The sequence below is a fragment of the Lepisosteus platostomus genome, chromosome 5 (assembly GCF_059453375.1).
Source record: "Lepisosteus platostomus isolate fLepPlt1 chromosome 5, fLepPlt1.hap1, whole genome shotgun sequence".
Classification (NCBI taxonomy): Eukaryota; Metazoa; Chordata; class Actinopteri; order Semionotiformes; family Lepisosteidae; genus Lepisosteus; species Lepisosteus platostomus.
The window spans coordinates 12,156,108-12,228,196 of NC_142615.1; the positions used below are offsets into that span (position 1 = coordinate 12,156,108).

At 42.5% G+C, this 72,089-nt stretch overlaps 1 protein-coding gene and 5 non-coding genes across 6 annotated transcripts; 1 reads left to right on the plus strand and 5 right to left on the minus strand.

Annotated features, from left to right (window-relative positions):
- Positions 1–14,500: 14,500 nt before the first annotated feature.
- On the minus strand, positions 14,501–14,573 carry trnak-uuu (transfer RNA lysine (anticodon UUU)). The gene has a single exon. It is a non-coding gene; the product is annotated as a tRNA-Lys (tRNA).
- Positions 14,574–17,805: 3,232 nt separating this feature from the next.
- trnal-uag (transfer RNA leucine (anticodon UAG)) lies at positions 17,806–17,887 on the minus strand. Its single transcript has one exon. It is a non-coding gene; the product is annotated as a tRNA-Leu (tRNA).
- Positions 17,888–21,515: 3,628 nt separating this feature from the next.
- Positions 21,516–21,603, minus strand: trnay-gua (transfer RNA tyrosine (anticodon GUA)). Its single transcript is given in 2 exon segments — positions 21,516–21,551; positions 21,567–21,603. It is a non-coding gene; the product is annotated as a tRNA-Tyr (tRNA).
- A 749-nt stretch (positions 21,604–22,352) lies between these two features.
- On the plus strand, positions 22,353–22,664 carry LOC148663598 (histone H4-like). Its single transcript, XM_088633048.1, has one exon. The coding sequence runs from the start codon at positions 22,353–22,355 to the stop codon at positions 22,662–22,664; it is 312 nt and encodes a 103-aa protein (XP_088489174.1).
- A 279-nt stretch (positions 22,665–22,943) lies between these two features.
- LOC148663599 (U7 small nuclear RNA) lies at positions 22,944–22,999 on the minus strand. Its single transcript, XR_015938939.1, has one exon. It is a non-coding gene; the product is annotated as a U7 small nuclear RNA (small nuclear RNA).
- Positions 23,000–52,713: 29,714 nt separating this feature from the next.
- On the minus strand, positions 52,714–52,787 carry trnat-agu (transfer RNA threonine (anticodon AGU)). Its single transcript has one exon. It is a non-coding gene; the product is annotated as a tRNA-Thr (tRNA).
- Between the last annotated feature and the right edge of the window lie 19,302 nt (positions 52,788–72,089).

Below are 72,089 nucleotides of genomic sequence, written 5' to 3' on the forward strand. Positions count from 1 at the left end.
CATGAGGAGATCCTACGCACAATTAAGCGAACACATCGCTATTTCGGTCTGATGTAGAGGCTCCATTTGTGTCAGCAGTACTATAAATGTAAGTCTTATACACTTTCAGGGGCTGCATCTGTAGCGCTTCATCTAAAAGGACTGTTTTACTTTAGCGCACGGTTACATTCACCCACCCAATTTATTCTCAGAATACCCAATGGCTCAATAACCCTGTTTTCCCCTGGGAACCACCAGTGTACAGTCCCATTCCATTCAAAAATATAACACGTATATTCAATGAACTGTATAACACAGAGCTGGAAAGGTGAAACCAGGATGGCTGAGCAATCGAGTAACTGAAACTGTTGACCGGGATGGCTGAGTGGTTAAGGTGTTGGACTTAAGGCTCAATAGGCAAATGTCTATGTGGGTTCAGTCCCTGCTCCTATAATTTTTATTTGCTTTTGAAGTGACAGAACACTTTGAAGATTTACACTCTATGAAAATATGGATTTACTAAATTTCAGTTCTCTTCACTCCCTGGGATAACTGAACTCTCACAATCACATACTGAAGGCATTACATGCATTAACTGTGATACAGCTCCTAATAAAGACAGAATGAAACTGTATCAATAATAAATGACATGTTTTAAATAAACGTGTATTGATAAACTTCATTATTAATAATAGTGGTGTGACGGGAAAGCAAATTAAATATTACAATGATATTCCAAGCAACTGATGTGTGCCGGAACCAAATGTTATCCACTGTGGGCTTTGTAAATTGTTTAAAAATTGTAAGTGAAGTTGAAATAATTAACAATTTGTTAAATCCTGCAGTTACAGATTAAAATGTGAGAAGATTTTCTCTGGGTTTATCTCTGTCCGAGTGCCTGATGTGAATATGCTGAACGCAGTTTCTTTGATTTATGTACTCAAACAACCAAAGAATCCCATTCTTGTCATCCTATGGTTTGTCAAACGTGATTTTTTCAAAGTGGGTGTGATTTCGTTTAGTCTTTCGCTCCTGTACTAGAGCAGTAATGTTTCTAGACGTGCATGAGCATGGTATAGTAGGCTGACAGTAGGAACACGTGGCCCACAAGCACTAACAGTATCAGAGGTGTCTGCAGGATGTTGGTTTGTGAGCAGCGATAAAATAAAATGCAGAGGAAGCAGGTGTGCCTGCATTAATAAAGCTCCATTGAGCGGAAAAAGTAACAGAAGAACCAACCTAAATCCAACAGAAAGTTTCTGCAGCTGAAATCACAGGCAAAACTGCCACAGGCTTGAACTCACAACCTCAGCATGACTCCACTATGTACTGCTATATAACTACTGTACACTGACCAACTGCACCACTGGAGCTGAGCAATGGGTTTGTTACATGTCGTAGATGTATTTATTGGAAGGTTGCAGAAATCGTAAATCACTGATTTCATTATCTGCATGTTTAATATCTAGGAGAGAGAACTCCTTCAGGTTCTACAGCTCATAAGTGCACTTTAAGAAGTCTTTGCTTTTGTGAGATGGATCTCCGAGGTGCATCTTTTTCTTATTATTAAAGATACCTCTACATTGTAAACTATTTGAAGACCTAGAAAAAGGAACATGGCATTAGTTGAAATAAGCACTGAATGGGTTAAAACCCATGCCCTTTGAATTGCTTAAGTGATGCCTTGTGGAGAATAAATCAACATACTTTATTCGCACAGGTCACTCGGCCACGGACAAGAACCATCAGCTACCACCAGTATTATTATCGTTATTATTATTATTCAACCATTTGGGGAACAATACAGTTGAACAATCCCACTGTTCTTATGGCAAGAAAAATAACATGAGACCACTGTAAGAGGAAGAGTGTTGTAATTGTTTGAACAATTCATATCTATTTTTCCCTCTTATGGGCAACCCTGTGGTATTTCTTTTTCTCTTCGTTGTTGTGCACGGGCTAGTTCTACAGCGATATTTGCCGCAGAAATTTCTGCGCAGCTCCATATTAAATCTGTTCTCAACTGCAACGGACAGAAGACGACTCCAGTAGATAGCTGTGTAGTTGTGTAGGACCACACACGACACAGTGATAGTGCGGCTCTTAATGGACTTGTACACAGACCACATGAGAGGCAAGCAAAATGCTTTTAAAATTCCACAGGCTCACCAAGTCAGAGCAACAGCAATGAACTGAAAAGATCTGTTACAGACATCTATGTTAACCTCTTTAGAGCTATAAATGCCATTTGTTTAATTTATCTGTGGATTAACACTCCCAAGTAACAGCACCTTACAGTATATTAATGTTGATTCAACTGGTGGACATTAGCTGGTGTTTTTTGTAACAATTTGCTTGCTCTGCTGTAAGGAATAATAATAACATCACTTTATTAACCCTTTACAATTTATTGCATTAGAAATGATCTTTTTGCATACCCCAGCTTGCTCTCCATGAGACACAGATAAGGAGAGAGCCTGGGGTCTGAGCACAGGATCTGCCATTGTATGGTGCCCTGGAGCAGTTGGGGGTTAAGGGACTTGCTCAGGAGCCCAATTGAGTAAGATTCCTCTGCCAGCAGAGGGATTTGAACAACCAACCTTCCAGCCACAGGCACAGATCCTTAGCCACAGAGCCACTGCTCCACCCCAGGTATGTAAAGTAAAGAATATACAGTATATAAAGCACGCAAACTTAAATGTTCAAAGTTTTCAGGCTCTTTAGCATTTTCCTTCACATATGGAAAAAGTTCGATGTGTTCTTGTCACATTTCTACACGTAGATAACACGTACACAAGAACGGATGTAACAGTACAGGATATACAGTGAGGAATTCGCGCAGCTTTCAGCTCAGTGCGAAGTCCAGAGGGAGGACTCACTCCGTGAACGATCTCTCAGGAAATCTTGGTTGAGATTCAACAGGTGCTTCTTCAACAGCTACGACAAGTCGGAAGACTCATTGAAGTCCGAAAAGATCAGCCTCAGTGAAACTAATTAACTGTCCTACTGTTCTCTGCTAGTGTAGAGGGTGAATGTTGATTTAGGTGAATGTAAGGTTTCTTTCTTGTAAAATATTTTCAAGCGTATTTTTGCAGCTGAAAATTAATCTTGTGCATTTGAATTAATTCCGATATTGTCACCTAATTGTATACATTGTTTCATCAGACTAGAACATTTAGAGGAGCTCAACTGCATTAATTAATTGCATAGTGATAGTATTTCTTGCCGTTTAAATACTTCAGTCAAAAATGTAGAGAAGGTGCTCCTATTTTCACCATTATAAGAACTGTGATGCACCAGTATTATTTACTCTCATAAAAGTATTGTAATTGTATTGTTCTGTTCCTTTACAGTCTTGAGTGACACAAATCTCTTTTACTGCACTACACTTCTCCAGAGGCCAGTTCAGCACACAAGGATCCTCAGTCAAACAACCTGCAATCACTTGATAAAAGCCATTTCTTATCCTTTCTCTAAGTGTTAGTGCTACTATTGTATGCAAAGGAGGCGACTTGACAATGAAATCTTAAAGTCTTCATGAAGAAAGAGTCTTCATGAAGGTGTGCATCGTGAAGCTCTCCACTGGCAATTGACCAGGCTTGTGAAGAAACCAATCTCATTCAACAATCATACAAATTGCACAGCTTAAGGCACATGAAGCGAAATCCGTGGGCTAATTGACACAAAACAATGTCCCCTTCACATTATCCGCAAAGCTGTTTTGCTTGTTGACCACCTCTTCCTACATTACAGTGAGCACATACTGTATATTTCAGTTTCTTCTCTTGTATTTTCCTTACTATTTTACTGTCCCTTTCCCCATGTGGAGATGTATCCACAGCCAAAACCCCATAGTTCGCCCTACATTTGTGCCAGTTTTACAATCGGTGTAGGAGCCTACCTTACAGAGGTCCAGTGGCACAGTTGGTTAGTGTGTGGTATGCATGTAGCTGTACACAGTGGAGTTATAATGAGGTTTTGTGTTCAAGCCTTCCCTGGAGCATTGAGTCTTTTGAATGTTTTCCACCCATAAAAAGTTCATTCGCCGTAGTAGTTTCACTGTGACTTTGCAGGTAAAATATTCTTAATGAGAATAATATTTCATATGCGATAAATAACTGAACTAGAAAATATTGGAAAGAAATTGCTTGTCACACTATTCGCAGCAGGCACTCAGACAGAAATTGTCAGACACACCAGTGGAACCCAAGCCCACCTACACACACACTGATAGATATACACCTACACTCTCACACACATTTACACTCACAGACACATCACACATTTATACACACAATAAGACACTCACACACTCACATATGTACACTCACAGACTCACAGATACACAAATAGATACTATATACGCAAATAGACACCGCATACACTCTTGGGTACAGGTACACTATAACTAACACTAATGCAGATACTGCTAATATTACAACAGTAACACTATCACCAAAACTTACACTATCATTGTTACTAACACTGACAAAAACTACTACTAGACTAATAATACTTATTATAACAGTAATACTCTCATGAAAACTAACATGATGATGAGTGTTAATACTCTGACCCTAACACTATAAGTATCACTAATATTACATAAATACTAGCATTAAAACTAAAACTATCAGTAATGCTATCATCATTAATACTCACATAGACACTACACACACTGACAGACATGCCCACACATACACTTACTAATATAAAACTACACACTAACAGACACCACACACTCATGGAAACAAACCATACACACACACATTCTCAGTCATGCATTCACAGAAACAAAAAGACACTAAGCATACTTATAGACACACGCTCACAGACACCAAAGATACATCAAATAAATATTTTATAGGTGTAGAAACTAGTAAATAAAGCCAATGATTTGTTTTAGAAATTTATTCTTAAAATATACAATTATTCACACCTGAAAAATATGTAGTTCAAATTATACATTATATACAATATTGTAATAAGCAAATGGCTAATCATCATAAAAAAACACAAGTATTAAAGCTACAAATTCTGGTAACATGGTAATATATATATATAGTAATGACAAACACAAACTAATTACATGAACTCAAAACCACATTTCGATTCAAATATAAGTTTTAAAAATTACAACTTCTATATTTCAACGAAAATATTATTAATATAGCACAAACTCTACTTTCTAATAAAGACAAAAAGAAACAGTTTTGTGTCTCATGGTGATCCTCCTCTCGATCCTAATGAAATGTTTAATATGATCCCTCGAGAAAAAAAGGTGTCAATATCTGCCTGGAATGATTGATGCCCCATCAAACATTTTGTAATATCTCCGGAAGTTCATACTGTAGAAACCTGATTTGTGGCTTAAATTCAAGGTAAACAAGACTAAGGAAACAAGTTAAAAACTTGATGTCGAACTGTGATCTAAATCACCCAAAACATTTCACTATATTCGGCAGTATGTGCCAGAGAGAAGTGCCTAATAGCTCAGGTGGTAGAGTGGAGGATTGTAGTAGGAACAGTTGCGAATTCTTATGTCACTAGTTCGTATCCGGCTTGAAGGAAGGTGCTTTTTGTATACTTTAACGAAAGAGTTAAAATAGCAAATCTTTTTCACTCAGACGTTGATCAAAAGCTCAATAAACCACGAAGCAGAAGTTCTGAATTCAGCTCCTGTCTGATTGTCTTGTTTTGGCCAAGATCTGATCTTTGAATTCAGGGACTACTCTGTCTGCTTTGTAATTCAAAAGTATATATAAATGTCTTGTTTTTTTTGTAGATACAGTGGTGTGAAAAAGTTCCTGATTTCTTATTTTTTTGCATGTTTGTCACACTGAAATGTTTCAGATCATCAAACAAATTGAATATTAGACAAAGATAACACAAGTAAACACAAAATGCAATTTTTAAATGAAGGTTTTTATTATTAAGGGAAAAAAAATCCAAACCTATATGGCCCTGTGTGAAAAAGTGTTTGCCCCCTAAATCTAATAACTGGTTGGGCCACCCCAACAGTTATTAGAATGCCACCCCAACAGAATGCTTGATTCAAAGGATAAGTACTTAATTGGCTTTATGATTTGGTATTGATTTTGTATCGTTATATTATTAAGTTTGTAGTTTTTGTGTTTTTAACGTATTGTGGACTTATTTTTTAAACAAATGCTTACAAAGGTAACCCCGGCACACTTTCTGTTTATATACACACAATCTGTTTATACCAGAGGTGAATTGTACATTTTTATTTACAAGCTACTCTGCACTTTTGGGAGTATAACAGGTTCGATATAAAGTGGCAAAAATATAAAAGGGGAAAATACCCCAGATTGCGTGGAAAGGCCTCGTTGCGACTCTTGTTTTATTGTTAAATACAGCGTACTGTGCACGAAATGTTGCAGAAACACAATCTGATATTTTAATTATTATTTTAATAATTTTATAAGTATGAGGCCAAATATTCAGTTCTGATTTTTTTAAGTGATATATTCCCTTCCTCTCGTGGAAGTCACACGATGTGAGCAATTGTTTTTTGTTATTTATTTTTTTCACGTTGCGATCCAAAGAGCCTCAGACGCCCAGTCTGTCAGTATCCAAACAAGAATGGATTCTGCTGGGAGCCGGACTGAGCTTATTCTTGCTTCCTGTGCTGAAAACAGAATTAGCTCTTCCCCGAGCACCGTCTACAGCTGCTGGATAGTGCTCTGCCTCCTACTAATCCAGCAATTAGTTTGATGAAAGACAGATCACTTGTGCGCTTTTAACCTTCTCGCAGCTACAGGCGAGACTGAAGCTGGCGATATAAAGGCACGCGCTGGTACACCTTCTCTAACTTTCACAATTGCGATAAACATTTTTTTTAAATAGACCTTTGAAAAACTAGATATAGATAAAACTAGATAAAAAACATTATCTTTATCGGTTTTTACATTAATTGATTTTGAATCAAATTTGATTTTTGTACATTGCATTTTACTTTGAAAAAAACGTGCATACCTAATCCACCAACGGACAGAGCAATATTTTACGTTGCCTTCCAGAGCTTCCAGCATGTGATGGATTTGTATGGGTGTCTGTATGATACCACTACAGCACTGGCACAGGTGCAAAATCCACTTTCACATGACTTTTTCAGTGTCTTCTCCTCTCTCAAATGGACCGAAGCACAGGAGCCAATATTAAAGAAAACGACAGGTGTTTAAACAGAGGATGTCCCAGTGTCTGCGACAACGCATTGTATAAATGCAAATGGTTTATCATTTAAAACCCAACAACATTCTTTTTCTCCCTGGTGCTAATAAGCTACAGTACCACACATGCGAGCTGTTGTGTGAAAGAAAATTCATATATGCATAGGAAGGCCGAATAAAATCCAAAACTGTACTGGTGATATTGATAAACAGGGTTCATGTTCACAATAAAACTTTATTGTATAAAACGTTAAAATTTGTAAATATATATTTTTTAATTATGCAAAGTGTCTGTTAAACCATTCGTGAAGGAGTTTTAGACAAAAAACACACAATTATATGAGAAAATATATTTATTTATTTAACTTACATTTTAACAATTTCAAGTTAAAGGTTGATGCAAATTGTTGCCCTGCTTTTTTGTCATAGATACACAAGCTTGTTATGTCTTGTGTCAGAAATAAACTATATGAAATTCATTAAAGCAACAAAAAGTAAGCGCCACAAAGAAGACAAACATTTGCGTTTATAGTGAAATGTTATCTCGAGCCTTTAAAATTACTTAAAACACAATTTGTTTTTCTCTGTGGCTTTGTCATTTAGGTGTGCTGTTTTTTTACACATTGTAAAAAAGTCGCTAAATCATATGAAACATAAAAACTCCAATTGTAAACTCCAATTCATATTCCTGAATCTTAAACCTATGGAGTATTTATACCTTGTCTTAGTATTTGTGAATATTACAGAGCTCCTTTTCAAACTCTGTTAGTATGGTTTAGAGCTTACTGTAGGTTTCTTGGTTTTTCACCCAGGCGGTCTAGGTTTGACTCTTGGTATAGGAGCGCGTCTGTGTTGCCTTCTGGATTTCAAATGAGCAGCTCAGTGCAGAAAAGAGCCCAGTAGATTAGCATGTACATTTGCCTGGACAGTAGAGTTTTCAGAAAGCCACCTGGCTTTCTACGAACAAGTAATGAGACATGGAGAGAGGTTTAGAAAGTAATGTGGCCACGCGGTCTAAGGTGCCTGGATTAAAGCTCCAGTGTCTTCGGGGGTGTGGGTTTGAATCCTCCTGCCCTCCTCCTCCCAGCACCGGTACCCGGGCTCCGCCTCCTGCCGGTCCCTCCTCTTTCATCAAACTAATTGCTGGATTAGTAGGAGGCAGAGCACCATCCAGCAGCTGTAGACGGTGCTTGGGGAAGAGCTAATTCTGTTTTCAGCACAGGAAGCAAGAATAAGCTCAGTCCGGCTCCTATCAGAATCCATTCTTGTTTGGATACTTACAGACTGGGCGTCTGAGGCTCTTTGGATCGCAATGTGAAAAATAAAATAAGAAAAAAACAATCGGTCACATCGTGTGACTTCCACGAGAGGAAGGGAATATATCACTTAAAAAATCAGAACTGAATATTTGGCCTCATACTTATAAAATTATTAAAATAATAATTAAAATATCAGATTGTGTTTCTGCAACATTTCGTGCCATATTTAACAATAAAACAAGAGTCGCAACGAGGCCTTTCCACGCAGTCTGGGGTATTTTCCCCTTTTATATTTTTGCCACTTTATATCGAACCTGTTATACTCCCAAAAGTGCAGAGTAGCTTGTAAATAAAAATGTACAAATCACCTGGTATAAACAGATTGTGTGTATATAAACAGAAAGTGTGCCGTGTTAGCCTTTGTAAGCATTTGTTTAAAAAATAAGTCCACAATATGTTAAAAACACAAAAACCACAAACTTAATAATATAACGATACAAAATCAATACCAAATCATAAAGCCAATTAAGTACTTATCCTTTGAATCAAGCATTCTGTTGGGGTGGCATTCTAATAACTGTTGGGGTGGCCCAACCAGTTATTAGGTTTAGGGGGCAAACACTTTTTCACACAGGGCTATGTAGGTTTGGATTTTTTTTTTCCCTTAATAATAAAAACCTTCATTTTAAAACTGCATTTTGTGTTTACTTGTGTTATCTTTGTCTAATATTTCAATTTGTTTGATGATCTGAAACATTTCAGTGTGACAAACATGCAAACAAATAAGAAATCAGGAAGGGGGCAAACACTTTTTCACACAACTGTATCTACAAAAAAAAACATGACATTTGTATATACTTTTGAATTACAAAGCAGACAGAGTAGTCCCTGAATTCAAAGATCAGATCTTGGCCAAAACAAGACAATCAGACAGAATTCGGAACAAGAGCCTCTGCTTCGTGGTTTATTGAGCTTTTGATCAACGTCTGAGTGAAAAAGATTCGCTATTTTAACTCTTTTGTTAAAGTACACAAAAAGCACCTTTCTTCAAGCCAGATACGAACCAGTGACAGAAAGATTCGTAACTGTTCCTACTTCAATCCTCCACCCTACCACCTGAGCTATTAGGCACTTCTTTCGGGCACATGCTGCCGAATATAGTGAAATGTTTCGGGTGATTTAGATCACAGTTTGACATCAAGTTTTTAACTTGTTTCCTTAGTCTTGTTTACCTTGAATTTAAGCCACAAATCAGGTTTCTACAGTATGAACTTCCGGAGATATTACAAAATGTTTGATGGGGCATCAATCATTCCAGGCAGATATTGACACCTTTTTTTCTCGAGGGATCATATTAAACATTTCATTAGGATCGAGAGGAGGATCACCATGAGACACAAAACTGTTTCTTTTTGTCTTTATTAGAAAGTAGCGTTTGTGCTATATTAATAATATTTTCGTGGAAATATAGAAGTTGTAATTTTTAAAACTCATATTTGAATCAAAATGTGGTTTTGAGTTAAATATTAGCGTGTTCATGTAATTAGTTTGTGTTTGTCATTACTATATATATATATTGCCATGTTACCAGAATTTGTAGCTTTAATACTTGTGTTTTTTATGATGATTAGCCATTTGCTTATTACAATATTGTATACAATGTATAATTTGAACTACATATTTTTCAGGTGTGAATAATTGTATATTTTAAGAATAAATTTCTAAAACAAATCATTGACTTTATTTACTAGTTTCTACACCTATAAAATCTATCTTTGATGTATCTTTGGTGTCTATGAGTGTGTGTCTATGAGTATGCTTAGTGTCTATTTGTTTCTTTGAATGCATGACTGAGAACATGTCTGTTAGTGTGTAGTTTTATATTTGTAAGTGTATGTGTGGGTATGTCTGTCAGTGTGTGTATTGTCTATGTGAGTATTAATGATGATAGCATTACTGATAGTTTTAGTTTTAATGCTAGTATTTATGTAATATTAGTGATACTTATAGTGTTAGGGTCAGAGTATTAACACTTATCATCATGTTAGTTTTCATGAGAGTATTACTGTTATTATAAGTATTATTAGTCTAGTAGTAGTTTTTGTCAGTGTTAGTAACAATGATAGTGTAAGTTTTGGTGATAGTGTTACTGTTGTAATATTAGCAGTATCTGCATTAGTGTTAGTTATAGTGTATCTGTACCTAAGAGTGTATGCGGTGTCTATTTGCGTATATAGTGTCTATTTGTGTATCTGTGAGTCTGTGAGTGTATATATGTGAGTGTGTGAGTGTCTTATTGTGTGTATAAATGTGTGATGTGTCTGTGAGTGTAAATGTGTGTGAGAGTGTAGGTATATATCTATCAGTGTATGTGTAGGTGGGCTTGGGTTCCACTGGTGTGTCTGACAGAAGTGACCCATCACCAGGTGTTGAGTTCCAGAGCCGCTTGCAAATAAAAACACTTTCTAGAGTCCTGACCAATGTCCAGAGAGCTGTGTCCTCTGTTTTGATCAGTATTAGTAATAATGACAGAAGTAATTACCACTCAAATGATTAACCAAAACAGACATCAGAAAATATCGCCTTTGCAATGATGTCACTCCTATTCTTCATGAATTTTCTTTAATGACTGGACATTTCTGTGTCTGAGTGCCTGCTGCGAATAGTGTGACAAGCAATTTCTTTCCAATATTTTCTAGTTCAGTTATTTATCGCATATGAAATTTTATTCTCAAAAAGAATATTTTACCTGCAAAGTCACAGTGAAACTACTACGGCGAATGAACTTTTTATGGGTGGAAAACATTCAAAGGACTTAATGCTCTAGTAAAGGCTTGAACACACAACCTCATTATACCTCCACTGTGTACAGCTACATGCATACCACACACTGACCAACTGTGCCACTGGACCTCTGTTACTTGGAAGTGTTAATCTACAGATAAATTAAACAAATGGCATTTATAGCTCTAAAGAGTTTAACATAGACGTCTGTAACAGATCTTTTCAGTTCATTGCTGTTCCTCTGACTTGGTGAGCCTGTTGAATTTTAAAAGTGTTTTGCCTGCCTCTCAGGTCTGTGTACCAGTCCATTAAGAGCCGCACTATCACTGTCGTGTGTGGTCCTACACAACTACACAGCTATCTACTGGAGTTGTCTTCTGTCCGTTGCAGTTGAGAACAGATTTAATACGGAGCTGCGCAGAAATTTCTGTGGCAAATATCGCTGTAGAACTAGCCTGTGCACAACAACGAAGAGAAAAAGAAATACCACAGGGTTGCCCATAAGAGGGAAAAATAGAAATCAATTGTTCAAACAATTACAACACTCGTCCTCTTACAGTGGTCTCATGTTATTTTTCTTGCCATAAGAACAGTGGGATTGTTCAACTGTATTGTTCCCCAAATGGTTGAATAATAATAATAATGATAATAATACTGGTGGTAGCTGATCGCTCTTGTCCGTGGCCGAGTGACCTGTGCGAATAAAGTATGTTGATTTATTCTCCACAAGGCATCACTTTAGCAATTCAAAGAGCGTGGGTTTTAACCCATTCAGTGCTTATTTCAACTAATGCCATGTTCCTTTTTCTAGGTCTTCAAATAGTTTACAATGTAGAGGTATCTTTAGTAATAAGAAAAAGATGCACCTCGGAGATCCATCTCACAAAAGCAAAGACTTCTTAAAGTGCACTTAAGAGCTGTAGAACCTGAAGGAGTTCTCTCTCCTAGATATTAAACATGCAGATAATGAAATCAGTGATTTTCGATTTCTGCAACCTTCCAATAAATACATCTAAAATATGTAACAAACACATTGTGCGGCTCCAGTGGCGCAGTTGGTCAGTACTCAGTACATAGTGGAGTCATGCTGAAGTTGTGAGCTCAAGCCTGTGGCAGGTTTGCCTGTGATTTCAGCTGCAGAAACTTTCTGTTGGATTTAGGTCGGTTCTTCTGTTACTTTTTCCGCTCAATGGAGCTTTATTAATGCAGGCACACCTGCTTCCTCTGCATTTTATTTTATCACTGCTCACAAACCAACATACTGCAGACACTTCTGATACTGTCACTGCTTGTGGGCCACGTGTTCCTACAGTCAGCCTACTATACCATGTTCATGCACATCTAGAAATATTACTACTGTAGTACAGGAGCGAAAGATGAAACGAAAGCACACCCAGTTTAAAAAGGCACATCTGTCAACTGCTGAACTTCACAAGGATGGGATTCACACCTACAGAGCACAATAGATTAGTAGTCCATCGCCTTACCACTCCACCACCTCATCCCAGAAGTTAGCCTCCTGACATGAGTTAGTGCTCAAGATGGTCGTCTTTCCTCTACTCAAGGATCATTTTCCTCTTCCACCTGCAATTTCACCATTTTCCTTGAAGATGTCAAACATAAAAAGCATATTGAGCTCCTTGGACTTGAAATTACCAGATAAAAGCCATTTCTCATCACTTGCTCAGCGAGCAGGCTCAGCGCACACAGAACACAGGTATCTCAGAGCGGTGTGTCTAAGAGGCTGTAAAAGGAGAGTGCTCCGTTGGTGCTGTGGCTTAGCTGGTTAATGTGCATGTCTAGTAAATAAGCTTCTGGGTTCAAATCACCACAGTGCTTTTCTTCCTCTCTTGCCATGCAGAGTTGGTCATTGTGGACAGCAACAGGTGTCTGCCTTAACTTTAATGGAAGTGTTCATTTCTGGAACAACTTTTTTAAAAACAAAGTCTAGAAACATTACTGCTCTAGTACAAGAGCGAAAGACTAAACGAAATCGCACCCACTTTGAAAAAATCACGTTTGACAAACCATAGGATGACAAGAATGGGATTCTTTGGTTGTTTGAGTACATAAATCAAAGACACTGCGTTCAGCATATTCACATCAGGCACTCGGACAGAGATAAACCCAGAGACATTCTTCTCACATTTTAATCTGTAACTGCAGGATTCAACAAATTGTTAATTATCTCAACTTCACTTACAATTTTTAAACAATTTACAAAGCTCACAGTGGATGACATTTGGTTCCGGCACACATCAGTTGCTTGGAATATCATTGTAATATTTAATTTGCTTTCCCGTCACACCACTTTTATTAATAATGAAGTTTATCAATACACGTTTGTTTAAAACATGTCATTTATTATTGATACAGTTTCATTCTGTCTTTATTAGGAGCTGTATCACAGCTAATGCATGTAAAGCCTTAAGTATGTGATAGTGAGAGTTCAGTTATCCCAGGGTGTGAGGAGAACTGAAATTTAGTAAATACATATTTTAATAGAGTGTAAATCTTCAAAGTGTTCTGTCACTTCAAAAGCAAATTACAGGAGCAGGGATTGAATCCACATAGACATTTGCTTATTGAGCTTAAGTCCAACACCTTAACCACTCAGCCATCCCTAAAAACAGTTCCAGCTCTCTATTACACAGTTCATTGAATATAATTGTTCATTGAATATATTAATTTAATATATTTGTTATATTTTTGAATGGAATGGGACTGTACACTGGTGGTTCCCAGGGGAAAACAGGGTTATTGACCCATTGGGTATTCTGAGAATAAATTGGGTGGGTGAATGTAACCGTGTGGTAAAGTAAAACAGTCTTCTTAGATGAAGCCCTTCAGATGCAGCCCCTGAAAGTGTATAAGACTTAAAATTTATAGTACTGCTGACACACATGGAGCCTCTACATCAGACCGAAATAGTGATGTGTTCGCTTAATTGTGCTGAGGATCTCCTCATGAATCTGTCTCATTCATCAGTGGAAATAGAAGCCGTCACTGTAAACTTGGACGTGATGTTCCACAGTGTGCCTTTCCTCTTGTTGTATTCAAGAGTACTCACTGTGTGAGCTCCTCACTGCGTTTCCTTTTCTTTTCCTGTGATTATCTACATGGAGTGCGGTGACAAGATAGTCTTGAACATTTTCGGTTTGTGAAAGGAAACACTAAAGAAAATACAAGTGATTAACTTTTGAAATATCGACAGTACAGCTAGAAGAGTGGAAGATAAAATACGATTTATAATTAAATTCACAATACACTTAAGGAAAACACAAACGCCCGAACAGGGACTTGAACCCTGGACCCTCAGATTAAAAGTCTGATGCTCTACCAACTGAGCTACCCGGGCTCTAGATGGTGAATGACACTGTCGTGATCTTCGCAAGTCACATGTCTCTTCTTGTGCCGACGCGCAGTCATACAGTACCTGACCCGTCTGGAAGGTCAACTGACAGACTTTATCCAGAAGCGACGGCACCACTCCCAGTAGAATGAGTGAGAAATACAGCATGACATGGGGAGGTAAGGGGCTCCCACAATTCATCTTTCCTCACATCAATGATTTTTTCAATAGCATTTTGACCTTTTTTCACATTCAGATTTTTTCCCATTTAATAATATCTTTTAATCAACAACATTAAGAACGAAAACAAATGGAACATTTTTTGGAACAACAATTAAAAAAAACTTTCAATGCCTTGGTTGTATGTCTGCACACCCTTTATAAAGGGAGTTGTAACTATGCTGAAATTTAAAGAGCATTTCTGTAGAGAAAAAACATTTTTTTATGCCTTGATGTTAAGCTCAGGGAGCCTGCCTTTTAGAAATTCTATCTCTAAACACCTTGCGCAGCCTCCAGAGAGACTAACAAATATTGTTTTGAGAAATTGGCTCACACACCGAAAGGCACTAACGTTTCTCTTCGTTAAAGTATGTCAGTAACTGTTTAACCCAAAATGTTTGTAATTGTGAATTTGTTAAAATTCAATAAATAGTCTATCAGCAGCAAGAAATTATTATGAAAGTAATTTTTTTTTATATCATAAACTGTAAGACACGAAGAGAGTTTACAGGTCGTATCCTTTGCTTTGTCTTTTAAATTAATTGTGTTCGGACTGTTGTGTTTCTTGAATTTCTTGCAATCATCAAATGTCGTTGTTTGGTCCATCAGTTTTTTTCTCGGTTGTACAATGGAATTTGCGCAGTTTTCAGCTCAGTGCGGAGTCCAGAGGGAGGACTTGCTCACTGAATGATCTCTCAAGAAATCCCGGGTGAGATTCAAAAGGTGTCTTCTTCAACAGCCACGACTCGTCTGAAGACCTCTGGATTTCCTGAATATGACATAAAATTAGTTCAAATCATTTGGTAGTTAACAGAACTAAATGCCTTAGAAGTACATTTAAAACAGCAGAGCAACACCGTAGCACTTCGAGTTTGCCTGAGTTTAATTGTGTGAACTTGGCTCTCTATGAACACGAGCAAAGAGTTCACATTCAACAGAAGATTGCAATGTGAGCACAGTAATATAAAGCACCTGGAGATGCTAGGACCTCATACATGCGAAGCATGCGCTCTACCACTGAGGTATATCCCCGACAGACTTAACTTGAATTAACGGAACTGAGATGTGCTGATGCTCCCTGAACACAATCCACCACTAACGAAGGATGCCTGCAGTTTCCCACTTTTGTGTTTCCTCTACTACAGAGTAAATTCATAGGAATGAAGAAATAAGGAAGGAAAAATAACTGCATCGAAGCTTCCAGAGATTGGTTAAAATGAATCCGTTATTTTTATATCCAGTCACACGGGCGACGATGATTGATTTATCGACGGGGAGTGCTTTTTTACCTCCTCACTCGACTACCTTGATTAAACTACGCATAGAACAACAGCAGTACAGATGATTTTCATGGACCGACTTGTTTTGTACAACTCGAGTGATAAAGTCCTGTCTGCAAATATTTTAGAAGTAATGGTAACAGGAAGGATCATGTTATTTAATATGTCCTTTGGAGATGCCTTGTCAACGCACACAGGCGTTAGAGCTGGACAAATAATTGATAGTGGTGTTTGTAAACAATCATGAAACATGTTATTTCTAAACCAGGAAGAAAGGAGCAGACTTAAACTTTAAGAGACAGAAACAACACCTTATCACAGCTAACATTAATTAAAATGACATCACAATAAAAGAACGGAGCCTTGAGTGAATCAAATTAGTTTTCATTGGACGTCTGTCTCTTCATAACTTTGTAGGTGAGAGGGAGGATTGCGGAAATGTGCCGGTGTTTCTCAGAAGTGCGTTGGTGGTATAGGTGCCTTCTAAATTATTGAGCCGGGTTTGAATCCCGGTAAGTGCATCCCCAAATCTTTTCAAGAAAATCTGTGATCCGGTAACATATCTTTTGAAACTAGCATTCAAGGTAGGATACGTGTTCTTAAATACCAAAAAACTCTATAAGGAAAAAGCAGATCTCTGTACACAAGACGGCAGTGCGATCTTAGAATTCCTGTGTTGTTGACGGATTCAGACTCCTTCTCAGAGGTCTTTGCTCACCAAATAACTTTGCAGCTGAGGAAGAGCACCCCGGAAAATACCAAACACAACCAGCGAGCGTGTTGGTTGCTCTTGCTCTTAATGCAAGGAGCTGTTTTTTTTAATCACTATTAACCAAAAACAGCAGCACAGGTAGGTCGCATTTGTGATTATGTCACTTCTCTGCTTCAGCAAGGTCAATAAAAGACTCTGAAAGTAGTAAAGCAAAACTGAACTCAAAATCATATTAGGAATTCTGAGCGATATCTCCATACAGGTAATCCAATAAGAATGTTGAAATATTTGAATATCATCTCTCTATATATTTCGCTGCTTTTTACCAGGAGTAAAACTATTGGATTGAAGGAATGCTAACCTCTTGGTTAAAATGTATAGTTGTTATTTGGAGAAATCTGTAAACTCGTGATCTTATATGTTTTAAAAGACAGCACAGGAAAAAACGACAGTGCTGATTATTTTCCGGAGGAGGAGCACTGATGACCTATCCGAGCTGATTGATAAAGCCCACCCAGTGGATACTCTAGCAGAACGTCAAAGAACATTCACATCTGTAGCCAAAGAAACCACAGGAACAACATCAGGAAGCACAATTAATTCCCCTTTTAGTTTTTTCCTGTAAGGTATGCTATGTGAATTCATGAAGTTAATCCTCTGATCTCTTTTGAGCACGAACAAAGTATTTCTGATGGAGCGCTCTGTTCAAAGATAAGCTATTACCCCTGCCAACGATTCGGCGTGAAGAATTAAAAGTTTAACAGACAAAAGCAGCTCACCACCACAGCCAATATTAAATTTACTTGCCGGTACACTATCATGTGCACTGCCTCAAAAGTGATCTCGGCAGATGTTGTTCCCTACATAAAGCTGAACGTGCCAAAGAGAATTTTTGTTGAGAAAACAAAATATTTTTTCTGCCTTGATGTTAAGCCTGTCTTTTAGAAAGTCTATCTCTAAACACCCACCGCAGCCTAACAAGAAGCGCTTTTACTGATCGTATTGCAGGTCTTAAAACACTAACATTTGGCAGCGGTGGGATTCGAACCCACGCCCCCAGAGAGACTGGAGCCTAAATCCAGTGCCTTAGACCGCTCAGCCACGCTACCTTCCTCCCTGCCTATCTACCTCACATTCCTGGCTTGGAAAATGCCGGGGGCTTCAGCTCTTGTCGTCGGATCTAATGATATCATGACATGTGGATGTGACTGCACCTTCATCTTCCGAGATGCTTTCAATAGCACAAATGCTACTTTCACCGGCACAAACATAGCAATAACGAAAGAGGTGGGTTTCATCCTTTGTGCTGTTTGTAGGGGCGCAACTCTACGTCGATCTACTGACTTGAAGAGCAAAAATCAAAATCCTCTGCTATTACTGTTGCTTTTTTCATAGTTTCTTTAAATCCTTCATTTGAACATAGATTTTGAAGGATATTGATGATAATACCACATAAATTGTGGTTTTCTTGTGATCGCCAATTTTTTTCAAATACCAGCCTTTTTTACAGTTCCTTGCATGTTTCACAAGGTATAATAGCCCCCCTCGCATCCTCAGCTAACATATTTTAAAATTACAATAGATTATACAGCATGCATGTTTACATTTATATTAAAATTAAAGTAAATATACCAGAATACATACAGTGCTAACCCAATAATTCTTGTCAGGTTCTCCAACAAATCTGCGTTGTTATTTTAACATGTTTCAGCTGAGGGTGCAACAGGAGTATAAATGAATTTTCCCGCCAGCCGTTCAAAGACCAAATTCCATGAGTGAACATTATTTTCTCAGAAGTTGCCGGTATTGGACTTTGCCGGTGGTAATGAATTATGTCCACAACTGTTGTAGTAGTTCCTTCTTGAAATTCGACACGTGCAAAGCACTCGTAATATCATAGGTGTTAAAGTTCGCTGAGTCTATTCGAGTCATGGTGTGTATCCCTGCCTATCATTGGGAGACAGGTAGCTTTTTTACACTCAGATTCCAATCTTCAATGCTTTGTGTGAGAGCTTACATAACTTTCATTTTCTCACATTTTCTGACGACTGTTCCAAAGGGGCACCCTGTCCATTCCGAATACTTTTCAAAAATCTGCCTGCATGTTTGATTATTGTAATTTCATTTCGAAAAAGTTCAATATTGATCATAACTAAAGAAAATAATGATCACGAACAAAAAAGGGATAAAGATGCGAGTGACACGGTCTTCTGTTCTGATATGGTTGTACGAGAAACAGGAGGAATCGCCAATCTCCTATAGAACATGAGTTGAATCAGGAGTGAGACATTTCGTATACTCTTGCATATGTCAACGCCTGACCTACATCGTAAAACTAACATTAAGTTGTCAGAGACATTCATTTATATACAAACAAGAGACAGACCAAGTAATAATTCTACATTAGTTCAGGTGGGTAAGCCTGAACTAACTAACTAATAAACCTATTAATAATTCTACATTAACGTGTCCTACACTGATCAGACTAATTGACATGGTCTGATTCAGAGCCTGTGCAACTCGTGCTAATTACAACAAGGACAGTTCTGAACCCTCATCACCGAACTGAGCACAAGTTCAGCTGTTCTCCAGTTTTGTTACGCATGGTTTTTCATTGCAATTGAGTTCAGAGCTGGAGCTGAACTCCAGACAGTACAGTGTTTTGGGTAAGTTGTCAAAATTCTTATGAGGCTGCAGACAAGGTGGAGTTCTTTTATATAAAAGAATGTAAGTGGTATAAACGAAACAAGCCAGACGGCAGTCCAACCTACAGTATAATTTTCTGATGGAAGTCCTGACGTGTTATTCATTACGCCACTGACCCTGCTATTGTAGTGCTAAAATAAAACACGTTTTCTACATTTATGTCTGTTTAAAAATCACTATCTAAAAAAGACAAAGGGTTTGTGTGTCGTGCTAAAATTCCGCTTCATTTCGAATGCAAATAAAAACCATTTTGTTCCAAGAAATCATAAATTTGTCACATCCTTCATACTACTAATAAGTATACGAATAAATACTCGGAAGAAGCCGCAGCTCAGGTATTAGAGAGATTTAAAATCGGATCGGAGGATTTAGAGTCCAGACTGCAAACCAACAGCTGACACAGGTCTTTTATAGAACCGTTTTGATTTCCTCTACTTTGTCCCCGTGACGTCATTGTCCTGCTCACAGCCGACCCCGACACACATCTGGTTTCTGTCGCTGGGCGCACACACTGCGGTCCATGCGGGTCCTAATACCCCAGTACAATGACGGGGACACTAAACTGTAAACAGGTGGTGTCCTTCGGCTGAGACGTAAAACCGAGGTCCTGACTCTCTGTGATCATTCAGGAGAATGGTGGTGGTGGAGGGGAGTCCCCATTACCTGTAAAGCGCATTGAGTGGAGTATCCAGAACAGCGCTATATAAGTGTAAGCAATAATGATGATGATGATGATTATTATTATTATTATAATGTAAAATGCAATAAAAAAATCAAACTTTGATTCAAAATAGATTAATGTAAAAACTGATAAAGCTAATGCTTTTTTCAGGGCTATATCTACTTTTTTTTAAAAAGCGAAGTCTGTCGCGATTGTGAGAGTTAGAGAATGTGTTCCAGCGGGTGCCTTCATATCATGAGCGTCAGTCTCGCCCGTAGCTGCGAGAAGGTTAAAAGCGCACAAGTGATCTGTAGACGATGTTCGGGGAAGAAATAATTCTGTTTTCAGCACAGGGAGTGAGAATGAGCTCAGCCCGGCTCCCAGCAGAATCCATTCTGGTTTGGTTACTGTTAGACTGTGCGTCTGAGGCTCTTTGGATCGCAACGTAAAAAAAAACAATTGCTCACATCGTGTGACTTTCACGACAGGAAGGAAAGATATCACTTTAAAAAATCAGAACTGAAGATTTGGATCCTGGGCCTCAACTTAAAAATAAACAGAGTTTAACGACAGGAAATTGATTCCAGTTGTCAGATCACGTATACGCATACCTTAGCTTTGTGCAACAACCTGAAACTTTCAGGTACCATAAATAATATTATTGCTAAACATATGCCATTCTAATTTGCAAGCGACCAGAATATAGAATACGAATTTTTGTATAAAAATGCATGAAGTCCTGTTCTACACCTGCATGCTTTGGAAGCGCTGGCCTAGCTGTATCAAAATATCAGATTGTGTTTCTGCAACATTTCGTGCATAGTACGCCATTTTATCTAAAACAGTCACAACGAGGGCTTTACATGCAGTCTGGGGTATTTTCCCCTTTTATATTTTTGCCACTTTATATCAAACCTGTTATACTCCGAGAAGTGCACAGTAGCTTGTACTTAATAAAAATGTACAATTCACCGCTGGTATAAACAGATGTGTGCCGTGTTTGCCTTTGTAAGCATTTGTTTAAAAAATAAGTTCACAATACGATAAAAACACAGAAAGCACAAACTTTATAATACAACGATACAAAATCAATACCAAATCATTATGCCAATTAAGTAACTATCCTTTGAAAACAGAGAACACCTTTATATCTACAAAAAACTTGACATTTGTATGTATTTTTGAATTACAAAGCAGACAGTGTAGTCCCTTAATTCAAAGATCAGATCTTGGCCAAAACAAGACAATCAGACGTGGGCTGAATTCGGAACAGGAGCCTTTGCTTAGTCGATTATTGAGCTTTTGATCAATGTCTGAATAAAACTGATTCGCTTTTTTAACTCTTTGATTAAATTACACGAAAAGCACCTTCCTTCGAGCCGGAATCGAACCAGCGACCTAAGGATTCCCTGTTGACTCCACTACAGTCCTCCGCTCTACCAACTGAGCTATCGAAGGGATGCTGTGGCATTGCTTTCTGGCACATACTGCCCAATGATGTAAAATGTGAAATGGGTGATTTAAATCCCACTTCGACATCAAGTTTCCAACTCGTTTCCTTAGTCTCATTAACTTGAATTTAAGCCACGAACCAGGATTCTACTGTATAAACTTCCAGGGATATTACAAAATGTTTGATGGGGCATCAATCATTCCAGGCGGAAATTGATTCCTTTTTTTTCTCGAGGGATCATATTAAACATTTCATTAGTCTCGAGAGGAGGATCACCATGAGACACAAAACAAACAGTTTCTTTCTGTCTTTATTAGAAAGTAGCGTTTGTGCTACATTAATAATATTTTCGTGGAAATAAAGAAGTTGTAAATTTAAAAAATTTATATTTGAATCGAAATGTGGTTTTGAGTTAAATATTAGCGTGTTCATGTAATTAGTTTGTGTTTGTCATTACTATATATATTGCCATGTTACTAGAATTTGTAACTGAAGTTTACTAGTTGTGTTTTTTATGATGATTAGACATTTGAATACAATATTGTATATAATGTATAATTTGAACTACATATTGTTCAGGTGTGAATAATTGTATATTTTAAGAATACATTTCTAAAACAAATCATTGGCTTTATTTACTAGTTTCTACACCTATAAAAATCTTTCTTTGATGTATAATAGACATCAAAGAAAGATGTCTATTATACATCAAAGATGAGCAGTGTGTGTCGTGTTCACAGCTGATAACTAGAAGATGTCTGGAAGAGGCAAAGGCGGAAAGGGACTCGGGAAAGGAGGTGCTAAGCGTCACCGTAAGGTTCTCCGCGACAACATCCAGGGAATCACCAAGCCCGCAATCCGCCGCCTGGCTCGCCGTGGGGGAGTGAAGCGGATCTCCGGGCTGATCTACGAGGAGGCCCGCGGGGTGCTGAAGGTGTTCCTGGAGAACGTCATCCGCGACGCCGTCACCTACACCGAGCAAGCCAAGAGGAATACCGTCACCGCCATGGACGTGGTGTACGCGCTGAAGCGCCAGGGCCGCACCCTGTACGGCTTCGGAGGCTAAACAGGAGCGGAGCTTCACTACCGGACCCCGACGTATAAACCCAAGTGACCCAGTGACATTTGTCACTGCTGAGGTTGCTTTATGGGTCTATTTTCTATACTGTGCTGATCAATTGGAAATCAAATTGCAAAAAAGACCCGTTCCCACACCTAAGGTCAAATATTAGGAATCAAAACTGCTCAAGATTTCCAAGTGCAAGATCTTTTTATTCATAAAAGACCCTATTTATGTTGTATGAGAAATATTAATATTAATACAGAATCTTTTTTCACCAAATAAATGGGCTTCCTGACTTCAGAAAGCCTTCTAGACAAATACTAAAAGAGCAAAAATTCAATTTGGTAAATGAAATGAAAACAAATACCCTACCAAACCTTGAGTACAGGCCATTCAGGATGATAATACAAAACCATTTATAATTCAACAAATAAAACCTGTCAACTGGTAATCACCACTTATCATAAAAAATTAGTAGCAATACACAGTAGGGGACTCTTGGGTGCAAGTTAAATCCATGCAAGAAGGGGGTTTAGTGTTATATATCCAAATCAGATATGCAAATGAGAGATCTGGCCCAGCCAATCTCAAAGCTCCCTTGGTCTGGAATGGAGCTGCTCCCCTCTTCTAGTTATTCACACTGGAGTTAGGTTACATATTAGCACATTTCATCTAACAGTTGCTGCAGAAACAAAAACGTAAACAAATGACCTGGAATGTGACCACACCTATTAGAATGTAGTTCAACAGATAACTTGTAAACCTTGTCATAAGATTTTTTTTGTTCTACAAAATATACTTTATTCCGCAAAAAAAACATCTCAAAAGGAACATCTCACACATATTAACACTCCATGTAATAAAAAACAACGGCGGAACGGAGATTGATTGCATTGGTGAAGGAGGTGTCCCTCGGCACCGCATCCGTCGCACTTTTTGGCTGCCCGGCAGGTTTTTGCCAGGTGCCCCTCTTTGTTACAGTTGTGACATCTGACGATGTCACACGTGTTCTCCTTGTGGCCGGACTGTCTGCACTTCTTGCAGAAATCCGGCATCCTGGGGTAGTAAAGGTACCCCCTGTCGGCTCCGATGTTGAAGCGGGCCGGGGGGTGCTGGAAACCGTCGACGCCCTCTAGGTCCTCTTTCAGGAGGACTCGGTACTGGCGTTTGCCGTACCAGACGCCGCAACTGTCCCTGATCTCCATCGGTTTGCCCACCACAGTTACATACCTCCCTAGGAACGCTGTTACCAGTTCCATTGGTACGTAGGGGTTGTATGTGAGGACTGTGATGGTCCTCTGGTTTGTCTTCCTCATAGGCTCCGGCCTGAAATCAGAGAAACGGGGGTGCTTACCTTTTTCTCTGATCATTTTCGTTGCCTTTTCATATGAGGTGACCGTGGCCATGTAGGCCTCCATGTATCTCTCTGCCTTGTTGTCTTGCAGGCAGTAGAGATCTCCGGCCACCAACTGCAGGATCCCTCTCAGGAAGGTAATGAAAAAGGATTTCGCAGTTGGCATCGTCTCTGTTTTCTTGGTCCAGTGGAACCGGATCAGTGTCTTCTTGTCTGCCATCTGGAAAGGAGAAAAAAGAAAAAAGGAGAGAAAGAGAGAGAGCAAGGTCCTGTGGAGAGGAGGGTTTAGCTGCTAAAGGAGCAGCGAGTGAGCCCTGGACTTTGTCCTTGTGGGCAAAGCCCAGCTAGGTGCAGGCGCAGGAGGAGAGAGAGAGGGAGCGGATAGTGCTTCTGAGTCTCGAGGAAGAAAGTAAGCATTGCGGGCAGGCCACGAGTACCTACTCCCAGCCAAGAGGCCAAGGAGGCAGAGAGAGAGAGAGAGGGAGCGGATAGCGCTTCCGAGTCTTGAGGAAGAAAGCAAGCACCGCGGGCAGGCCAAGAGTACCTACTCCCAGCCAAGAGGCCAAGGAGGTGGAGCAAGAGAAAGGGGGAGGGGAGAGGAGAGAGCAGAGAGAGAGAACGTTGCTGCCGGATCCCACCAAGCTCAACTGCTGCTTGGCCTTAACCCCCTAGGCTCAACCTAGGGCGATACCAGCTCAAGCACTCCTCAGGATCTTCGATCGCCTTCTAGAACTTTGGAAAGACAAGAACTGCGGGCATGCCACTTGAACTTGATCTTAGCCAAAAGGCCGATAAAATTTGATTCCAGCTCACTGGCCTTGCAAAACTTAGTTCAAGACTTTAAACTCTCAGACACATATAGATGTATATATCCCACAACATGGTCAGGGAGGAATAGCAGCTCCAGAATTGACTATTGCTTTGTCTCAGAGAGAGTGAAAGTTGTTGGGGTCACACTTCAGCCTGTCTTTTTCTCAGATCATCAGGCTTTAGGGTGTAGAGTGGAACTCCAGGGCGGGACTGTCTTTGGCCCAGGCCTCTGGAAACTCAACACAAAGCTGCTAGAGAACGAGGGGGTAGTATCCCGCTACAAAGAGAAACTATCACAGTGGCTGTCCTTGCAGTGTCTGTACGGGTCAGTAGGAGAGTGGTGGGAGGAGGTGAAGGTGAGGACAAAGGCCTTTTTCATGGCTGAGGGAAGGAAGGCTGCTGCCAGATGGAGAGGAGTGCTAGCCAGGAAACAGAGGCAGCTGCAGCGTCTCTACACGATGCTGCACAGTGGCTTCAATGTGCTTGAGGATATCACCCTTTTAAAAAAGGACATCCGGAGCATAGTCGAAGAAAGCAGTCGAGGAGTGCTGTTAAGAAGCAGAGGTCAGTTCTTGGAAGAAATTGAGAAGTGTACTCGCTTCTTTTTCAGGAAAGTGGTAGGCTCCAAGTCTGTCATGGAAAGTGTAGTTGATGAGGAGGGAAGAGAGAGTACAGAGCTGAGTGCTATCCTCTCCTGCATCGAGGCCTTCTTGTCACGGACGTCCAAAGGGACTAACCGTGGGGAGCAGGAGTGCGGAAAAAGACCCATATGCGTAGCGGCGAGACGGGAAAAAGGCCCGGGCTCATTAGTGCAAAGAGTTCAGGAATGCCGTATAGAAACCTGTGCCCTCAGGGAGCGGACGTGGGGCGCCCTGGTGCTAGGCGGGTCTCAGGACATCCGAACGTCAGTGCTGAGCGAGGACAGAGTGCAAGACCCGGAAATATATAGCCCAAGGGAAAGAGAGGGACAGGAAGGACAGCAGACCAGGAACTAGGGACAGGACAGAGAAGGACCGCCCTCTGGCTGCAGAGGGCGTGACACTTCTACTCAAGACTGTACAGCTCTACAGAGGTAAAGGATGAAGAAATTCATTTTTTTACCTCAAAGCTAGAAAACGTTTTCAGTGAAGAAGATAGGGAAGTACTTGAGAGGGATTTGACAGTAGAAGAGCTGAGACAGGCTATGGAGAGCTTACAGAAGGGGAAAACTCCGGGTGCTGACAGGCTCCCTAAAGGGCGTCTGCTTTTACTACTTGCACGAATGAAGGCAAAAAAAAGCCAATCGATGTGAACGAACGGCGCTTTAAAGAGGAGTACTGCCTGACTGGATCGTTGATGAACGACAGAGGCCACTCCGACCTCTTCTCGGTTTTCTTCAATGACTTACTAAGGATCTTCTTCACATTCGCCCATGCAGGGGAAGCCAGTTACACCAAAGCAAACGCAGGAAAGTGCATTTCAAGCAGAGACCAGGAGAGACTTGTTTACACCGAGAGTGGGCGGAGAATGGAACAATGCGCCCAGCCCTGTTGCTGGAGCCGATTCTTGATGAGATCTTGGGCTCACTAAGAAGCCCCCGCTGGATGCTAATCTTTCTGTTGTTCTTGCAGGTCCTGCACTGCATTTGAGCCAACAGAGCTCGTCCTGGTCTGTCGGCACAGCCCAATTGCGAATGATCTGCTCTGTGTACAGAAGGAACGTGCGTTTGGTACAAGAGTGCATGAAGGCACCGGAAATACATAGGCAACAAATGACCGGTCGCTCAAGACCTCTGTGAAGTACAGGAGCGTGCAAAACGATGCTGTTTCCGCCCAGTCTCGAACCGGGGACTTTTCAGGTGTTAGGCTGACGTGACAGCCTCTACACTACGGAAACCAGCAGGGACTGCTGCTGGTGTCTCGCTTGCATTTCAGGCTGAGAAAGGGAAGCGTCACTTTAGGAAGGGGGTGCTGCAGAGAGGAACAGAGGGCTCCATGAAACAAAACGCTGAAACCCGGGATCGAACCAGGGACCTTTAAATCTTCAGTCTAACACTCTCCACACCCACCTGCTCCAGCCTTCCTGTGTTGCGGCATGAGCGCACCAAGAGGAGCGGGAGAGTGTTGCAGGAACGTCACTCAGAAGGAAAGCCACCCAGGTGCGCCCTCTGAGCTATATCCAGCGCATCTTCCTCGCATGGACTCCTGCCTGCGACGGGCAGGAAACAATTAGCAAGAACAGAACGACACCCCATGGGTGTCTCATGACCGCACCTTAGGTTGTGACACGTGCAGGTGTGAGGGGTTGTCGGGCTACTTTGGAGCAGAGCTTGGGCGGAGGGGGGGCGGGAAAGCAGACAAAGAGGTGACACCTCAAGGTCTGCACGATCACAGCTCTCCGCCAACCCAGGCTTCCGCTCGATAAGCTACTGGACACACCCGCCCCTCCTCACACAGACCGTGGAAAAGCCCCCGAGTGGGAGGGCTCTCTCTTCCTCCCAGGAGCCCTTGGACACGACGCACAGACAGGGCGCGGGGAGCTGCCGCCTGCAAAGACGGCTCCAGGCAGGACTCCACTCCGCAGGAGCCGCAGAGCAGAGCAGAGGAGATGGGGGCAGCTTAGCTCCTGTGCAGAGACCTGAGCTGTTGTTGCTGCGGACGCTGTCTTTTCTGTTCTCGGGGTAGGACATCAGGAAGCACATTGAAGCGCTGCGACATGCACTGTACAGATCCCGCCACTACTGGGCCCGATTTCCCCGGATCGAAACCGGGCTGAAACAGGCCTGTTTCGTTTGTTGCCACGCACACTGTTTGGGGATTCGCCTAGCGCTGTGATCGAAAAGACCCACTCACCTCTTAGTGTGGCGGAATCTGCACAGTGGATGTCGCAGCGCATCCTGCTTTCACTTCAATGCACGTCCTGATGTACCCCGGTCTCCCGCGTGACAGGTGGGGATACTCGCCACTATACTAACGAGGAAGACATCGCTCTCTGCTTAGTGTGCAAAACACTTACTTGCAGCATTGTGGGTGCTGTGGTTTAAATGCTATTGGTTTATGAACAGAATACCCCTATCCCAGTGCATTGTGCCACATTAAATAAACGCACGAGAAAAAGAGATTCAGAACGCAAAGCTGTGTCAGTGTTCTGTGTAAAAAATCGGTTTGAACATCATGGGAGCTGTTTTTAATAAGCTGCTGAGTAAAGAATATTTTAATCTTCCTGCTGTCAGTAGTATTGTGCATATAGTTGACTCTTACCTGAATGAAAACAGGACGTAAAGAAAGGGTTTCAGAATTCAGACAAAGCTTTATTCGCGTGCTTACAGTCTGAGTAATTGGAGACTGCACTATTCTGTTGCCTATAGTCATATACGGGTTTTTCGCATGAAGCCGTATTGAACAGTATTTCTCGCGTTGTGATCTTGTGTATACAGCGGTCCCCCAGGTTCCAGTTAGTGCGTAATTACGCATCGATGAAAAACCGGAGGTTTAAAAAAAGATAATTAGCTCACTGATACTTTGATGTAGAGGCTGTGGAAATATCCACATGTCGTGGTCTTTAAAATGTATTTGGTTTGAAGGCGTTCTGTGCTTCCGTTGCGAAGATATGGACAAAAGAATATTCGTGATTGGTCAAAAAAATGTCATATAAACGAAAAAGTAAAGGCTGAGAAAGCATTCACAATGTATTTTATACACAAAGCAAGTATTCTCGCGATTCTAAGAGGTTTCGTGTAAACGCTACAGGCGTGCCAAAATCGTTTTCGAACTTCAAGCTAACTTTACTCCGGTCTGGTACCGTAGGTCACGTAGGTTAAAATCCCAGTCATGTTTTTTTTCCTATCTTGTGGTTCATAACGTACCATTTCGGACTATCACAAAGGGCTTGATTTCGTTGAATGCATGTATTCATTTCCTTTCTGGAAAACTTGTATTTCAAGAAATTCACACAGCTTGCGAGAAATGAAATTCAATTCTTGATTATCAGTGCAGAAGAAATATTACCAGCTTAACCTGAAAGTTGTGATGCGAGACACGGACCCAGCATTCCATCTGTGTGGCGCGTTCGGTTGTTCACTGAAAGGTTGGTGGTTCGAGTCCACCCAGAGACGTGTTTCTTATGTGATGTAAACATTGTCTTCGCAAAGGTCGATTGGATTTCTCAGCGAAACCTTAACCATTTTAATATTTGCAAGAAATGCGAGTGCTTAACAGGTTTCAGAATCACCGGGAAATGTCCAATTACTGTATGCCCAACATCGCAACTCCCCAGAAAACCATATTCACCCAAGAAAAAGTCGAGTCGTCATTTATACCCCCGTTGCATCCTCTGCTGAAATATTTTAAAAATACAATGCAGATTTGTTTAAGAACATGCAAGCATTGTTACATTAGCACCGTGCATTTGGACTTCGATATTTTGACATATTTACCTTAATTTTAAACATAAATACTGTACAATCTATTGTAATTTTGTTGTACTATTAAAATATGTTAGCTGAGGATGCAAAGGGGTGAAAGGGAAAGGTCAGAGGGTGTAGTAACACCAAGGTTAGGATTGGTGGAGGTGATAAGGGTGTTGATGGTTTTTCTCTGTAGAGGATTTTGAGTTTTTTTTCCTTCTCTGAAGTGAGAAACTGGAAGAGTTGGGAGTTGAGGGATCTGATGAGGTTAGTTATGTAAGGAAGTTGATGTGGAGCTGTTAGCTGTAAAAACTCCTTAATGTCTTTGATGTTGTCATCAGCGATAAACTGCACTCAGCAAAGATAAAAAGAAAATTATCTTTGCTTACTGCCCTGTCTTTCTTACACCTGAAGAAGGCTCCACAGCCGAAACATTGTGATTCTTTTCTTTTCAGCAGGAATAGTCCTTTACTTGTTCCTTTGCAGCCTACGCATGCTGACGCAGCTACTCACCCGATATCTAACATTCTATAATCACAACTATGAATGTCCACTTTGGGTATTTTTTCGATGATTATTTATTATTATTATTTATTCTGTCATTGAAGCATATTTTATGTCATACTGAAGTGTCATAATCACTGAAAAAATATTTTTTTCATTTAGAAAGTAAGAAAATGATAAATCACTAGGAATTGCATTTAGCCTGTTCTGATCTAGATTTTCTAAATACTTTAACATGCCATGTTCACAATGTCACAACTCATAAATGAAACAGTGAATTGTTGTAATTACAAAAGTACATAGTGTCGGGACATTGAGATGTTTTGGTAATGAGGATGGAGGGACATGCAATGTTCACAGGGTCAAATTTATAAAACGCTACAGTAAAATTTCTTGTATTTCGGGATTATGAGAGCCTGTTACATTGTGTCTCACACCTCAGTGTCAGAATTTTGAGACATTTTTATAACCAGGGGTAGGTCCATAGCAATAAGCAGAAAGTGCGATCATCCTTTGCTCATCCTCGGTTAACCATATATTCTCATATGCCATGTTCTGAATGTCCCATTTAAAACTGCTATATTAAAATTAAGACTTTTTATGATCAGAAGGCAAGGTTGTGGTAAATATGCATAAAGTGCAAGTGAACTTATGTTTTGCCTTTGTCTTGTTATTGTGAGTTTTGAAAATTGGTTTTCGATTTTCTGAAATGTGTTTCACACAAAAATGCAATTTGGATAGTCACTAATTATATATTCCCCTTTACTGAGGATATGTACAGTAATCCATCCCGATTAGTACTTTTAAAAATTACTGTAGAGAGCCATCAGAAAGGGAATGAAAACTTGCATTAAACAAAATCAAGCTGCATGTAATCATCCATAGTGATACATTTTGTAAGACAAGACAAGAAGAAAGACACTGCTGGGATTTGAACGCAGAATCTCCTGTTTAATAGGAAAACACTTTAACCAAATCAGCCAAGATGCTGTCAGAGTATTAACATCATGTCTGCATCAGTGATTACAGCTGACTATCGCTGGAGGACAGTTCACTGTGAACAAGTCAGCCTGCATAATGAGGGGAAGAGACCAGCCTCTGTGATGCACTATAGAGTTACACTAACCTTCTATCCAACTGTTCTATGCTGCATTCTACCCTAATGGTAAATATTGATTTCCGTGCGTGTAATATTAATTTTTTTGTCAAATATTATCAAGCACAAATTTTGTTGTTGAAAATAAGCCTTATGGTTTTCAATGTTGTGATCCTTTTCCCCCACTGTCACCCAAATTGATACACTGTGCTTTGACAATTCTTCAGGCGATATTGTTTAGAGGAGCTCAGTAGAATTAGTTTGCGTATATAAAGTATTTATTTTCCCTTTAATCCTTTAAAACATATTACATTTTCAAAATATTGTATCTTTCTTCCTACTAATTGTAGCGGCAATGCTTGTTAATAAGACAGAATTAAGTGTTGCTGTGCTTTCCCAAATGAGGGCCCATCTCTCTCTTCATCTCTGTGGTGCAGCCACAGAGAAGCTATTCAGGCAGGCTGATTTAAAGATGTTTTCTTTTGATAAGGGACAGCTCCCAAATGGGGATGCATTTAGCTAAGTCTGGCTATCATGATCAATGGGCATCCATTGGCGCCTATCTGTCTAGGGAGTGCCAGATGGACATCTGGACTGCATTCCTAAGTGTCAGGAGTAAGTGACTCATATCTCACCTTCATCAACCAATCAGGGACTGGTAGGGCCGAGTAACCCACGTGGGTCTCTGATGCCCATGAAACTTTCATCCAATAAACGAGCTGAAGTTCCTCCAGGTAAAAACAGGCAACACAGAGCTCCAAGACTATTCTAAAGGGAATTCAAAGGAGAATTCCAGGGCTGTGAGACAATTCCAGGGCGGGACGGCCCAGGAGCAGAAAGGCTCCCAAGGGCAGAACATTCTCGCAGCGCGCCTCCTGACCATCCTGAGACTCAGCCTGGACAACCACGGAACGGCCAGTGTGTCCGAGTGCCAGAACTTTGCTTTTTTCTAAGAGTCGAGAGCGGAGGTTGCCAGAGAGTAACCAAACGATCCACCCGAGGTTAGCACCAGCAGCAGGCCTCGTGAACAGGTCGGAACTGTGGACAGCTGAATCACTATTCAGAACTATCGCTTCATCAGGAACGAACTGGTCTTCTTCCTGACCTGCTGGGACCCACAGTCATCTTTTCTCCTGTGCACAAACTTCACTAGTTTCAGCCAAAACTAACTAGCCGGTCTTCAGAGAGCATCAGCAGCGCAACGTCGTGTGATCCACTGTCCCAGCCTGAGGAACAGACAGTCAGCCCGTCTCTCAATAATAATTATACGGTGTGTGATCTCCTGTCCCAACCTGAGGAACAGACAGGAGTGAGCCAGTCTCTCAATAATAATAATACAGTGTGTGACTTCCTTTCCCAGCCTGAGGAAAAGACAGTGAGCCTGTCTCTCAATAATAATAATACAGTGTGTGATCTCCTGTCCCAGCCTGAGGAGCAGACAGCGAACCTGTCTCTCAATAATAATAATACAGTGTGTCATTTCCTGCCCCAGCCAGAGGAACAGACAGTGAACATGTCTCTCAACAATAATATAAATAAACTGTGTGATCTCCTGTCCCAGCCTGTGGAACAGACAGTGAGCCTGTCTCTCAATAATAATAAAACAAATTTTGATCTCCTGTCCCAGCCTGGGTAACAGACACTAAACCTGTCTCTCAATAATAATAATCCAGTGTGTGATCTCCTGTCTTAGCCTGAGGAACAGACAGTGATCCTGTCTCTCAATAATAATAATCCAGTGTGGAATATCCTTTCCCAGTCTGAGGAACAGACAGTGATCATGTCTCTCAACAATAATATTAATAAACTGTGTGATCTCCTGTCCCTGTCTGAGGAACAGACAGTGAGCCTGTATCTCAATAATAATAATACATTGAGTGATCTCCTGTCCCAGCCTGGGGAACAGACAGTGAGCCTGTCTCTCAATAATAATAATACAGTGTGTGATCTTCTGTCCCAGTCTGGGGAATTGAAAGTGAGCCTGTCTCTCAGTAATAATAATATAGTGTGTGATCCACTGTCCCATCTTGAGGAACAGACAGGAGTGAGCCAGTCTCTCAATAATAATAAAGCAGATTATCATCTCCTGTCCCAGCCTAAGGAACAGTCAAGAAAGAGCAAATCTCTCGATAATAATAATACAGTGTGTGATCTCCTGTCCAAATCTGAGGAACAGACAGTGAGCTTGTCTCTCAATAATAATAATACAGTTTTTGATCTCCTGTCCCAGCATGAGGAACACTGAGCCTGTCTCTCATTACTAATAATACAGTGTGTTATTTCCTGCCAAAGCCAGAGGAACAGACAGTGAGCATGTCTCTCAACAATAATATTAATAAACCGTGTGATCTCCTGTCCCAGTCGGAGGAACAGACAGTGAACCTATCTCTCAATAATAATAATACAGAGTGTGATCTCCTGTCCCAGCATGAGGAACAGACAGTGAGCCTGTCTCTCAATAATAATAATAATAAAGTGTGATCTCCTGTCCCAGCCTGAGGAACAGTGAGCCTGTCTATCAATAATAATAATACAGTGTGTGACCTCCTGTCCCAGCCTGAGGAAGAGACAGTGAGCTTGTCTCTCAATAAAAATAATACAGTGTGTGATCTCCTGTCCCAGCATGAGGAACAGACAGTGAGCTTGTCTCTCAATAATAATATAGTGTGTGATCTTCTGTCCCAGTCTGGGGAAAAGAAAGTGAGCCTGTCTCTCAGTTATAATAATATAGTATGTGATCCACTGTCCCAGCCTGAGGAACAGACAGGAGTGAGCCAGTCTCTCAATAATAATAAAGCAGATTATGATCTCCTGTCCCAGCCTAAGGAACAGTCAGGAAAGAGCAGGTCTCTCGATAATAATAATACAGTGTGTGATCTCCTGTCCCAGCCTGAGGAACAGACAGTGAACCTGTCTCTCAATAATAATAATACAGTGTATGACTTCCTGTCCTAGCCTGAGGAACAGACAGTGAGCCTGTCTCTCAATAATAATAATACAGTGTGATCTACTGTCCCAGCCTGAGGAACAGTGAGCCTGTCTCTCAATAATATTAATACAATGTGTGATCTCCTGTCCCAGCGTGAGGAACAGACAGTGAGCCTGTCTCTCAATAATAATAATACAGTGTGTGACTTCCTGTCCTAGCCTGAGGAACAGACAGTGAGCCTGTCTCTCAATAATAATAATACAGTGTGTGACTTCCTCTCCCAGCCAGAGGAACAGTGAGCTTGTCTCTCAATAATAATAATACAGTGTGATCTCCTGTCCCAGCCTGAGGAACAGTGAGCCTGTCTCTCAATAATAAAAATACAGTGTGTGATCTCCTGTCCCAGCCTGAGGAACAGACAGTTAGCCTGTCTCTCAATAATAATAATACAGTGTGTGACCTCCTCTCCCAGCCTGGGGAACAGTGAGCCAAACTCTCAATAATAATAATACAGTGTGATCTCCTGTCCCAGCCTGAGGAACAGTGAGCTTGTCTCTCAATAATAATAATGCAGTGTGTGATCTCCTTTCCCAGCATTAGGAACAGACAGTGAACCTCTCTCTCAGTAATAAAAATACATACAGTGAGCCTGTCTCTCAATAATAATAATTCAGTATGTCATCTCCTGTCCCACCCTGAGGAACAGTGAGCCTGTCTCTCAATAATAAAAATACAGTGTGTGATCTCCTGTCCCAGCCTGAGGAACAGACAGTGAGCCTGTCTCTCAATAATAATAATAATAATAATAATAATAATAATAATAATAATAATAATACAGTTGTAGTGTGCTCTCACGAGGCACCAGTTCTGTAGGGTTTGGGCATTTACTGGGACAATTATTAATTGTAGCAGTAAATAATAAAATGATTATTTTAATGGCTAGAATCCAACCATGCGATATAACTCAAACAACGCATACACACAGGTACTAATACACGAGGAAATATTTATTAATAAAATATTTATACATAAAATATGCATGTAAACCTAACAGATCTTATCGAGAGGGTTATCAGAATACAAAAGGTATATATTCAATCAGTTACGAAGAGTTACATATATCAAGAGGACATACGTTCAGTATATCATTCATTTAGACCGTTTCGTAAATGAACTTGGTTATAACTTCTACATTAGATACTCAAAACAAGTACATAACTCTTAGGAATTAAATTGATATCAACTGGTTGGAATAACAATTGAATTCTCGAGCTGTGATGCAGTGCAGTTGAATGCTCATCCAATCTCTGGGGATGTAGATATCCTGCGGGCTCTCTGGCTCCGTGCCAGGCTGTGCTGTGTGGCTTGCGACGGTGCGCTGCTGATGCTCACTGACCGGCTAGTTAGTGTTGGCTTTAACTAGCAAAGTTTGTGCACAGGAGAAAAGATGAGTGTGGGTCCCAGCAGGTGAGGAAGAATACCGGTTCGTTCCTGATGAAGCGCTAGTTCTGAATAGTGATTCAGCTGTCCACAGTTCTGACCTGTTCACGAGGCTTGCTGCTGGTGCTAACCTCGTGTGGATCCTCTGGTTACTCTCTGGTAACCTCCGCTCTAGACTCTTAGAATAGAGGAAAGTTCTGGCACTCTGACACACTGGCCGTTCCGTGGTTGTCCGGGCTGAGTCTCAGGATGGTCAGGAGGCGCGCTGCGAGAATGTCCTGCCCTTGGGAGCCTTTCTGCACCTGGGCTGTCCTGCCCTGGAACTGTCTCGCACCCCTGGAGTTCTCCTTTGAATAGTTCTGTGTTGCCTGTTTTTACCTGGAGGAACTTCAGCTTGTTCATTGGCTGAAAGTTTCGTTGGCATCAGAGACCCACGTGGGTTACTCGGCCCTACCAGTCCCTGATTGGTTGATCAAGGTGAGATATGAGTCACTTACTCCTGACACTTAGGAATGCAGTCCAGATGTCCATCTGGCACTCCCTAGACAGATAGGCGCCAATGGATGACCATTGATCATGATAGCCAGTCTTAGCTAAGTGCATCCCCATTTGGGAGCTGTCTCTTATCAATAGAAAACATCTTTAAATCAGCCTGCATGAATAGCTTCTCATTGGCTGCACTACATAGATGAACAGAGAGATGGGGCCTCATTTGGGAAAGCACAGCAACACTTAATTCTGTCTTATTAACAAGCATTGCCGCTACAAGTGAAAGACTGAAGTGAAATAGAGTGGGGACGAAGGCAGTGAAGAGAGAGAACGTGGGAAGAAGAGAAAAACGCAAGGGAAAAAAGCAGCGTCGTAAAAGAGGTGACGGAGCTGTCCTCTCTAGAAGAAAGGTGTCATTGAGCCCTGCTCTCGCTTACGGCCACACCCCCTTGAGCAGGCCCTCTGACGTCACAGGGGCCGTGGTCAGCGTGAGAGCAGGAAGAAGGAGAGGAATAGAGCATTTGTTTGTCTCAAGTAAGACTTTGTTTTTTGTGAATTTTTGTGGTTTTTTGTGAATTTTTGGTTGATTTTTGAAGCCCTCCCCTTCAGCCTAGCGCTGTTTGGGGAGGGGAGAGACTTTTGGTTTTTTGTTGTTGCTTTTTTGTTGCTTTCTGAGTCCTGTTTGTGTTTTAATGGAAGGAAAAAACATGGAGGCAGAGAATGTTATTGTAGTGGAGGAGGAGAGTGGTGTAGGAAAGAGAAGGATGAGGAATTCGGATCGACCCCCCCGGCGGGTTTTTGCAAGGGCGCATACTGTTGTGGTGGATGTGAGCGGTGTGGAGAAACCATCTGCGGGTGCTATTATCGCAGCGGTGCATGGCGTCTGTGGGGAGGGCTCTCTTTTTGCCTGCCGCCCCCAGACGCCAAAAGAGTTTGAACTGACTCTGTACTCAAAAGAACACGCGGACCCTGCCGCTGGCTGGAGCAGAAGGAGGTAGTGGTTTCCTTCCTCCACCTCCCGGCATATATCTCAGACGAGACTATCAAGGAGAAGCTGAGTAGCTGGGGGGTGAGAGTGATTTCGGACATCAGGATGCGCCACTACCCTGGGACCACCATTGCTGATGGCATGTAGCCTCGTTGCCATACAGCACCCGCTTCGCCACGGCAGAGGGGGACCAGTACTTCAGGGTCCTCCACGACCAACAACAAAGGGTGTGTCATGTCTGCCTGGACTCGGGGCACATTGCCAAGGACTGCCCCGAGTTCCTCTGCTATGAGTGCAGACAGCCCGGCCACCGCGCCAGGAACTGCACCGCTGCCAAGTGCCCGGACTGCCTCCATGCGCTCATGAGCTGCAACTGCGAGCCTGAGCCGGAAGATCCAGCCGGAGCAGGAGCAGCTGCCCGCAACGCCGAGGGGGTTGAAGATGGACTACGAGTGCATCTGAGCATGGAGAGTTGCCAGCAGCGGCGCCCCAGGACCCCAGTGAGCCAGCAACGCCCCAGCCGGTGATGGGGGAGAGGCAGAGGGAGGCCCCTCCAATCCTGGGTACAGCGCAGCAGAAAGGAGCCGAGGACCAGCCAGCATCTCCACCAGCAGGGGCGCCCCGTTGCCCTAACAATCCTGCTGCATCCCACTCTGTGCCGCAAGAGAAGCAGAGGGAGGTTGCTCCACAACATGCGGCGGTGCAGCGTGGTGCAGCTGAGATCCTAGGGGCACCACCACCACCAGAGGCGGCCCCTCAGCGTACCAGTGGGCTTTTGACACCCCAGCCTGTGCAGGGAGAGAGGCAGAGGGAGGAGGCGACGGCACCAGCACCACCACCACCATCACCGTCAGTGGTTCCCCAGCTTACCAGTGAGCCAGCAGGGCCCTCTTCTGGGTCCAGGCATGAGAAGCCTGCTGGGGTCAGCAAAGGCGCTGCTGCGAGGCGTGTGACCAAGCGGCAGCGGCAACGGCGAAAAGACCCTGGCAAGGTGGACATAGGCCCAGACGAAAAGACGCCCAAGGACCCAGAGGAGCCTGAGGGGAAGCGCCCGGTTGCCCTGCAGCGGCCACAAGACACCGGCCTGCCAGGTGAGGGAGCCTCTTCAATACTCGGTCAGGCACTGTTGGCAGAGACTGAGGAAGGGGAGTTGGATATGGTCGTGGGAGGAGAGGTAGGGGAAGTGGTGGAAGTAGGAATGGAGGATGGGTGTCTGGAGATGGATGGGGCAGGGACGGAGGAGGGGTATTACAGGGCATGAAGATGGAGGGGGAAGGGGAGGTGGTGGAGATGGATGGGGTGGAGAGGGAGGACAGGGAGGAGGGGGAGGGGAGTGGGCAAGCCGGGGTACAACCGCCTGGGCCCTCGAAGGCTGGGCACCACGTCAGGCCTCAGCCCAACCTGAAGCCCAGTTCAAGAGTTGTCCGCAGACCCATCCCTGATGTCTCTGCGGTGGCGGAGACAGGAGGTGGGGAGGAAGCGGCAAGTGTTGGCAATGAGAATGTGGCAGAAAGGGCGGGGGAACTGTCGCGCGGGCCGGAGAATTAATTTCACTCTTATGGCCATATGCGTGATGGCAACTTTCGCCTCTTTAAACAACAACGGGCTGAGGGACTGAGCAAAGCTGGGGGCAGTGTTAGCTCTGCTGGGGCGGATGGATGTTGTCTGCCTCCAGGAGACCTTCTGGGACGAGGAGTGTGTCCGGAAGGTGCGAGCACAGTGGGACGGGGAGCTGTTTTACAGCAACGCCTCCAGCCTGTGCAGGAGGGGGGTGGCTGTGCTGGTGAGGAGGGGAGTGTACGAGAGCGTAAGGCTCCTGCACCGCGACACGGAGGGCCGGCTCCTGCAGGTCTGTCTTGGGTTTCCTGGACAGTCCGTGCTGCTGAGCAACATCTACGCCCACAATGGGGAAGCTGAGCGGCTCGCCTTCTTCAAGCAGCTGGAGGCGAGCTGCTTTCAGCAGCCAGGGCTGGTCGTCGGAGATTTTAACTGTGCACTGAGTGCGCTCGATGTCGCGGTTGGGATGACCTTTAAGAGCAGCGCTGCTCGCAGCTTCCTGGAGCGCAGTGCGGAAGCTCACTGGTTCGTGGATGCGTGGCGTCAGGCTTATGGTGCACGGAGGGACTTTTCTCGGCGGCAGGTCGTCGAAGGTGTCTTGAGACAGAGCCGGATCGACCTGTTGCAGGGGCACATGAGTCTCTTCCCGTGCCTGAGCCGGATGCACTATGTGTTCACGACCCTGAGCGACCATGCTGTGCTTCACTTCTCTCTAGCAGGGGCACAGGAGGACCGGGGCCCCGGCCTCTGGTGCTTAAATAAGGTCAGAAAAGCTGGTCTGGTGGGATAATCTCAAGTACGCCATCAAAGAGTTCAGTATCTCGTATGGCCTGTCCCGGGGGCGGGAGAAGGCCAGGCGGGAGAGAGAGCTTCGGGCTCGGATCACCTCAGAGCTCGGGCTCCTGGCAGATCACGGCGGGGGCTGCGAGCTCTTGCTGGAGCTGAGGGGTGAGCTGCAAGCCCTGGAGGAGGAGAAGTGGAGAGGAGCCAGGGTGCGCAGCAGAGCCCAGTATCTGGCCGAGGGCGAGAAGAGCACGAGGTTCTTCTTCGTCCTGGAGGAGGAGAGGCAGCGCAGCTCCTTCATCAAGGAGCTGGTGGGAGAGGACGGTGTGCGGCTCTCTGCCCCTGAGGCCGTTAGGAATGAGGTGTTTTCTTTTTATAGCGCCTTGTTCCGGTCCAAATGGGTGGATGAGCAGCAGACCCAGGCCATGCTGGCCAGGGTGAGTACCTGCCTGTCACAGAGCGATCGTGAGCTCTGTGACAGTGCACTGAACTTGGAGGAAGTGCTTGAGGCACTTCGGGGCTCGTCTCCTAACAAGAGCCCAGGGTGGGACGGGCTCTCCTCCGAGCTCTACAGACACTTTCAGCAGTCCCAGGGGCCCCTCCTTCTGGAGGTGTTCCAGGAGATTGCCAGGACCGGCGCTCTGACCCCATCTATGAGAAGGGGGGTGATCTCTCGTCTACAAAAAGCAGGGGGATCCCTCCCTTTTGAAAAACTTTCGCCCGATCAGCCTGTTGAACTCGGACTATAAGATCCTAACTCGTGTTCTCTCCCTCAGGCTCAGGAAGGTTCTGCCCAGGATCCTGTCGCCTTCGCAGACCTACTGCGTCAAGGGGAGAGACATCGCGGACACGGTGTGCTCCATCAGAGATGTCGTGGACCTTATGCGGGAGCAGCCGAAGGGCGGATACGTCCTGAAACTGGACCAGGAGATGGCCTTCGACAGTGTGGAGCATTCCTTCCTGTTTGAGGTCTTGAAGAGCTTCGGCTTCGGCGAGGCCTTCATCTCCTGGGTGAGGCTCGTGTACAAGGGGATCATGAGCTGTGTCAAGGTGAACGGTTCCCTCACGAGCTTCTTTCCAGTGACCAGGTCAGTGCAGCAGGGCTGCCCTCTGTCAGCTCTGGTCTACTCCTTAGTGGCTGAGCCCCTGGGTCTGGCGATCCCCAGTAAGGAGGGGGTGTGCGGTGTCACCTTGCCTGGGGGCACCGCCACCTCGTTGATATACCAATATGCTGACGACACCACACTGACGTTGGCAGAGGTGGCGGAGATCTCGGCCATTTTGGAGGTGGTGCAGGCCTCCTCCGCTGCCTCGGGCGCCAAGGTAAACTTGGAGAAGTCTGAGGTCATGCCAGTGGGGAGGGCAGACCCTGCCCCGCTCCTCGGCTACCCTTTCAGGGTGGAGACGGGTCACCTGAAGGTCCTTGGCGTCTACATTAGCGCTGATGAGCAGGCCACTGGGCTTCTCCTGTGGAAGGAGAAGCTCATTAAGATGAGGGCCAGGCTAAATCAGTGGAGACACAGGTCCCTGACCCTAAAGGGAAGGGTCCTGCTCGTTAACACACTGTGCCTGTGCCTCTTGTGGTACCCAGTGTCTGTGATGCCTCTTCCTGAATGGGTAGAGAACGAGATTAGGCAACTTGTGGTGGGATTCGTGTGGGAGGGGAAGCCTCCACGGGTTGCTCATGACACCCTCATTGGGGAAATCTCCAGGGGTGGGCTGAAGCTGTGTGATGTAGGCCTGAAGCTGAAAAGCTTTAGGCTGAAAGTAGTTAAGAAATTCCTTGACCTGGATAATGTCGGCATTTGAAAGATTTTTAATGGTACGCTACCTCGATGACTTGTGGGGGCTTGGGGCAGGAGACCCTCCTGATGAGGCTGACTCCGGGGCTGGTAAAACATCTGCCCCCCTTTTACAGGAACTCCCCCTTTTACGTCCTGCTGGCGTGGGGGGAGTTCATGTCCCAGCATGTCTCCTACACGCCGGAGACCCGGGCCCAGCTTCTGGAGCAGCCTCTGTTCCTCAACCCCCTGCTGGGGTCTCGATGGAACAGGCGGCTCTACGAGGCTGGCATATCCAAGGTCAAGGATCTTCTTTATGAAGTAAAGGACAGTTTTCTGCCCACCCAGGCTATTGTCAACGCTGTCCGAGAGGTCGACAACAAGCTGCCTGTCAGTAAGATCCATCAGGATTACGAGCAGCTCAAACTCGGTCTCCCGGACAGTTGGCTGGAGAAGCTCCGTCCACAAGACGGGGCAGCAGGCCCAGCCTGGCTGGAGCTGAGGGTGAAGTGGGGGGACCGTGGGGTGGACCTCCTGGAGTGCACCACCAGCATGTTCTACAGGCTGATGGTGGCGAAACGGTTCAGTGTGCCAATCTCTGAGGAGTTCTGTGGTAAGATCTTCCGCCACCTCGAGCCGACATGGATCTGGGCATGTCTGAGGCTGCCTTTCCTGCCCTAGAGATGCAAGCAGCTGGACTTCATCCGTCACAACTGCGTTTTCACCAAGATGGTACTGCAGCGCTTCCATGCTGAGGAGGACTCCCTCTGCCCTGTGTGCAGGAAGTGGACGGAGGGGCTGCTGCACCTCTTTTTTTTCAGTTGTGATGGATTGAAGGATTTGAGGGCGTGCTTGACGGATCTGCTGGATGGCCTGTTTCGTGCTGTCCGAGGAGCTGTTCTTGACGGGGTGCCCTGGAAAGAGCTGTTCCTCTTTGGATACCGCGGGTCTACATCCCATAACCTTTAACGGCAGATGCCTGGGTGAGGATTTATTTTAAAAGTAAACATTTTAGTAAAGTCCGTTATATTGTTAAAATCTATAAGCATTATAAATATCAATTTTTTGCTTGTGCTTAAAAGTTATCGCTGCTAAATGTGTCTTATTCAATTATTTTAACACTTTTATGACCTATCCACTAAAATATAAAGACCAGCCCCACAATGCTCTTCTCAAAAAATAAAATAAGTTACATTTTTTGATTCAATGTAATTTCTTTTCTAGGCAAACACACATCATTTGAGGTTTGGGTTGCATGTGAATATTTTTAAGGTTTAAAGACTTTACATTCACGGTATGTGGAAAAGTATTTCAAACTTTTGTAAAGCTGTTGAGAATTTCTCATTAAAAATAAGCTTACGTATTTTAATTCAACGTGATTACTTTTCGCTCTCGATAAAACACGTGTGATTTTGGGGCAGGGGGATATGGTGGGGCATTCTAAAACATCACAACCATTTGAAAACTGTCTTGAGCTATGTAGGCATGGTTACGGATTTGGAGTTTATGCTTAAATGAGCCGACTTGCCGGTTTTGAAGTGTGACACCTTAGCTGTCAGGCCCCGATATTGACTGCTGCGAAGATGGCTTCTTTGAGTAGTGAATCATCGGATTCCTCTGCTATGCAAACTGAAGAGGTAAGTTGCTAAAATATTTTTTCTGATAATGGAATTGTTATTTCAATCTGCGCTTAGCGTATATCATTTTCAACACTTCGTCTTCTTTTTAGCAAAAGCTGACCCCGCACTCAGTGGTGTGTGACAGTGGCTGTCATGTGAGCACGTACGGGGAATCTGGTGTTGGTGAACCGTCAACGACTGATGATAAAGAGTCGCTACAAATAGTCAATATTAAACCGCGGCGAGTGTGGAGGAAACTAAAAACTCTAACACAAAAGAGGCATTAAAATTTATTTATTATTTTGTTAAGCCTTCCTTTTCTTTTTTCCTTTAATAGAATAACGAAGAGGTCGACGCATCAATCTTCAAACTACCATCGAGCTTGAATGTTTCGTGTCTGTGCATGTGTATTCGCCAAAATGTTAATAATGATGATGTTCAACTTAGTTTAGCTAATGATGGCTCTAATGAGCCTGATGCTATGGATCAGATTGTAAAGTCGGTGGAATGTTGCATCTTCAGCCAGTGTTTAAAGGGGGTTCTGATTGATGAATGCGAGGCCTGTTTGATTAATCATCCAGGTCAACGGGGTCACACATGCCTGGTTGACGGGTGCGCGGATGGGTACGAAGATGTGTCGTTTGCTGCGTTAGAAATTTATACGTCTCTCAGTTTAGCCCAAATTTTATCGGCTGTTCTGTACATCGCCAGGGGCCTGGGTGCCTATACCATTACAAATCATACTGAGCGGAGTATAAAACACTTGCTGAGAAACATAATTGACAACCGATCGCCATATGAGTGTGTACGCTCCTTACTTGAAAAGGTAGATGGAAAAATACTAGACGTGACTTTTGGTGCATTGCAAAAGAAACATTATACTAATTTTAACACAAGAGAAAAAAGGATCTATGTAAAACCACGGCTGTGTTTTAGAGACGGGTGAGCCATCGTCCAAAGAATGAAGAATTCCGAACGTTAGAATTCTTACAAAGAGTGCTTTACACCCTTCTTTCTGCAAAGCTTGAAATTAAAATCAATAAACCGAATGCTCATGTCCTTGAATTTGTTAAAGAGATAGATGTGTATGTAAAGAACATGAGTGAAATTACTGTGATTCTGATGTTTTCAGATTAGAAACTGAAGCCTGGCGGATTCAGCGATGTGTATTCCAAAATACAACGTATTTTACATAGAACCTGTGGTTACACCGTCCCTCTGATCACTCAGGCAAATTTATTTGATCTGTTAGACAGAGTTGCCCAGTTTGGTGTTCATGGCTATAGAAATGGCGAGGGAAAGGGCCTTATGAACGCTTTTTCAGATGCTGCTGAGTTTCTGAACAATGTTGGGATGATAGCTACAACTGATTTTCTGCACCAACATTTAATTGGTGATTGCAAGCAGTATTCTGTAACGTGTGTGAAAAGTTCAAAAGTGTATACTGGGATGTTTCCTTTGATGTTTCTGTATTTGAAAACCTACTGATGAAGTAAAGTGGTTCACATTTCACATGTTATTTGTCCTGCGAGTTCTTTCCGTGAGACTTTGTGTGTGTGTGTGTGTGTGTGTGTGTGTGTGTGTGTTTACACGCCCTTGCTGTATTTTGAGACTTGCTGTCAGGGTCAACCACACTGTCACCGGACCCTGGCTGCAACAGCCCACACCCCGGGATCTCGCGGCCCACTTTACTCAGTGTGTGTGTGTGTGTGTGTGTGTGTGTGTGTGTGTGTGTGTGTGTGTGTGTGTGTGTGTGTGTGCGCTTGATGTTTTTTGAGACATGCTATCAGGGTCAACCAGTCTGACACCTGGCTGCGGCTGGTGCCGCTTACACCCCGGGAACTCGCGGCCCTCACCAGACTCCCCACACACCGCCGTAACGCCCCGATTCCTTAGGGTTATAATAGAGCGCGCTGAAACCTACGGCAGACTTGATCACCTTCCAACCCTCGTCGCTAATACACTTCATACACTTTCATACACTTTAGAAATTGAGGGGGATGCGATGGTGGGTATTTGGACCCTGAGGCCCAGGGATTGGAAGCGGGACAACAACACTCATAATGACACACCATTGGCTCTGGAGGGGGCGGGACATCCACTCGTAATGATGCACCATTAGCCAAAAAGGGGGCAGGACATCTGCCCATGGCGGCCTCCCATTGCCTGAAAAAGGGGGCGTGGTACCTGTCAAAAAGTTTGACGAAAGGTGTCACTTTATTCTACTCCCAGGCCAAAAACAGCCCTCGGCTCATCAACTCAATCCGGAACTCCTGGTCTCACAACCGCATTCCCTCGGTGCTTTCCTACCACCCTAACCCAATTTCTATCCCCAGGACCATCATTAACAATGACTCCATTTTACAGGACGATCCCTCCATCGGTACTCTTTTTTCCCGACCGCCCAATCATCTCTTATCGCTGACCACCACATAAGCTTCTTGTTCACAGCTCCCTCGCACTTGGCACCTTCCCCTGCAACAGCACTCGCTGCATCACTTGCAAATACATATCTAACGACATTCAGGGCATCACAGGACAATTCCGGATAACCCTGACAACATCCTGTATCTCATTTACTGTATCGCTTGCAAAAAATGCCCAGCTATCTACATTTGGGAAACCGAAAGGAGTCTAGGAGAACGCTTCAGAGAACATATTAGGGCTGGGAAGGTTAAAGATTTCTCCAAGCCCATAGTTTTTCTTTTCACCTCAAATGGCCAGGATCTCTCAATGACTGACTTATTTTAATGTAATCTTCTCTATTCTCTTGCAGGTCTTGACTTCATACCTTTCTTCACCTCTCTCCACTTTGCACTTCCTGAGTGGCCTCTCTGCCGCTCCTGCCTCCTCCCCTCTCCCAGCTTTTGTTCTTCTGTGCTATTTAATCTTTGTAACCTGCCCTGTCTTTCTCACACCTGAAGGCTTCACAGACGAAACGTTGAGTTTTCTCTCTTCTCTTTTCAGTATGGAATAAACCTATTACTTGTTCCTTTGCAGACTACACATGCTGACATAGTTTAGTTCAGGTGGGTAGCTGCTTTAATATACATTTGTAAATGTCAATTTAAAACTGTAAAAATAGTAAGATTATAACTCCACTTTAAAATGTGGCAAGAAATAGACACGTGGAAGGCTACACCCTGGAAAGGACACCAGTCCATCACAGGGCAAAGATATAAAAAATAAACATATAGGGAGCACATATCAAGCCTTACAAGAAATCATTAACACCCTCAACACACACCACAGGTCCATTAAACTCAAATACACCAAGCATGGTAGCCTGATAGACTTCCTAGACACCACCACATACAAAGTTTCTTCCTTCAACAACACAGACAAACTGGACATCAAGGTATTTTTCAAAGACACATTCACACGGCTTACTGCACAAGGATAGCTTCCACCCAAAACATACTTTCAAAGGACTGGTAAAATCACAACTCCTACACTTCCACAAAATCTGTACACAACAACAAGACTTTGAGGAAGCCAAATAAACACTCTTCCAAGCTTTATGCCAGAGAAGATACACACAAAGTTTCCTCAAAAATGTGGCACAAACATTTCTAAATAGAAAAACTCCAGATGACAGAAAAATACCCCTCAACACATCATATTTTCAACTCAGCATAAAAACCAACCAAAAACCATGATATTAGAAAACACAAACATACTGAGGGAGCACAAAATCATATCTGCACACAGAAAAAAACAAAAACCTTTAGCATTAATTAGACCAAAGCAAGCTAAAGCCTGTACACAACAGATCATATACACCAAGAGCCAAACATTTCATAACAGAAAACAACTATCCAAAACAAAGAAACTAAAGAAATCTTCCAGTTGCAAAGGGCACTCTCAGAAAACATCAATAACGCCATCTACAGCATCCAGTGCAAAAAGTGCGGGGTGACCTATGTGGGGGGAACGGGTAACTCCATCCGAACCCAGCTGACACAACACAGGTACATCAGGAACCACGGGACTGGAAAGCAACCCCAACTGGACAGAGACAGAAAGAAAGAAAAAGGAAAGGGAGTGGATCAAAAGACTTAATACTATCTTTACACAAGACCTGTACATCAGAAAAACCGGGAGGGTTTTAGTCGTTGGAAGGAGAGTCCTCTCCTTGTCCCAGATGGTCCCCTCTCGGATAAAGTCTGGGAGAAGGAGCTTCGTTCCCCTCTCCTAACTAGCCAGATCCTACAGGGACTGGAACTCTTCACCATACTAACATGCAACAAACAGAAGAATAACTGAAACCAATCAGCTATGGAAACTCACACAGCTTGCACAGTCCTACTAGGGAGGAAAACAAAAGACCCTGATTGCCTATTGAGATGTTAATGGTCCATGCATAATCCCCACCAGGGAAAGCAGAAACCCATTCACCAACTGAAACTGCACCTACTCATACAGAAACGTACAGAAGGAACACAGACCATAGGATACAAACTAGCCCCCTAGGAGGAACTACAACACACTGCCCCTTACAAAACAGGATAAAAACAAGCCAGCATGGACACAGTGTTCCAGAACAATGCCTGAAGAAGACCCAGGCAGAAACATAGCGACACACAGAAAGGCAAGATAGTCTTCCTATGGAGCCACAGATTCTACAGAGTTAAAGCTGCCTAACAGTGGAAACCTAACGGTGTCAACGAAGCTTTAGGCATTTAAATGGTAAGTATGGATCAATCCAGAGTTGACAATGCACGCAACCATATGGTCACCCTCCACACTGCCTACACAGCAAACATGTCAGACAGGATACCTTCCACCAAGGAACCAGGATCATCTACAAAATGATCCAAACAGTCCACCATTTACAAAACACAGCAGTTTTATTGGACGGGAGAACCGAGCACCCGCCAGCCTACGACGGAAGACCGAGGAACTCATAAAACCTGCTAAGCCACCTAAACTCACATATCTGAAGCTGGTAAGCAATGCCAAAAATTGGCTTCACACCACACTGCAGATCCTCGAAGAGCACTACAACGAAAATCTGTCATACAACTAGAGTATCTTGAGCTTCCCCACTGGGAGGAAGCTTTCACACTTACTTCCAACTGATCAAAGAAACATTATGGGAGGAAATTGCAGAACACCACCTTTGGACCCTACAGTACACAAACTATCAATACTGGGTTAGGGAAGGACACTCGGGCAGATCAAATTATCACAGCAGTTTTTAAATTCTACAACGGCTTCTACTGGAAAGACTGCGAACAAGACCAAGTAAGAGTTAAGTTGTTTTATAAAGTCATTATTTTAGAGCAAGGTATAATTCTGATAAAAATACAATAAACAATATGGTGAAGCTATTGGAGAGAAAATTAAGCCTCGGTTAAGAAACTGAAACAGTCTTGACTTGTTCCTTTACACAAAAGTTATTTATTTTCAAAAGAGACCCATGAGGATTCCTCTGGTGTGCAAGACCTGCCTGAAGACATTTGACCAGTTTCCTCTTCACCTAAAGAGGGTGTGTATGAAATGAGCCTCAGCAGAGGAGATCAGCAAGGTCCTTCTCCAGGCCAGGAAGGACTTGTTGAATCACTTGAGGAATCGGCAGGTCAGGGATTGCAAGAGCATAGGGCTCATGTGTGGTGAGAATGTGAGACTGGCGGAGTCCATGGACTGTTTTATGTGGAATCTTGAAGACACATCAGCAAGGTAAGATATTTAGAATTTATAAGGGTTCTTCTGTTTCATTTCTAACCTTTACCTTTATGTAAGGGTATGTTAAAATGATATACCAGTGGTCCAGATGCCCTGAGCAAGAGGCTGCTGTCCAGGAGGAAGAGATGCCAGAGACTGAAGTGGAAGAGGAAGGGGAAGATGTGAGTTCTGGAGAACATTCTATTTTTTCCAAATGTATCTTTTGTTTTATACTTGTATTCTAGTTTGTCTTAGAAGTAAAAATGTTTAAATGTGTATTTTGTATTCCTTCTGTCCCCCCAGTTCTTAAAAGCCATCAGCAGGCTTTCAGGAAGATGGTGACCCAGGCTGGACTGGACAGAACGCACTCTCTGGATGCTCCTCACCTGGCTGGGTTTAAACAAGACCTTACCAAGGATCTTGGAGTGGCAGATTGCTCTCAGGAGGTATTTATTTTTTAAAGGCATTTAAAATTGAGCAGTGATATTTCCATAGCACACGTTTTTACTCCTTAGCTTAAAATTCACCCATGTGAAATCTCAGCCATAAACATAGTGACTCTACATTTATCAGGTAGAAAATGTTTCCAGATTCCTGTTTTTATGGATCCATCTGCATCTTCCTTAAACTTTGTAAAGGGCCTATCCAAAACAACAATTATTGTAACCAAATGAAGACCACTGGACTGTCTCACCAAATCATTGCTAATTATATTAAGAACATAAACCATTTTCCGGGCTACATCCTAAATGATATCAGTGTGAAAGTAGAGGATCCCAGCCTGGCTAACCTCATCATCAACTTCCAAAGTATCCTAAAGGATATTCAGAAGAAGAACAGTAAGAATGTTGCCAAGAGATTACTAAAATTAGGTCATTTTCATTATAAAACTTCTTTCAGTTGTACTTTTAATTTGAATACAAAAAAAGTTGATGAGTACGAATTTCTCAAACAGATATAGACAGTTGCAGAGTCCAGAACCAAGTACGAAGGATTGCTGGAAGGTGTTGATGGTTGCAAAGAGAGATGTGTTGCACAGACTGGGCAAGACATCACCTTGCCTGAGCAGCTTCTTGTACTGTATTACCTGCAGGCCTTTCTCCACCTGAAGCACCTGCAGCACCCAGGGGTGGTAAAGAACATGTTAAATCTTTGCGCATAGCGCTCCTTTGGAAGTACTTTGTCCAAGTTCAAAAGCAATCGTGGGATTTACTTCATGCGTGCAAAAAGCATGCCTCGCACGACAGATTTAAATGGGGAATGGAGCCTGCTTCTTGCTGTTTTTCCTGTGGTTGCAGTTACAAAGTTGATCGTGCTTTCACATTCTGTTATCAGTATTCACTGGCTGAGCTTTATCAGTTGGTTCGTAAAGGAATCTCTGCTTCGGTTCCAGAAAAGTCATCTGTAGTGTGTTTTTTTCCGTGCCCATGGCAGTCTTTTAAAGCTGGTAGTAATGGCGGCGAAGTTAATTTTTTATCCTCTTTAAAAGAATAAGGACGGGCTGGGGCGAGCTCCATTTACCACTCTTTCAGCTAACCGCCGAACTCGCGAACTGATTACACTGCAGAGCCACAGGCGCCTCGCTTTTCTCCATTCTCTGGGTTAGGGTGAAAAAAAAACTTTGCTGGTATTAGCTGGCCTGCTGGGAGTACCTCTTCTTCACTGATAAGCAAGATTTGTGTTTCATCTTTCGCAAGCTGTATAGATTTCTTTCAAAACAAGTTGTTCCAGAAAGGAAACGAACACTTGCATGCACCTGAATTAAAAGGCATGGGATTTGCCCATAAGGATAAATTCTGTACAGTAAGACAGGAAGAAAGGCACCGCTGGGAATCGGACCCAGGATCTCCTGTTTACTAGACAGGCGCTTTAGCCAACTAAGCCACGGCGCTTTGACAGCCACTTGGACACGTCTCAACTGCTCTGAGACATCTGCGTTCGGTGTGCACCGAGCCTGCTCGCCTTGCAAGTTGCCTCATTTACATGCGATAGTTCCACCACTAAGAGAAAGGATGAGAAATGGCTTTTATCTGTCACTTTTCATGTCAGAGGATCTCAATCTGCTTTCCCTGTACAAGAGGATGTCCAACTCATGTAGCTAAAGACGTAGACGACAGTGCTCCACTGAAATCTTGATCTCACAACCCTCGGCATGACTCCGCTGTGTTCTGCTTTAGACAAAGGGGGGAAAAGACTTCTTTCATCACACGTTTTGCACTGTTTACGGTGTTTGCAGTGCTCTTTCTTAAATGAAAACCAGGAATCGGCACCATATGAGGTGAGACTAGATAATATTGGAACAAGTAGCCTCGCCATTCCATGCGTGACGTGAGCAAAGTGTAATTCCTGTCTTTATAGTGTGCTTGTTAGAGACATAGCTGGCACCCAGAGCGCTTTAAATCCGGGAGTCAGCAGCCCAAGACAAGAGAATTTCCTTCGTCTATGTTTTTTGCGTGAAGGGGGAAACCATGCGTGTGCTGCAAACGATCTTAGTATCGAAGTGCCGTCCCACATAACCGATCCGAACAATCTGCTTTACAGAGGAGCACTGCCGGAGCTTATCGTTGGCAAACTGAAGACCAGGCTGACCTCTTCTGTGACTGTTGAACACTGAGTCTCAAGGTTGTGAATTCAAGCTCCACGCTGGCGGGAAATTCCATAGGTAATGATCACATTTTCTTGCATGCTAATCCAAAGAAATATTAAGAAACTTTTCCCGATACCAGTTTTTTACAAAAGTAAAGGCACACGGCACATGTGTGCCACATCACGTCCGAGTTTAGTGACAACTACCTCAGAGATTGTAAGCTGGGTAGTCTCAGATCAGATCACTTTTTTTATCAAAGGTTCAAGCAAACCCGTATACTTTTGCAAGAGACATTTCAGAATCCCAGACAAATCCAGTACGATTGCTGGATCCTTTGAATTCGACTGAACTATAGCACAGATCTGCAGTCCACCATTAGAATACTGTGGGTGTGCTGTATAAGCCATACCGCCCAAAACAGTTCTAAAACAGGAGAAGCATCCTCGTTTAGGAATGTGGTATAAAGTGAAATGGTCTGGGAAGAGTCCTACATTTGAACAGTTCAAAATAGACGTCAAGGGGTATTTACGGACTCTTTCGAAATGTAAGAACAAGCTGTGCGGACCTTATCTTTATTTACCTTGTGTAATCATTTTTCATAAAGTGTAATTGTATTATAGCATGTGCCCCTGACGATTTTCTTGATACGTTATATGTGCTCTTGTTTGTATTGTATGTAGTTTTGTTGTTCAAATAAAACGTAAAAGACACAACTTTCCGGATGCGGCTGCTGTAAAAATAAAATGACATCAAGGGTGCTGTACGCAGAGGTCTGAAACCTGCTCAACAGAAGATCTTTATCAAGAGGTGTTAAAGAAGTAGAGATCTCGCCATGAGAGGGGAAGCATCTCAGAAAAAGCAGGTGCAGTCGGTTCCACGGTCATAACGCCACTAATTCGGGCGACAAGAGCAAAACCCACCCGGCTTCCTCCGGGCAAGTAATGAGACAAAGAAACAACACACAGCGGGTAGCGTGGCCGAGCGGTCTAATTCGCTGGATTAAGGCTCCAGTCTCTTCGGGCGCGTGGGTTCAAATCCCACCGCTGCCAGGTTCTTCTGTCGAGACCCCCTTTCAGCTGGCTTCAGACGAAGGGAGTTGCTTTTTGGCAGTCTCTCGAGAAACTAAGCAAAGTGTTTAAAGATACTTTCTCAGCTTGACATCAAGGCACAAAACAAAAACCTTCTTGCGTCCTCTCAACCCAAAAGCGCTTTGCCCCTTTTTGCGTTATGCAGGGAACGACGTCTGCCCAGATCACTTTTGTGTCAATGCAAATCGTAGTGTGCCCGGCGTTTTAATTTTGGCTGTGCTGGCGTGCTGCTTCTGTCTGTGAAACTTGAATGTTCTGCTTCTTCACACCAAATCGTCGGTGGGGGTTGAGCTTGTTAAATCTTTGCGCATAGCGCTCCTTTGGAAGTACTTTGTCCAAGTTCAAAAGCAATCGTGGGATTTACTTCATGCGTGCAAAAAGCATGCCTCGCACGACAGATTTAAATGGGGAATGGAGCCTGCTTCTTGCTGTTTTTCCTGTGGTTGCAGTTACAAAGTTGATCGTGCTTTCACATTCTGTTAACAGTATTCACTGGCTGAGCATTATCAGTTGGTTCGTAAAGGAATCTCTGCTTCGGTTCCAGAAAAGTCATCGTTAGTGTGTTTTTTTTCTGTGCCCATGGCAGTCTTTTAAAGCTGGTAGTAATGGCGGCGAAGTTAATTTTTTATCCTCTTTAAAAGAATAAGAATAAGGACGGGCTGGGGCGAGCTCCATTTACCACTCTTTCAGCTAACCGCCGAACTCGCGAACTGATTACACTGCAGAGCCACAGGCGCCTCGCTTTTCTCCATTCTCTGGGTTAGGGTGAAAAAAAAACTTTGCTGGTATTAGCTGGCCTGCTGGGAGTACCTCTTCTTCACTGATAAGCAAGATTTGTGTTTCATCTTTCGCAAGCTGTATAGATTTCTTTCAAAACAAGTTGTTCCAGAAAGGAAACGAACACTTGCATGCACCTGAATTAAAAGGCATGGGATTTGCCCATAAGGATAAATTCTGTACAGTAATACAGGAAGAAAGGCACCGCTGGGAATCGGACCCAGGATCTCCTGTTTACTAGACAGGCGCTTTAGCCAACTAAGCCACGGCGCCGGCAAAGTGCTGTCCTTTGACAGCCACTTGGACACGTCTCTACTGCTCTGAGACATCTGCGTTCGGTGTGCACCGAGCCTGCTCGCCTTGCAAGTTGCCTCATTTACATGCGATAGTTCCACCACTAAGAGAAAGGATGAGAAATGGCTTTTATCTGTCACTTTTCATGTCAGAGGATCTCAATCTGCTTTCCCTGTACAAGAGGATGTCCAACTCATGTAGCTAAAGACGTAGACGAAAGTGCTCCACTGAAATCTTGATCTCACAACCCTCGGCATGACTCCGCTGTGTTCTGCTTTAGACAAAGGGGGGAAAAGACTTCTTTCATCACACGTTTTGCACTGTTTACGGTGTTTGCAGTGCTCTTTCTTAAATGAAAACCAGGAATCGGCACCATATGAGGTGAGACTAGATAATATTGAACAAGTAGCCTCGCCATTCCATGCGTGACGTGAGCAAAGTGTAATTCCTGTCTTTATAGTGTGCTTGTTAGAGACATAGCTGGCACCCAGAGCGCTTTAAATCCGGGAGTCAGCAGCCCAAGACAAGAGAGTTTCCTTCGTCTATGTTTTTTGCGTGAAGGGGGAAACCATGCGTGTGCTGCAAACGATCTTAGTATCGAAGTGCCGTCCCACATAACCGATCCGAACAATCTGCTTTACAGAGGAGCACTGCCGGAGCTTATCGTTGACAAACTGAAGACCAGGCTGACCTCTTCTGTGACTCTTGAACACTGAGTCTCAAGGTTGTGAATTCAAGCTCCACGCTGGCGGGAAATTCCATAGGTAATGATCACATTTTCTTGCATGCTAATCAAAAGAAATATTAAGAAACTTTTCCCGATACCAGTTTTTTACAAAAGTAAAGGCACACGGCACATGTGTGCCACATCACGTCCGAGTTTAGTGACAACTACCTCAGAGATTGTAAGCTGGGTAGTTTCAGATCAGATCACTTTTTTTATCAAAGATTCAAGCAAACCCGAATACTTTTGCAAGAGACCTTTCAGAATCCCAGTCAAATCCAGTACGATTGCTGGATCCTTTGAATTCGACTGAACTATAGCACAGATCTGCAGTCCACCATTAGAATACTGTGGGTGTGTTGTATAAGCCATACTGCCCAAAATAGTTCTAAAACAGGAGAAGCATCCTCGTCTAGGAATGTGGTATAAAGTGAAATGGTCTGGGAAGAGTCCTACGTTTGAACAGTTCAAAATAGACGTCAAGGGGTATTTACGGACTCTTTCGAAATGTAAGAACGAGCTGTGTGGACCTTATCTTTATTTACCTTGTGTAATCGTTTTTCATAAAGTGTAATTGTATTATAGCATGTGCCCCTGACGATTTTCTTGATACGTTATATGTGCTCTTGTTTGTATTGTATGTAGTTTTGTTGTTCAAATAAAACGTAAAAGACACAACTTTCCGGATGCGGCTGCTGTAAAAATAAAATGACATCAAGGGTGCTGTACGCAGAGGTCTGAAACCTGCTCCACAGAAGATCTTTATCCAGAGGTGTTAAAGAAGTCGAGATCTCGCCATGAGAGGGGAAGCATCTCAGAAAAAGCAGGTGCAGTCGGTTCCACTGTCATAACGCCACTAAGTCGGGCGACAAGAGCAAAACCCACCCGGCTTCCTCCAGGCAAGTAATGAGACAAAGAGACAACACACAGCGGGTAGCGTGGCCGAGCGGTCTAAGGCGCTGGATTAAGGCTCCAGTTTCTTTTGGGGTGTGGGCTTGAATCCCACTGCTGCTAGGAGTTTTTGTGTTACAACCACCAAATGGAGCAATGTGTTAAAAGCTACTTTATCAGCTTAACATCAAAGCAGGGAGAAAAAACTGTTTCTTCTTCTCAACACAAATTATCGTTTCCACCTTCAGCAGGGAAGTTTGTCTACCAAGATCACTTTTGAGTCAGTGCAAATCACACGGGCACACGGCACATGTATGGCACATCACGTCCGAGTTTAGTGACAACTACCTCAGAGATTGTAAAGCTGGGTAGTTTCAGATCACTTTTTTATTAAAGGATCAAGCAAACCCGAATACCTTTGCAAGAGACATTTCAGAATCCCAGTCAAATCCTTTGAATTCGACTGAACTATAGCACAGATCTGCAGTCCACCATTAGAATACTGTGGGTGTGTTGTATAAGCCATACCACCCAAAATAGTTCTAAAACAGGAGATGCATCCTCGTTTAGGAATGTGGTATAAAGTGAAATGGTCTGCGAAGAGTCCTACGTTTGAACAGTTCAAAATAGACGTAAGGGTATATTTACAGACTCTTTCGAAATGTAAGAACAAGCTGTGTGGACATCATCTTTATTTACCTTGTGTAATCGTTTTTTAAGTGTTATTGAATTATAGCATGTGCCCCTGACGATTTTCTTGATACGTTATATGTGCTCTTGTTTGTATTGTATGTAGTTTTGTTGTTCAAATAAAAAGTAAAAGACACAACTTTCCAGATGCGGCTGCTTTAAAAATAAAATGACATCAAGGGTGCTGTACGCAGAGGTCTGAAACCTGCTCCACAGAAGATCTTTATCCAGAGGTGTTAAAGAAGTCGAGATCTCGCCATGAGAGGGGAACCATCTCAGAAAAAGCAGGTGCAGTCGGTTCCACGGTCATAACGCCCCTAAGTTGGGCGACAAGAGCAAAACCCACCCGGCTTCCTCCAGGCAAGTAGAGACAAAAAAAGAGGGCCCAGTGGGTAGCGTGGCCGAGCAGTCTAAGGTGCTGGATTAAGGCTCCATTCTCTTTGGGAGCGTGGGCTTGAATCCCACTGCTGCTAGGAGTTTTTGTGTTACAACCACCAAATGGAGCAATGTGTTAAAAGCTACTTTATCAGCTTAAAATCAAAGCAGGGAGAAAAAAGTGTTTCTTCTTCTCAATACAATTTATCGTTTCCACCTTCAGCAGGGAAGTTTGTCTACCAAGATCACTTTTGAGTCAGTGCAAATCACAGTGCGCCCTCAATTTTAATGTCGGTTGTGCTCCTTTTATCTGTGAAACGTTAATGTTCTGCATTTTCAAGTCGAGTCATCCTCAGGGGTAGAGCTGATTATGTCTTTCCGCATAGCGCTCCATCAGAAATAACTTGTCTAAGTTCAAAAGAGATTGTGGGTTTCACTTCAAGTAATCACAAAGCATACCTCACATGTCAGATCTAAATGGGGAATTTGTTGGTTACGAAGCTGAACGTTTTTCCATGTTCTGCTATAGTATCCACTGGCTTGCCTTTATAAGCAGTCTTGGAAAGATAAGCTGTGCTTCATCTCAGGAAAAATCATCAGTACTGTCATTTTATTCTGTGTGTATGGCCGTTATTTAAAGTATATAAAAATCACGAGTTCATAGACTTATCCCAATATCAACGGCACCTTGTAAACCTGTCATAAGAATTCCTTCAATCCAATAGTTTCACTCCAGGGAAAAGGCAGGGAAACATAGAGAATTCTTATTTAAAGACAACATCCGTATTGGATTGCATGTAAGCAGGCACCACTCAGAATTCCTAATATGATTTTGAATTCAGTTTTGCAGTGCTTTAGTGCTTTACTACTTTCAGAGAGTCCTTTATTGACCTTGCTGAAGCAGAGAAGCGACATAATCACAATTGTGACCAGTTTTTCTGCTGTTTCTGGTTAATACTGATTATTATTTTGTATTTTGATTAGTATTTTTCGTAGCGTTCTTCCTCAGCTTTTTAGTTATTTGGTGAGCAAGAACCACTGAGAACGAGTCTGAATCAATCAAGAACACATATGGTACTGCTGTCCTGTGTATTACTGCTTCATCCTAATTGAGCTTTTCAGTGTTGAAGAAGACGTTTCCAATTTCGATTGCTGGTTTCAGAGGATGTGCTACAAGATCACAGATTCATTTGAAAAGATTTGGAGATGCATTGGCTGGGATTCAAACCTGGCTCAATTGCATGAAGGCACCTATACTCAGCAACGAGAGGAAAGGAGAAGGGGCCAGAGGTAGTGTGGCTGAATGGTCTAATATGCTGGATTTTAGGCTCCACTCTCTCAGGGGCGTGGGTTTAAATCCCACTACTGCCCAATGTTTCAAGACCTTACTTCCTGTGATTTGTAATATGGTCAGTAAAAGCACTTTATGTAAGTATCTCTTATGTCAGCGCTACAAGTCACTTACTGCTCCACAGGACTGGGGTTCAATCCCTGGCATCTTCAGGTGTTTTTTATAACTGTACTCACATCGAAATCTTCTGTTGAGTGAGAACTCTTTGCTCGTGTTCATAGAGAGCCAGGTTTACCTTTTGAATCTCACCCGGGATTTCCTGAGAGATCATTCAGCGAGCGAGTCCTCCCTCTGGACACGGCATTGAGCTGAAAGCTGCACGAATTCCTCACTGTGTGTCCTGTACTGTTACAGGTGGTCCAGCGTAAATGTGCAGCACAGTGATATGAACAACTTGAACTTTTTCTGTATGTGAAGGAAAATGCAAAAGAGCATGTAAAGTATTGATCATATAAAATATCCGTGGTACAACTCGAGAAAAAAGTGAAGCACAAAACAGCGACTTTTGATGATTACAAGAGATTCAAGAAACACAACCGTCCGCAGATGGGTTCGGATCCTGAACGCTTAAGTCAAAAGAACAAAAGCGAAGTAAACTCTCTTCATTGTCTTATAGTTTATGTAATAAAACAATTTTTTACTTTCTTTATAATTTCTTACTGTTGATAGACGATTTATTGAATTTTAACAGAATCACAATTACAAATATTTGGGGTTAAACTGTTATTCACATACTCTAACAAAGAGAAACGTTAGTGTCTTCCGGTGTGTGAGCCAATTTCTCAAAACATTAAAAAATAAGTTATAGAAATTGAATTGTTCTACTTTTTAGGCTTGCATAGTCTTATTCATATTTCAGTTAAGCCTTTTCTTCTGTAGTAATTTCCTTTGATATTAAAATTAGTACTGATTTACAAGAATTTTGGAATAAGTTTCAGTTTAGGAAAATCCCAGAAGCCCAGAAGCTACCAAAACTGGTAATGTTCACATAATGTGTAATGCCAAAGCAGCAGTTGGGGTGGGAAACAAAAGGCATTTCTTGGTATGAATCCTTAAACTTCATAGATGGCGTTCTAGGACTTCTCGCTTCAGATAAAGCTGTCAATACATCATAGATTTCTACTCAATCAATATTAGCAGTGTTATCACTACCGAACACTAAATATAGATCCTGGCAATAATTCATGAGTTGTTTGTAAGAAAATTGTTTATGTTTTTTTTTAAAACATATTTTCAATACCAGACAAAATGTCGAAAGTTTCAATTTCATGCAACTGCTGAAATCTCTCTTCAATGGAAGTTATAAGTACAGTACATCCAAAATACTGCGGAATCAATCAAATTTACATGTTTCTTGTGGATCCAGATGATCATTTTGAGACTCAAAACATGCCTGTCTTTTCTTTTTTCGAGGACGAAGGAGTAGCAGCAGGAGTAGCAGTTATGGCAAGAACGTGTTTAGAGTTCAGCACTTCTCATTTCTAATGCAGAGCCATCGACTCGGAAAGCACCGCCCACGATAAAAGAAATTGCAGAATTGGTCTGTTCATGCTGCCTACACACTTTGAATTGCTGGCATTTTCTGCAAGCGTTCCTTTTTGAGGGTTCATGAAATTCCTCACATTTGAGCCAACACTAAAATATTTCATTCGGGGTCGCCTAATTCATAGTGCAAACCGAATCTACAGGGGAATGCTGTGGCACATGAAGCCGTTTGTTATTCTGTTGTGAGGTGTGAGGGGCGGAATGCAAATCGAGTTGGTGAATAGAAAATGAAACAGGAGTCACTTCTTGAGCTACGAATTCCAAAAAGTATGAAAACCTGTGCATTTTAACAGTGCAGAATACTCACAAATTGCACTGAGTTGCTTGCTTTCTTCTGCTTCTTTTATATTTCAGTCATTCACTGTAGCACTGGAACAATTCAAGAGAGGTAAAAGCAGAAGCTGTCAGGAGTGGGATTTGAACCCACGCCTCCATTTGGAGACCAGAACACCCAAGCCAGCTGGAAAAACACATGTCTTTGAGTCTGGCGCCTTAGACCTGTAGCGGTGAGGCTTAATAATAAGGCAGAATTAAGTGTTTCTGAGCTTTCCCAAATTAGGCCTCATTTTTCTGTTCATCTCTGCGGTGCAGCCACAGAGAAACCATTCATGCAAGGTGATTTAAGGTCCAAGGACAGCTCCCAAAGGGGGATGCACTTAGCTAAGCCTGGCTATCATGATCAATGGTCACCCATTGGCGCCTATCTGTCTAGGGAGTGCCAGTTGGACATCTGGACTGCATTACTAAGTGTCAGGAGTAAGTGACTCATATCTCACCTTGATCAACCAATCAGGGACTGGTAGGGCTGAGTAACCCACGTGGGACTCTGATGCCCATGGAACTTTCAGCCAATCAATGAGCTGAAGTTCCTCCAGGTAAAAACAGGCAACACAGAGAGCCTGGGAGCTTCAGATTGAGATTCAGATTCAGATTCAACAATTCTAAAGGGAATTCAAAGGAGAATCCCAAGGGCAGGACATTCTCGCAGCGCGCCTCCTGACCATCCTGAGACTCAGCCCGGACAACCACGGAACGGCCAGTGTGTCCGAGTGCCAGAACTTTCCTTTGTTCTAAGAGTCTAGAGTGGAGGTTGCCAGAGAGTAACCAGCAGCAGGCCTCGTGAACAGGTCGGAACTGTGGACAGCTGAATTACTATTCTCAACTAGCTCTTCATCAGGAACGAACCGGTCCTCTTCCTGACTTGCTGGGACCCACAGTCATCTTTTCTCCTGTGCACAAACTGTGCTAGTTAAAGCCAACAGTGAGCATCAGCAGCGCACCGTCGCAAGCCGCACAGCACAGCCTGGCACGGAGCCAGAGAGCGCGGATTGGACAGCAACAGCCTGCAACTGTTTCTTTGTGCCCGCAGGAGATCTGAATCCCCAAAGATTGGATGAGTATTCAACTTCAATGCATTACAGCTCAAGAATTCAATTGTTATCCCAACCAGTTGATATCAATTTAATTCCTAAGAGTTATGTACTTGTTTTGAGTATCTAATGTAGAAGTTGTAACCAAGTTCATTTATGAAACGGTCTAAATGAATGATATACTGAACGTATGTCCTCTTGATATGTGTAACTCTTTGTAACTGATTGAATATATATCTTTTGTATTCTGATAACCCTCTCGATAAGATCTGTTAGGTTTATATGCATATTCTATGTATTAATAAATGTATCCCCGTGTATTAGTACCTGTGTGTGCGCGTTGTTTGAGTTATGTCGCATGGTTGGATTCTAAAGCCATCAAAAGAATCAACTTTGTGATTTACTGCTACAATTAATAATTGTCTCAGTAAATGCCCAAACCCTACAGAACTGGTGCCTTCAGAGAGCCACTATGATTACATATTTGGCGTCCCTGAACCGGTTTTCCCTACAGACCACTTGGCCACCCTGACAAGCACAAGCAAGCGGTGTGCTGAATGCACCAGTAGTTGACTAAACTGAGTTTCTTCCCTGAAATGATTTGCTTGCGAAGAGCCAAGTTGCCTTGAATGGATCTTGGAAATCAAATATACGGATGGATTGTTATTCGGTTGGGAGTTTTTAGGGGCGTATTATAAATTGAGTTGGTGAAAAGGCGCTTTTTGTTAGTCTGTCGGGAGGCTGCACAAGGTGTTTAGAGGGAGAACTTCTAAAAGGCAGGCTCTCTATGTTTAACATCAAGAAAGATTTTTTTTTTCTCAATGGAAATGCTCTTTGGCACTTTCAGCTTTACGTAGGGAACAACGTCTGCCGAGATAACTTTTGAGTCAGTGCAAATGGTAATGTGCCACCAAGTATATTTAATATTGGCTGTGGTAGCGAGCTGCTTTTGTTTGTGAAGCCTTTACTTCTTTAAGCTGAATCATCGGCAGGAGTAGCTTATTAAATCTTTGCTCATTGCGCTCCATCAGAAATACCTTATCCATGTTCAAAAGAGATCAGGGGATTTACTTCATGCTTTCACATGGCATACCTTACACGAAAGATTTAATTATGAGACTCAAAATATGCCTGTCTTTTCTTTTTTCGAGGACAAATGGATTATTGAGGTGTAAAGATGGGTTCAAAACCAAAATCATCTGCTATTGCTGCTGTTTCTTCAAATCCTTTAATTGATCATTGATATCGAGGAATAATATTATACAAATTGTGGTTTTCTGTGAATTGCCAATTTTATTGTAATTACATCTTCGTGTACAGATGTCTTGCATGTATCACAAGGTATTACAGATGCAGCAATTCAAAATGGGTGGGGTATTTCGCGGCATACCCCGGTGGGCGTGTCGCGGTGTCATGCAGTATCACGCGGTTAATTGCGTCATCCCGGAAACTATCCGGCGTCACCTTGTAAAACCGCCAGGGGGAGCTTAACCTCTCATGTACAGCATTTGAGCTTTTAATTTTGAATTGTATAACAGCATGTTAATCATCAGTCATTAAAATGTTGGTATATTTTATGAAAGCAAGATTGCTCAGTTGGACAAAAGTACACAACCTACCTTTATCAGAAATATTTATGCATCAAAACCTTTACCGAAGATATTACTAATAGTATTATTAATGGATGACTTTGGACAAGCTGTATACTCAAAGTATAATTTCATTAGCACATTTGTACAAGCACTTGGAATCTGTCCAAGCCATACTTTGTCAGGCATTTTGTTTTACTTCAACAGGCATAAAAACTCCCTTGCTTTTAACAGGGCGTTTCATAATTTCTAACTACGAAAATGATTTAAAATGCGACACTTATCATTCAACTAGAGCTCAAAATATCACATGGATACTCAAGAAGACAGCAAAGACTGTATTAAAAGATACTTGTATGTAGCAACGCTTTCTTTTCCGTATACCAGATTTTATGGAACCACTTCAGAGGGGTGTCAGCCAGTCAGATTCCAGGAATCGGTACTTTAAAGGAAAAATACACGCCGGTATTCCATTTCTCCCTAACGATTTTAAGCATCGAAGTATATAACTAGCATGTGAAATAGCGTGTAAAAAAGTGGTAGTTTTAAGCTTTTCTACTAATATAATATGGAATCACGTTTCTAAAGAATTTAATAACGATATGATTATATTTGTGTACTGCGACAGGGCTGTGTAGGGCTGTTTCGCCTCTCTCTTCATGCAACTTCCCTTGTAGCCTACTGGTCTACGTGCCCAATTATCAACTTACGGGTTGTGTGTTCAAATCCAGCTTGTGCAAACATTTCTTCTAAAAAACAGAATAGCGATATTATGGACAATCAATTGACTTTTATAATTCAAAATATCACAACATGATCGATTCTAAGTCATTTTTGATAACAATGAATAGTCACCTTCTTCCCTTCTGACAATGGTCCCTGTTTCTGCTTCCTGCTTCTAGTGTGTGTGTGTGCAATAGAGTACATTTTTATAGAGAAATGCAGGCTGGACAGTATGCGTTACAATATAAACATTTATATTGATTTAAATCGTGTTCTGATTTAAATCGCAAACACGAGTTTAATTATATGTGTTTTTTAATCATAATCAGGCTAATGCAACATACATTGATACAGTATCTTTGTCTTCTAAGTATCTTAATAAACTTTCAGCATACCTTTCTACCCGTTTAGATTTATATTTCTTGGGATTTTGGGATCAAACGTGGAAGGATTAGATTGTAATCGTTTTTATTTTTCAAATATGAGATTGTATTTCTGAATGTTATGTTACACTTACAGTAGTTCACTGTTTTAAATACATCGAATTAAGAAAGTTATGTGTAGCACTTTAGATATTTTTTTCTGAACCAGGGAAAATCTGATCATGTTTCTCTATAACAATAATAAAAAACTTTATTTTACATATCACCTTTAAAAGTGGCATCTCAAAGCAAAAAAGTAGATGGGAAAAACAGTTAAAAGGGACCAAAGTAAATACCAGACAAACACAAACTTGTTTTTAATAAAATGCTTTTATTCATTCAGCAGAGAGTGAGAGGGACATCCAGCAGGGAGAGACACACACACCGGTTTCCATTGACAAAATTGATTTTTTCCAATTCCTCTTGTCTAACAGGAATGTTTTGTTCTGGACAGACTGTTAGACTAGAGGAAAAGAGCGCCTCCTTCTACGAAGCATTTCGTTGATCCGATCACTAATTCTTTTCCAGTCGCACGCAGTAAGGGTTGAGAATCTCCGATTCACCATGCTACTAATGGTTTCCCGGAGATTGCAAGGCAAGGCAGTTTTGCCTCTGGACCCATCGAAATTTACAGACGTGGTCCACCCCCAGTAAATTTCAAAAGTCACAAGATTTCGAAACACGAGGGCGGCGTAGCGGTCGACTCTTGCTTTCCCGTCTATGGCGATGCATTGCAAGTACAACCCCCCCTCCATCTCCTGAGTGATGGGTAAAAGTTGGATATCTGGGAGAATTATTCGTCCCACTGGCGTCTGTGAATTCCGCTCTGTAAATGGTGCTTCCTGGGGGGAGATAGACGGCGGGGACAGCATCAACAAATTCCTGCGCGGTGGTGAGCGGAGAGGCTGGGATGGAGTGTCCTGAGGCGGTGTGTGCTCTGCGGGGGGCAGAGCTTCCGCCAGGCATTGCAACCTGCGCGGCGGGGAGAGGCACTTTTCGGGAGACAGCTGCTCAACTGTTTGACTGCTGGAACATACTGTCTCCTTCCTCTGCATTTTCAGGAGTGTCTCTAGCCTCCCAATCCTCCCCAGTAATGCGTCGTACTGCTCCCGCTGCTGCCGAAAAGTCTCCACACAAGTGCTGCTTCTACAGGTTGGCACCCTGGCCAGTGGCCGAGAGCAGAGACCCACGGCCTGTGGCAAAATAACATAATTCATGTAAGAAATAAAGTCACACAGTAGTATTCATCAGTCGCGGAACAGAAGTCAAAATAAACTTTTCTTTTTTTCCGTCTTACCGCTTTCTTTTTTACTGTCCTGGTGGTAGATTTCGAAGATCGTTTCGCCCGTGCAGTGTTTTCTTGAAGAACAGGCTACGAAGAAATAATTATAATTGAATTTAAAATTCAAAACGGCAATAATACCTTATAATATGCGCTGAAATCGCGTATTTCAGATGAAGTCTGCTGTATTTGCTTACCCTTCGCTCTTTGGAAGCTGGGGCAGCAGAAGCACCCCGTCTCTTCCCGTAAAAGGTCTTGGTCTCCATATTGTACTATGGTCGCTGTAGTGCAGGTTCGCAGTTTTTTTTGTGATGGGAGCTCACCCAATCCCTTGGTGTATTTATGCTATATTCACATGTACGGCTAGAATGTTCATTGTCTTCCAATGAAAGGTGGGTGCCTTTTGCCGAAGTCGGGAGACATTAGAGGCTTGCCACACCCGGACTGTTAAACCAACGCATTAGCACGTCAAAGCCCATTGAGGACCCGGGCGCAATAGTTGTTTTGTCCCTTGATTTACTGATGTGCATTAATTAAATCTTGTCAGTCAGGTCTTTTTTTCTCTATTTGAATTGTCGTTTACACATGCACGACTTTAAAAGCTAGCAAGACAGGTTTCGATTCACATTAGCTGGCGAGCCTTGTTAACAAAAAAACAAATAATAATGTAACATGCCACTGTTTGTTCATGAACAAAGTTATACTGAGATTTCCTTAGATACGCAATTAAAAAATAAATAAATAAAAATTTGAATCCCCTGCGGAACACATTCCATAAGAATCAGCACTTTAGATCTTTTTTTCTGAACCAGGGAAAATCTGATCATGTTTCTCTATAACAATAATAAAAAACTTTATTTTACATATCACCTTTAAAAGTGGCGTCTCAAAGCAATACTGTAGACCGTAAAAACAGTTAAAAGGGACCAAGGTAAATACCAGACAATCGCAAACGCGTTTTCAATAAAATTATTTTATTCATTCAGCAGAGAGTGACAGGGACATCCAGCAGAGAGAGACACACACACTGGTTTTCATTGACAAAATTGTTTTTTTTCAATTCCTCTTGTCTAACAGGAATGTTTTGTTTGTGGACAGACTGTTAGACTAGAGGAAAAGAGCGCCTCCTTCTACGAAGTGCTAGTTTAGTACTATAAAATACTATTAAAATCTGTAATCTTTCCACTTGTACTGTAAGTCATCGGAAAGTTTCTGCTTTGTGTAAGGATGGTATCGAAAAGCAATCTTAAGTGGTGAGAAAGCTGTGCTCAATGTATTTAAGGGACTTAAAAGTAAAAGGAGATGCTTCATATTACTTGACTAATTTTAAAAACGAAGTTATAAATGCAGACGCTCCCTCGGTGCCGCGCCGGGTGTAAATATCAAAATATACATACCCAACACTGATTGTACCCATCTGTCATGCAAATAAAACACCTTGAATTGAATTGAATTGAGGGAGAGAGGGGGGAAGGGGGAGAGAGATAACTAGGACTCAAGGCAAATAAGATACAATCCACAGGCATTCACAACAGCAACATATGAAACGTTTGCACGTATAGTTAAGTTATTACTTGGTTTTCAAAGTGCAATGAAATACAATATTGTTGTTGTTGCTGTTCTGGTTGTTTTTATCCTGTAAAGCGTTTTGAGAAGCCACCTTTAAAGGCGATATATACTGTAAAACCGCTAATTCTTATGGAATGTGTTCCGCAGGGGATTCAAATTTTTATTTAAAAGTAAAATCACCTTTAAAATTGGTAGTACCTTTTTTAGTACTATATTTTTGTATTATATTCCCTATTAATCAAACTCTAAGAGTATGTATCGGCTTGTCAGTCAGGTCTTTTTTCTCTATTTCAATTGTCGTTTACACATGCACGACTTTAAAAAGCTAGCAAGACAGGTTTCAATTCACATTAGCTGGCGAGCCTTGTTAACAAAAAAACTAATAATAATGTAACATGCCACTGTTTGTTCATGAACAAAGTTATACTGAGATTTCCTTAGACAGCGATTAAAAAATAAACGTTTCATATGTTGCTGTTGTGAATGCCTGTGGAGTGTATCTTATTAAGCTCTAAATTGCATTTTGAGCGCGGTTTTTGACTTTTTTTAAATTGCATTTTGGGCGCGGACAGCACATACAAGGGTTAATGAACTGCACCAAGAAATTTAAAATAGTATTCTTTAGGTGTGAGGGTAGGAGTGGACCACAGCAGGCATAATCAGCAAACCAGGAAAACAAAGAACAGGACAGGTGAAATGTGTATCCAGAAAGCGAATGATCAGAAAAAGGAAATGGTGTTACGCCCAGGTTTTCGACCCAATTGTTTTAACTTGCTAATGCATCAGACACATTTCCTTGCGTATTGTGTTTTAAATAAAATAGGAGTGTCTTTCCCTGGCATTAGCTCATCGGTATGGTGTAAGTTTTATCTGTACCATACCATACAGTATATAGGTACAGAATTCAAGCTGCACCACTGTATCGCTTTGGTAAGGGGACGGACAATGACTAAAATCACGAAGACTCTCTCACACCAAATAATGAAGATGAAAAGAAACGGGAAGTCAACACGGGACATTGTACAGCAGTTGGCTTCGATGGACATCTTCGTTTCTGAAAGCACAGTGAGATGGCATTATAAAGGGGAGAGGAGGCAAAGAGAATCTAAACCGAGGACGATTCAAAGGTAAATAAATTTTTAAAAATACCTTTCTTGCATGTAAATACAACTACGCACATTATTTTTAAAACTAACTGCTGATCTCTTTTTTTTCAAGTCTTATTGTGCGAGCTATCGACAAACTGACTGATGAAAATGATGAGCTACCGGCGATGCAAGTCCAAAGACGGCTATGGGCTGACCTCGGTGCGAACATTAGCCCGACATCGATAAAAAGAGTACGCAGGAGGCTTGGATGGAGATACAGAAAAACCAACACAAGCCCCATGATAAGGCAAAAAAACAAAGAGGAAAGACTCAAGCAAGCGCTCCAATGGATTGAACAGGGGGAGGCATTTCAGGATGTACTTTTCACCGACGAAACAACAGTGGCTCTGGAACAGTTTTCAACAATGGCATTTTGCAAAAAGGGGAGATATGTGGACAAGCCAAAGCCCAAACATCCACTGAAGGTTCACGTCTGGGGGGGTATATCTAGAAGAGGCCCGGGACCACTTCTTATTTTCGAAGGAATTATGGACCGTGTATTCTTCGAGGAAGTTGTGGTCACACAGCATGCTGCCCCATATATCAGGGAGCAGTTTGGATCAAGGCACCGTCTCTTTCAAGACAACGATCCGAAACACACAGCAGCAAGGGCGAGGCTTATAGCAGAAGGAGTGAACTGGGTGAAAACTCCAGCCGAATCCCCAGATCTAAATCTGATAGAGATGGTTTGGCATTCGTTGAAAGACTACGTTCGGAAAACTGCTAAGCCCGTCACAAAGCAGGAACTGATCAATGCAATCTATAAATTCTGGGAGGAAGAACTGACCGAACAAAATTGTAAAAATTTTATTAACAGGCTGTTTCGTGTTCTTCCTAGGATTGTTGACCGGGGCGGGGGACATTCGGGAATGTAAGTCTGAGAAAGACAGTCTCACGTTTGTGGACAGTCTGTCCACAAACAAAACATTCCTGTTAGACAAGAGGAATTGAAAAAAAACAAATTTTGTCAAATACTTTTTTTGAATCCCCGGCGGAACACATTCCATAAGAATCAGCGCTTTACTTCGCGCTTTACAACCCTTACTTCGTGCGACTGGAAAAGAATTAGTGATCGGATCAACGAAATGCTTCGTAGAAGGAGGCGCTCTTTTCCTCTAGTCTAACAGTCTGTCCACAAACAAAACATTCCTGTTTGACAAGAGGAATTGAAAAAAAACAATTTTGTCAATGGAAACCGGTGTGTGTGTCTCTCTCTGCTGGATGTCCCTCTCACTCTCTGCTGAATGAATAAAAGCATTTTATTAAAAATGCGTTTGTGTTTGTCTGGTATTTACTTTGGTCCCTTTTAACTGTTTTTCGATCTACTGTATTGCTTTGAGATGCCACTTTTAAAGGTGATATGTAAAATAAAGTTTTTTATTATTATTATAGAGAAACATGATTAGATTTTCCTTGCTTCAGAAAAAAAGATCTAAAGTCCTACACATAACTTTCTTAATTCGATGTATTTAAAGCAGTAAACTACTGTAGGTGTAACATAACATTCAGAAATACAATCGAGAATAGTTTTGTGGTGTTTGTTTAGATGAAACGTTCCTAAAACGTATAACGTAACAAAATTAAAGACGATTAAAATCTGTAATCTTTCCCCTTGTACTGTATGTCATCGGAAAGTTTCTGCTTTGTGTAAGGATGGTATCAAAAAGCAATCTTAAGTGGTGAGTAGCTGTGCTCAATGTATTTAAGGGACTTAAAAGTAAAAGGAGATGCTTCATATTGCTTGACTAATTTTAAAAACGAAGTTATAAATGCAGACGCTCCCTCGGTACTAGTATTTTAGTACTTAGTACTAAAGCACTAAGTATTTATTTTAGTACTAAAAATAAGATACACTCTACAGACATTCACAACGGCGACTGTCAGAAGATAGGACACAGCGGCTCAGGCACCTGCTGAATGGAAAAGGGGCACTTTAATGTTCTGTATGGCTAGTACTAAAGCCAATACTAATATTCAATACTTTAATATTCTTTTCTGTATGTTTAACAATAGTGGGTACTGGCCTTATTCGTCCCTGCTCCTGTTGTTAGGTGTTAATGTGTTGTTAAGTGTGAATTTGTACCTGTTTCCCTGAGGTCTGGCTTTTTTTCTGGAAAACCATAACTCTGGTCTTGTCCAGATTGACTGTCGGCGCCCAGGTCTGACAGTGCTGCTCCAGCAGCGCCAGGTTCTGGCGCAGCCTCTGTTCTGTGGGCGACAGCGGGACCAGGTCGTCTGCAAAGAGCAGGAACTCGATTTCCATAATTAATGCAGATCAGTAAATCAAGGGACAAAACAATTATTGCGCCCGGCTCCTCAATGGGGTTTGACGTGCTAATGCGTTGGTTTAACAGTCCGGGTGTGGCAAGCCTCTAATGTCTCCCGACTTCGGCAAGAGGGACCCCCCTTTCATTGGAAGACAATGAACATTCTAGCCGTACATGTAAATATAGCATAAATACACAAAGGGATTGGGTGAGCTCCCATCACAAAAAAAACTGCGAACCTGCACTACAGCGACTACAGTACAGTATGGAGACCAAGACCTTTTACGGGAAGAGACGGGGTGCTTCTGCCGCCCCAACTTCCAAAGAGCGAAGGGTAAGCAAATACAGCAGACTTCATCTGAAATACATGATTACAGCGTATATTTCAAGGTATTATTGCTGTTTTGAATTTTAAATTCAATTATAATTATTTATTCGTAGCCTGTTCTTCAAGAAAACACCGCACCGGCGAAACGATCTACCACCAGGACAGTAAAAAAGAAAGCGGTAAGACGGAAAAAAAGAAAAGTTTATTTTGACTTCTGTTCCGCGACTGATGAATACTACTGTGTGACTTTATTTCTTACATGAATTATGTTATTTTGCCACAGGCCGTGGGTCTCTGCTCTCGGCCACTGGCCAGGGTGCCAACCTGTAGAAGCAGCACCTGTATGGAGACATTTCGGCAGCAGCGGGAGCATTATGATGCATTACTGGGGAGAATTGGGAGGCTAGAGTTCCAGCAGTCAAACAGTTGAGCAGCTGTCTCCCGAAAAGTGCCTCTCCCCACCGCGCAGGCTGCATTGCCCGGCGGAAGCTCTGCCCCCCGCAGAGCACACACCGCCTCAGGACACTCCATCCCGGCCTCTCAGTTCACCACCGCGCAGGAATCTGTTGATGCTGTCCCCGCCGGCTATCTCCCCCCAGGAAGCACAGCGGAATTCACAGATGCCAGTGGGAGGAATAATTCTCCCAGATGTCCAACTGCTACCCATCACCCAGGAGATGGAGGGGGGGTTGTACTTGCAGTGCATCGGCATAGACGGGAAAGCAAGAGCCGACCGCTACGCCGCCCTCGTGTTTCGAAATCTTGTGACTTTTGAAATTTACTGGGGGTGGACCACGTCTGTAAATTTCGATGGGTCCAGAGGCAAAAGAGCCTTGCCTTGCAATCTCCGGGAAACCATTAGTACGATGGTGAATCGGAGATTCTCAACCCTTGCTGCGTACGACTGGAAAAGAATTCGTGATCGGATCAACGAAATGCTTCGTAGGAGGAGGCGGTCTTTTCCTCTTGTCTAACAGTCTGTCCACAAACAAAACATTCCTGTTAGACAAGAAGAATTGAAAAAAAAAAATTTTGTCAATGAAAACCGGTGTGTGTGTCTCTCCCTGCTGGATGTCCCTCTCACAAACTGCTGAATGAATAAAATAATTTTATTGAAAACGAGTTTGCGATTGTCTGGTCTTTAAATTCTTGAGATACGTGATTCCATATTATATTCCCTTTTAATCAAATTCTAAAAGTATGCTTGTTGACTCCGGTATCGCGTTAGTTAAAGACTTCGATGCTTAAAATGTTTAGGGAGAAATGGAATACTGGTGTGTATGTGTGTAAGTACCGAGACCAGCCATATACTGTATGTTTAAGTTCCAAAATTAATATCGTTTATGGGCTTCACACGCGTTGCAGTATGCTCAGGCACTAAGTAAAAGGAGATGCTTCGTATTGCTTGACTAATTTTAAAAACTAAGTTATAAATGCAGACGCTCCCTCTATGCGCTGCTCTGGTGCGTCGGCTCCTACACAGTGCCTGTCTGCCGTAAGCGTTACAATATACTAAATACTAAATACTAAAGCCAATACTGGCTCAATGGGCTTTGACGTGCTAATGCGTTGGTTTAACAGTCCGGGTGTGGCAGGCTTCCAATGTCAACTCGACTCGATTGGAAGACAATGAACGTATTTTAGCCCTAAATGAATTAATAGCAAACATGGTTTACATAAAATACATTTTTCCAAGAAAGTTTATAATAATACGATCTATAGTTGAAATCTGAGCCTACTTTAAAAATAAAGGAAAAGCATTTTCAGAGAGCAATCACACTGTGTTTATGTAGAAAAAGTGATTAGGTTTATGAGCAATCTAATTACCTATTCGCTTAAAACGCTATATAAAATAAAGTTTATTTAGAGATGAATGATCAGTGTCGCAGTTTAAATAATGTGAGTCAGGAAACTAACACAGCGCCACCGGATTTAATAACGCAATAAAAACGCTATAAAATAATGTGACACAGTACAGCACAGTACAACAATACTGACCATGACTTTAGAAGCATAAATTACCTTACACTCAATTTAAACACAAGCTGTCTTTCTGTATGAACCTCTAAGCTGGTTCATACAGAAAATGTAGAAATGCATTAGCCTGATCATGATTAAAAAACACATAATTAAACACGCGTTTGCGATTTAAATCAGAACACGATTTAAATCAATATAAATGTTTATATTGTAACGCATACTGTCCAGCCTCCATTTCTCTATAAAAATTTACTGTTGCACACACACACACAATAGAAGCAGGAACCGCTGTCAGAAGGGAAGATATGTTCAAAATATCGCAAATATCGATCATGTTGCGATATTTTGAAATATAAAAGTCAATTGATTGTCCATAATATCGCTTACCTATTTTTTCGAAGAAATGTTTGTTAAAATAAAAGTCCAGCACCAGCTGGATTCAAACACACAACCTGCCAGTTGGTAGTCACACACCTAGACCAGTAGGCTACAAGACAGCTCGCATGATCAGGCAGGCGAAACAGCCCTACACAGCCCTGCCGCAGTACACGGATATAATCATACCGTTATTAAATTCTTTAGATACGCGATTCCATATTATATTCCCTTTTAATCAAATTCTAAAAGTATGCTTGTTGACTCCGGTATCACGTTAGTTAAAGACTAAGAAGCTTAAAATGTTTAGGGAGAAATGGAATACTGGTGTGTATTTTTTTCTTTAAAGTACCAAGACCAGCTATATACTGTATGTTTACGTTCCAAAATTAATATCGTTTACGGCCTTCACACGCGTTACAGTATGCTCCTATTCTTTTTATGCTCAGCTACTAAGATTTCCCTTCAGTGGTAAAATTCAATATCTACAACGGGCACAGTAAAGACGTTTACAGTAAGTCTTTCTACGACAGACCAACGGACCACGAGTGCCCCTGTCGGTCAACCAATCACGCACCGCGGTACCCCGTGTCATCATACCTGCGGTACGTTTCTGTACCGCTCACTTTGAATGGCTGCATCTGTAATTACA

What these genes read in the sequence shown, in the direction of transcription:
- LOC148663598 (XM_088633048.1), top strand. Translation starts at nt 22,353, where the DNA reads ATGTCTGGAAGAGGCAAAGGCGGAAAGGGACTCGGGAAAGGAGGTGCT.